This window comes from Moschus berezovskii, chromosome 1 (assembly GCF_049115385.1).
Source record: "Moschus berezovskii isolate FMDL1 chromosome 1, NW_MosBer_1.0, whole genome shotgun sequence".
Taxonomy (NCBI): domain Eukaryota; kingdom Metazoa; phylum Chordata; class Mammalia; order Artiodactyla; family Moschidae; genus Moschus; species Moschus berezovskii.
This window is the reverse complement of record NC_142460.1, coordinates 26,245,714-26,317,802: the sequence shown is the minus strand read 5'-3', so window position 1 is coordinate 26,317,802 and position 72,089 is coordinate 26,245,714. Positions and strand designations below refer to the sequence as shown.

Sequence of the window (72,089 nt, the reverse complement as noted above, 5' to 3'; positions counted from 1 at the left end):
GTCCATGGGATTTCCTAGACAAGAATACTAGAGTGGGTTGCCATTTCCTTCTCCAAGGGATCTTCCCGACTCAGGGATTAAACCTGATTCTCCTGCATTGGCAAGCAGATTCTTTACCACTGAGCCACCTGGGAAACTGCAATACAAGAGTCTAGGGAAGCTTATCCTATGTCACAGCCAAGAATTCCTTCCATAGGATTATAAAGTAAGATCCCAAGAATCAAAACAGAACAGGAAAACAAAAAGTCATTTTGTTGTATCCTAATACAACTAAATCACTGCAGATGCTGATTGCAGCCAGGAAATTAAAAGACGCTTACTCCTTGGAAGGAAAGTTATGACCAACCTAGACAACATATTAAAAAGCAGAGATATTACTTTGCCAACAAAGGTCCGTCTAGTCAAGGCTATGGTTTTTCCCATGGTCATGTATGGATGTGAGAGTTGGACTGTGAAGAAAGCTGATCGCCGAAGAATTGATGCTTTTGAACCGTGGTGCTGGAGAAGACTCTTGAGAGTCCCTTGGTCTGCAAGGAGATCCAACCAGTCCATTCTAAAGGAGCTCAATCCTGGGTGTTCATTGGAAGGACTGATGCTAAAGCTGAAACTCCAATACTTTGGCCACCTCATGAGATGAGTTGACTCACTGGAAAAGAGTCTGATGCTGGGAGGGATTGGGGGTGGGAGGAGATGGGGGTAACAGAGAATGAAATGGCTGGATGGCATCACCAACCTGATGGACATAAGTTTGAGTGAACTCCGGGATTTGGTGATGGACAGGGAGGCCTGGCTTGCTGTGATTCATGGGGTCGCAAAGAGTCGGACACGACTGAGCGACTGAACTGAACTGAACTGAATACAACTAATAGCCCTGGTTGAAAGATAAATTGAACCCCCTAGAGTAAGCTTTAGGTCTAAATAAAACCTCTTAAACACTTCTTTCACTCTAAGACCTCCACAATTTATATATTGAGATCAGCAAACAGAGAAATGTAAAGAAAGCATCTATTTACCAACTAGATACAGCAGAAGAATAAGAGGAAAGGCCACCAAAATTGAACAGAAATTCTTGACTTTGCTTACCAATTTTGCAACATAATATAAAAAAGGAAATGACAGAGAGAAATCCTGGAAAATGAGCCCAGGAAGGATTGAACACCCAGAGGCTACACCCACTAATAATTGTGTGAAATCAGAATCTCTGAATTTGAATAATTAATCTCTTTCCTCAGATGGGAAATGGAGGGTAGGGAGAAAGGGCTGCTAAGGAATAGATGAGATTAAGCTTGGGCTTCCCAGGTGGTGCAGTGGTAAAGAATCTGCCTGCCAACGCAAAAGATGCAGGAGGTGTGTGTTTGATCCCTGGATTAGGAAGATTCCCCTGGGAGAGAAAATGGCAACTGACTCCAGTATTCTTACCTGGGAAATCCTGTGGACAGAGGAGGCTGGTGAGTTACAGTCTATGGGGTCTCAAAGAGTCAGACACGACTGAGTGACTGACCACACACACATGCAAGTAAAGCATGCCTGTGTGGCTAAATGTCTTCCCTCCAGTTGGATGCTGGCATAATTAGTTTTCATCCTGTGTCATTGCATTAGAATTATAAAACATCAGGAAGATATCTACAAAACACAAAACATCTTATTTGAGTTCCATTACGTGACAGTACTTTTTCTTCAAATGAATAACTACTCAAACTAGACTAAACATTGACTATAGTTCAGTGCAGACTTCAGGAAAAGTTCTAGATATTATCAGGTGTAGTTGGAGAAGCAATGAAACTAATCTTTACTCTCATAATGATTAAAGTCATTCCAGTATAACTGGAAAATATGTCCACAAGAAACTGTAAAACAGAGTCAGTAAGTTTTAGTGCTGTGGGGAAAAGAAAAGACCAGGAGAGATCTCATCCAATGCTTTGCTGAAATGAAGGGATAAGGTCGGAGGCACTATACTGTCAGAATTAGAAGTTATATTGGTGCCATTTTATTTTACAAGCAAAGGTGAGGAGGAACAGATTTCAGCTGCAGAGAAACAGCAAGGAACTAGATAACTTGGAATTTAGGAGTTGGGGGAGAAAGTCAGAAACCCAAAAAGGGCCCAGCAAAACATGAATAAATGTTGACCAGTGGATTCACTCCTTCAGTGAAAGAAAGAAGGTGAAGTCGTTCAGTTTTGTCTGACTCTGCGACCCCATGGACTGTAGTCTACCAGCCTCCTCTGTCCATGGGATTTTCCAGGCGAGAATACTGGAGTGGGTTGCCATTTCCTTCTCCAGGAGATCTTCCAGGGTTTGAACTCTGGTCTCCCGCATTGTAAGCAGACGCTTTACCATCTGAGCCACCAGGGAAGTTGTTACTCCTTCAGTGGATAGGACCAAACTTTCCAATCCATGAGACCTGGAAGCTGCTTCTTACAGCCATGCAAGGTGCCCTGCAAGGACCCAGTGGACAGGCTGCCAGATCCCTTCAGCCCAGCCTGACCCACAGGGCTTCCCATGGCTTGCTCTGTTTTCCAGCTGCATAGAACTCAGTCCTGATAAGTGCTTGTTATTCCTCTATAAATCTGTTGCCTCTGACTCTATCTGTTAAGGACATCAGAAGCTGCCAGTCCTCTTGAGGGCTGCCTGTAGAACAGGTCTTGATTATGCCTGAGTTGTATGGAGTTCCTTATCTATTTTGGATATTAAATGCTTATTAGATATGTGATCTGAAAACATTTTCTTCCATTCCATGGTTTCCCTGTCATTTTGTTGTTCCCTTTTTGTGGAGAAAGGTTGTGATCTAATGTGGTTCATTTGCTTTTGCTGCCTTACTTTTGGGGTCAAATCCAAAAACACAATTGCCAAGGCCAGTGTCAAAGAGATTATTATTTTTATGAGGATCTATTTATTAGGTTATTCATGGCCAGCACTGCTAGTGTCTTGTCGAATGTTCACTTTCCATTTCTTTTCCAGTCATAGTGTTCTGATTTTCTGTGAGGGGGAAACATACCCAGTTTAAAACATTTAGCTTTGCAGAATCTGATGCTACTAGGGTGATCATACACCAAACATGTGGCCAATAAGATTTAGAGGGAATTTTCTGAGTGTGATTTTCCTGTAAAGTTCATGAGGAAGGCAGTCAGTTGGCATGGACTATTTGGCCTTTGCCCATTTGCCCTTTGCTCTTCCCTTGGAACATAGTCATGATGTGCTGACATAGAGAAGCTTGTGGTTAAAGGATACATGCTAAGTAGGGCTGACCAGAAAACTGAACAGAGCAGATATAACTGACAGCATTGGACAGTTCCCATGTAGGTCCTGGACGCCTCATCTCTGGGCTTTTATCATCTGTGAAAAGTAAGTTCTTTCCAGCTCAGTTCCTGCTTATTCAGTTTCCCTTGTGTGAGTGTGTGCTTAGTCACTCCCATCATATCCGACTCTTTGTGACCCTATGGACTGTAGCCCACCAGGCTCCTCTGTCCATGGGATTCTCCAGGCAAGAATCCTGGAGTGAGTTGCTGTGCCCTCTTCCAAGGGATCTTCCAAACCAGATATTGAACCCACATCTCTTACGTCTCCTGCATTGGCAGACGGGCTCATTACAGCCAACACCACCTGGGAAGCCCCAATTTCCCTTACTACATGACAAATGTTATTTTGACAGAAAAAATTTTTTGTCAGTTTCTTTTGAATAGTTTTCACTGAGATTGTCATCTAAAGAAAGATGTACAACTTGAGAGTTGTGAGTTAAGTTTTATTTGGGGCAAAATGAGGATACAGCCCTTGAGGCAGCAACTCAGATAGCTCTGAGAGACTGCTCCAAAGCAGCAGTGGGGGAAAGTCAATATATAAGTGTTAGGTAGATAGAATAGGGAAAAGGAGTCCAAAATGGCAGTGGCTAAAAGACAAGGAAGAGAAAAGTCCTCAAAAATAGAACAGAGGAAGGTCAAAGGAAGGTCCAAGGACCAAAGTGAGGACTGCAGGTAGAACAGCACTCCTGACTAAGCCCAATTTGTGTAGGGCAGGCCCAGGGGGCAGAAAACATATAAAAGGAGGAGCCAAGCGCTCTCTCTCTCTCTCTCCTGCATGCGTATGCTCTTTCTCTCTCTCTCTTTCCCGCGTGTGTACGGTCTTTCTCTCTGTCTCTCTCCCCCACCCCTCCGTGTGTAGGCTCTTTCTCTTTCTCTCTCTCTATTCCCCCACCCCCACCCCCACCCCACGCACGTTGGCACACTCCTCCACTCTCTTCTCTTCTTCAAGGATGGATTCTCCTGCTATCTTCTAAATAAAATAGAGCTGTAACACTGATTTGTCTAAAAGCTATGACACGGTTAGTTCAAGACCCAAGAGCTGTGATGCGCCAAGGGCTTTAACGTCCGTCGCCTCAAATCATTGTAATGAGACAAAGAATCAAGGAGCATACACTCGCCTGACATCTATGGTGCTGTGACTCGGATGTAACCTGGCTGAAACAACCTCCACTCGGAAGAGGCCAAGCACAGCAGGAGCCCAACTCTGCGAAATCTCCCGTGGTTGAAGCGGACCGCAAAGAAAACCCAGAGCAAGGGAAGTGACAAGAGGCCCATCGTACTGGAGACCAGGACAGTGAAAAACAAACTCAGCAGAAAGCTCACACGGCTCAGTCTCAGGTTCCAGAAGACCTCTGGTTAAGGTAGGAGATCCTCACTCCTACGGCTGGAAGGACATGCCTAACAAAATCTTAATTCCTTTACAATCTCTCGTTTCTTGTTTCCTTGAGCCCCCCGTGAACAGGCGGGTGGCAGTGGGTGCAATTGAGGGACTCTGGAGAGGCTACTCTTCGGTATGTCCCAAAGGCACTATCTGCTGGGCACCAGTAACTGTTACACAAGCCGGCAGGAGTTCTTCTGTCCTTACTCTTCTCTGTGCCAAGGATCAGGAAAATGAAAACTGTGAGCACCAGCCGGATATTTAGCAGATTTTCCGACAGTCTATGAAAGGGATCCCTTGGTACGTTTTTCCCACTGCTTTTTCCTCCCGTCCTTCAGCTCTCTCCCGGATTTCAAGCCTGACCAAAACTAATGAAGTTCAGGATCTGATGTCTCATTGCAAAAATTCATTGAGAAACAAAGCGATAAGTAAAAGGTGGATTTGTTAGGATTCAGAGCGAAGCCACTCTTCTGGGTGTGAACCATTGCTGAGGGCAAGGGCTGGGGCCATGGAATTAGGCCTCTAGGTTTTGCAAGCAGGGTGAATTCATATGCTAATTAGTGGGAGAATCATCCCAACCATTGGGAAACCACCCACTCCTCCCTCTTTTGACAGTGACTTAGAGCTGTCCTGCCACCTCTGGGTGTGTCTGTTGGCTTATAGATTGGGGATTAAGGTTTACTTGAATTTCACTTGTCATTTTAGACCCAGTTGATTTTAATTGGTTTACGTTATGCCCTTGTGCTATGTCATTCTTTCAAAGGTTGTGCTCTGCCTCCTTCCCTCCTGTTTCATGCTCTTTTCCTCAGCCCCATCCGGATCCGCAGTGTTGCCTCTGCAATATTCTGGAGGGACAAACAGAAAATAGCTGGCCGTTGGGAGGGAAATACCGTATAATATCCAACCCCTCTAGATATTCAGCCCTTCATCTTCCATGTTTCCTACAACATGTGCAATATCAGCATCTCCCAGTGAACCCGCTAGGGCAGGCAACAGGCACACAATGCCTGCTAGAAGTCCATCAGTTGGCATCCCTTCAAAGGCAATTTGGCTTCAAGGGATAATGTTTGCCACTTTGGGAGGTAACCCTGCAGGCCTTTGGGGCCCAAACCCCTACCACCCTTCTCTTAAAGTTACAAACATACACCTGGATCAAATCTCCACTCCACTTCTATGGAACATTTGGTCTGTCGCCTCTAAACGAATTGGTTCTTAAGCCAATTACTAAATCCTACAATCTGTCGTCCCCTTCTCCTCCTGCCCCCAATCCCTCCCAGCATCAGAATCTTTTCCAGTGAATCAACTCGTCGCATGAGGTGGCCAAAGTATTGCAGTTTCAGCTTTAGCATCAGTCCCTCCAATGAACATCCAGGACTGATCTCCTTTAGAATGGACTGGTTGAATCTCCTTGAAGTCCAAGGGACTCTCAAGAGTCTTCTCCAGCAACATAGTTCAAAAGCATCAATTCTTCGGCGATCAGCTTTCTTCACAGTCCAACTCACACATCCATACATGACCACTGGAAAAACCATAGCCTTGACTAGACGGACCTTTGTTGGCAAAGTGATGTCTCTGCTTTTTAATATACTATCTAGGTTGGTCATAACTTTCCCTCAAAGGACTAAGCGTCTTTTAATTTCATGGCTTCTTTAAACCATATGGAGTGATTTTGGAGCCCAAAAAATTAAGTCTGACATAGTTTTAACTGTTTGCCCATCTATTTCCAATGTAGTGATGGGATCAGATGCCATGATCTCTGTTTTCTGAATGTTGAGCTTTAAGTCAACTTTTTCACTCTCCTCTTTAAATTTCATCAAGAGGCTTTTTAGTTCATCTTCACTTTCTGCCATAAGGATGGTATCATCTGCATATCTGAGGTTATTGATATTTCTCCCAGCAATCTTGATTCCAGCTTGTGCTTCTTCCAGCCCAGCGTTCCTCATGATGTACCCTTAGAAGTTAAATAAACAGGGTGACAATACACAACCTTGACGTACTCCTTTTCCTATTAGGAACCAGTCTGTTGTTCCATGTCCAGTTCTAACTGTTGCTTCCTGACCTGCATACAGGTTTCTCAAGAGGCAGGTCAGGTGGTCTAGTATTCCCATCTCTTTCAGAATTTTCCACAGATTATTGTGATTCACACAGTCAAAGGCTATGGCATAGTCAATGAAGCAGAAAGAGGTGTTTTACTGGAACTCTCTTGCTTGTTCCATGACCCAGCGGATGTTGGCAATTTGATCTCTGGTTCCTCTGCCTTACTAAAACCAGCTTAAAGGTCTGAAAGTTCATGGTTCACGTATTGCTGAAGCCTGGCTTGGAGAATTTTGAGCATGACTTTACTAGCGTGTGAGATGAGTGCAATTGCGCAGTAGTTTGAGCATTCTTTGGCATTGCCTCTCTTTGGGATTGGAATGAAAACTGACCTTTTCCAGTCCTGTGGCCACTGCTGAGTTTTCCAAATTTGCTGGCATATTGAGTGTAGCACGTTCACAGCATCATCTTTCAGGATTTGAAATAACTCAACTGGAATTCCATCACCTCCACTAGCTTTGTTGGTAGTGATGTTTCCGAAGGCCTACTTGACTTCACATTCCAAGATGGCTGGCTCTAGATCAGTAATCACACCACCGTGATTATCTTGGTTGTGGAAATCATTTTTGTACAGTTCTTCTGTGCATTCTTGCCACCTCTTCTTAATATCTTCTGCTTCTGTTAGGTCTGTACTATTTCTTACCTTTATCGAGCCCATCTTTGCATGAAATGGTCCCTTGGTATCTCTGTTTTTCTTGAAGAGATCTCTAGTCTTTCCTATTGTTTTCTTTTCATCTATTTCTTTGCATTGATCACTGAGGAAGGCTTTCTTATCTCTCCTTGCTATTCTTTGGAACTCTGCTTTCAGATGCTTATATCTTTCCTTTTCTCCTTTGCTTTTCACTTCTCTTCTTTTCACAGAAATTTGTAAGGCCTCCTCAAACAGCCATTTTGCTTTTTTGCATTTCTTTTCCATAGGGATGGTCTTGGTCCCTGTCTCCTGTACAATGTCACGAACCTCCATCCATAGTTCATCAGGCACTCTATCAGATCTAGTCCCTTATATTTATTTCTTACTTCCACTGTATAATCATAAGGGATTTGATTTAGGTCATATCTGAATGGTCTAGTGGTTTTCCCTACTTTCTTCAATTTAAGTCTGAATTTGGCAATAAGGAGTTCATGATCTGAGCCACAGTCAGCTCCAGGTCTTATTTTTTCTGACTGTATAGAACTTCTCCTTCTTTGGCTGCAAAGAATAATATCAATCTGATTTCAGTGTTGAACATCTGGTGATGTCGATATGTAGAATCTTCTCTTGTGTTGTTGGAAGAGGGTGTTTGCTATGTCCAGTGTGTTCTCTTGGCAAAACTCTATTAGCCTTTGCCCTGCTTCATTCCATGCTCCAAGGCCAAATTTGCCTGTTACTCCAGGTGTTTCTTGACTTCCTACTTTTGCATTCCAGTCCCCTATAATGAAAAGGACATCTTTTTTGGGTGTTAGTTCTAAAAGGTCTTGTAGGTCTTTATAGAACCGTTCAACTTCAGCTTCTTCAGCGTTACTCTTTGGGGCATAGGCTTAGATTACTCTAAATTGAATGGCTTGCCTTGGAAAATGAACAGAGACCATTCTGTCATTTTTGAGATAGAATCCAAGTACTGCATTTTGAACTCTTTTATTGACCATGATGGCTACTCCATTTCTTCTAAAGGATTCCTGACCACAGTAGTAGATATAATGGTCATCTGAGTTAAATTCACCCATTCCAGTCCATTTTAGTTCACAGATTCTTAGAATGTCTACGTTCACTCTTGCCATCTCCTGTTTGACCACTTCCAATTTGTCTTGATTCATGGACCTAGCATTCCAGGTTCCTATGCAATATTGCTCTTTACTGCATTGGACCTTGCTTCTATCACCAGTCACATCCACAACTGGGTATTTGTTTCCTTTGGCTCCATCCCTTCATTCTTTCTGGAGTTATTTCTCCACCGATCTCCAGTAGCATATTGGGCACCTATCGACCTGGGGAATTCCTCATTCAGTATCCTATCATTTTGCCTTTTGACACTGTTCATGGGGTTCTCAAGGCAAGTATACTGAAGTTGTTTGCCATTCCCTTCTCCAGTGGACCACATTCTGTCAGACCTCTCCACCATGACCTGCCCATCTTGGGTGGTCCCACAAGGCATGGTTTAGTTTCATTGAGTTAGACAAGGCTGTGGTCCGTGTGATCATATTGACTAGTTTTCTGTGATTATGATTTCAGTGTGTCTACCCTCTGATGCCCTCTCGCAACACCTACCGTCTTACTTGGGTTTCTCTTACCTTGGTCGTGGGGTATCTCTTCACGGCTGCTCCAGCAAAGTGCAGCCGCTGCTCCTTACCTTGGACGAGGGGTATCTCCTCATGGCCGCCCCTCCTGACCTTGAATGTGGAGTAGCTCCTCTTGGCCCTCCTGCACCCATGCAGCCGCCACTACTTGGACGTGGGGTAGCTCCTCTCAGCCGCTGCCCCTGACCTCGGTCGTGGGGTAGCTACTCTCGACCATGCTTCTGCGTGGTTCGTTGCAGCATGAGATGGATGGCATCACCAACTCGATGGACATGAGTTTGAGTGAACTCTGGGAGTTGGTGATGGACAGGGAGTCCTGGTGTGCTGCGATTCATGGGGTCACAAAGAGTCAGACACGACTGAGCGACTGAACTGAACTGAACTCCTACTATCAGGACCCCGAACCTTTGTAAGCAACGCTGCTCCACCCAGCCTATTATTAAAATACTTTAATGCCCCTAACAGGGTCAGATAACTCCTTTGTCACTACTTCTGTTATTACCTAAACTGAGTCTATGACAACAAAATGCTTACCAAGGGAGACACCCTAACCTGCTCTTAAGGAGGACTAGGGGAAGAAATCAGTGACTTACAATCCCTTAGAGTAAGAGGACAAGGCTTATTACTGTTTCACTGTTTCCCATTCTCAGAGCACAGGCTTGGATTGTTTTCCCATCTGTGGTGAACAAACTAGCAATGAGTAACAACCCCTTAATCTTACCCAGCACTGGTCATGCTGGAGACCTTGGAGATGCCTAAACTCCAGTCCGGGGGTCCCAGGAGGTCATCACACCTTGACCTGCCTAGGGATTTGATCTCTAGGAAACTGTCACACCTCAGCCTGCCTGGGGATCTGCACCCTGACCTGGGGATGCCTGGCTCTCAGGTTGCAACAGTACTGGGTAGAATAAGCTTCAAAAAGACTCACCCCTAAGGAAGTCCACCCATGGAAACAGAAGGAAGCCTATTACTTGTGGGACTGTGCCCAGTCTCAGCAATAACTCAGGAGCCCAATGAGAACCCCATTGCCTTTCTGGAAAGGCTAAAAGGGGCCCTCCAAAAGTCTACCAATCTGGACTTAGACTCTTATGAGGGACAGGTGATTTTAAAGGACAAATTCCTGACCAATGTGCATCAGATATAAGAATTAAGTTACAACAGCAACAGCAGCAGGACCCTGCTGCCTCTTTAGATGAGATGATCCAGACAGCCACCAATACCTTTTATAACAGAGAACAGGAGAAGGAGGCCAAGGCCCAGGAGAGGGAGAGAAGTAAAGAGACAAGGCATGCCCAGATGTTGGCTTCCCTCCAGAGAAGCTCTATGGCAAACCCCGAGTCCTTTGAAGGACAAGACACAAGGCAAATGCCTAATCTGTAGACAGGTGGAACATTGGGCCAAAGAGTGTCCAAACCATGACAACGTTCCTAGAACAATTTGCCACAAATGCCATCAACTGGGACATTGGGCGGCACTCTGCCCTCAGGACCAAGATCCTCAAGGTCAAACACCAAGCCTTCCCTCATGATGGTTCAAGAGGACTGAAACGGCCCACTCCAGCCAGCCCGCCTGTCACAGATAACCATCACGGGGCTGGAGCCAAGGGTGAAACTGGATGTGGCAGGTAGGTCCGAGAATTTCTTGGTTGACACAGGGGCTACCTACTCTGTCTTAATCTCCTACTCCAGAGCCTTCTCCTCCAAAACCTGTACCATTTTGGGTGCTACAGGAAAAACAACTACTAAAAGATTCACCCAAGCACTTCTTCGTTGCTGGGATGGGCAAGTATTTTCTCACCAGTTTCTGGTGGTCCCTGAGTGTCCTACTCCCTTATTGGGAAGAGATATACTCACTAAACTGTGGACCACCCTTGTGATGGTTTCAGCCTCTAGAGCTCTACAGCTCCTAGTTACTACTGAAGAACCCATTATACCTTCTCCAATAGAGAGGAAACAAAAACTATGGGAGGACAAAATTAACCCCCAGTTGTGGGACCAGGGAATTCCTGGACGAGCCCGACAAGTTGAACTGGTCATCATTGTCCTCCGAGATCCCACTCGGTTTCCTAACCGGAAACAATATCCCCTCAAAAGAGAGGCTCGGGAGGGACTATAGCCTTTAATAAATACATTCCTTGTTTGTGGGCTATTGGTTCCCACCAGTTCGCCATGTGATACCCCAATCCTCTCAGTAAACTAAAAGAACGGAACCTGGTGAATGGTTCAAGATCTCTGGGTCATAAATGAAGCTGTAGTCCCATCCACCCCACAGTACCCAATCCCTATGTAATCTTGGGAGAAATCCCACCCAGTGCCAAGTGGTTTACAGTCTTGGATGTCAAAGATGCTTTTTTTTTTTTTTACATACCATTGGCTAAAGAATCAAAATCAGCAATAAAAAAGAACCCAAGAGACCTCCCTGGGATGGAAGGAGGCTTTACCAATAGCCCTCCTCTGCACCCGAATTGCCCCTAAGGAACAGGTTGGTCTTATTACTTATGAGATCCTATATGGGAGACCTTTTGTTTATGTCAATGACCTATTCCTAGATCCAAAGGTTCAGACCCTCCAGTCTTATACCATGGCCATTGGGCAATTCCAACAGGATATACGCTTGTGGGGTACGAACTGGGACCCAAAAGATTCTAAGGAGTCACCACTATATGCTCCAGGGACTCAAGTCCTAATTAAAGTTTGGAAAGATGGGTCCACAAAGGCTCAACTCCAACCCACATGGAAGGACCCCTACCCTGTAATACCTTCTACCCCAACAGCAGTCAAGGTACCAGGACATGACTCCTGGGTTCACTACTCATGAGTCAAGCCATGGAATAAAACAGAATAGGACACTCAATACACCTGTGAGTCCCTGGGAGATCTCAGATACCTGTTCAGAACTAGAAATGAGTGGCATTCTAATGAACATCCCCAAAATCTGGTTTCTGGGGATAAGATTTCTCAGGATAGCTCTAAAGGGCCAGCAGTTAGGCAGGGACTGTACTCTAAAACAGACAGGAGATAAATCTTCTGATCCCTGAACAAGAAGGGACTTGAGTAATCCTGGTGATGTGAATTTAAAATTGACTCACTGAAATCATAATCACAGAAAACTAGTTGATCTGATCACATGGACCACAGCCCTGTCTAACTCAATGAAACTAAGCCATGCCGTGTGGGGCCACCCAAGATGAACGGGTCATGGTGGAGAGGTCTGACAGAATGTGGTCCACTGGAGAAGGGAATGGCAAACCACTTCAGTATACTTGCCTTGAGAATCCCATGAACAGTATGAAAAGGCAAAATGATAGGATACTGAATGAGGAATTCCCCAGGTCGGTAGATGCCCAGTATGCTACTGGAGATCAGTGGAGAAATAACTCGAGAAAGAATGAAGGGATGAAACCGAAGCAAAACAAATATCCAGTTGTGGATGTGACTGGTGATAGAGGCAAGGTCCGGTGCTGTAAAGAGCAATATTGCATAGGAACCTGAAATGTTAGGTTCATGAATCAAGGCAAATTGGAAGTGGTCAAACAGGAGATGGCAAGAGTGAATGTAGACATTCTAAGAATCAGTGAACTAAAATGGACTGGAATGGGTGAATTTAACTCAGATGACCATTATATCTACTACTGTGGTCAGGAATCCCTTAGAAGAAATGGAGTAGCCATCATGGTCAAAAAAAGAGTTCGAAATTCAGTACTTGGATGCAATCTTAAAAACGACAGAATGATTTCTGTTCATTTCCAAGGCAAATCATTCAGTACTGCAGTAATCCAAGCTTATGCTCCAACCAGTAATGCTGAAGAAGGCGAAGTTGAACGGTTTTATGAAGACCTGCTGCTAAGTCACTTCAGTCATGTCCGACACTGTGCGACGCCATAGACGGCAGCCCACCAGGCTCCCCCATCCCTGGGATTCTCCAGGCAAGAACCTACAAGACCTTTTAGAACTAACACCCAAAAAAGATGTCCTTTTCGTTATAGAGGACTGGAATGCAAAAATAGGAAGTCAAGAAACACCTGGAGTAATAGGCAAATTTGGCCTTGGAGCACAGAATGAAGCAAGGCAAAGGCTAATAGAGTTTTCCCAAGAGAATGCACTGGTCATAGCAAACACCCTCTTCCAACAACACAAGAGAAGACTCTACATATGGACACCAGATGGTCAACACCGAAATCAGATTGATTATATTCTTTGCAGCCAAAGATAGAGAAGCTCTATAGAGTTAGCAAAAACAAGACCAGGAGCTGACTGTGGCTCAGATCATGAATTCCTTATTGCCAAATTCAGACTTAAATTGAAGAAAGTAGGGAATACCACTAGACCATTCAGATATGACCTAAATCAAATCCCTTATGATTATACAGTGGAAGTGAGAAATAGATTTAAGGGACTAGATCTGATAAATAGAGTGCCTGATGAACTCTGGATGGAAGTTCGTGACATTGTACAGGAGACAGGGGCCAAGACCATCCTTATGGAAAAGAAATGCAAAAAAGCAGGATGGCTGTCTGAGGAGGCTTTACAAATAGCTGTGAAAAGAAGAGAAGCGAAAAGCAAAGGAGAAAAGGAAAGATATAAGCATCTGAATGCAGTGTTCCAAAGAATAGCAAGGAGAGATAAGAAAGCCTTCCTCAGTGATCAATGCAAAGAAATAGAGGAAACAACAGAATAGGAAAAACAAGAGAGCTCTTCAAGAAAATTAGAGATTCCAAGGGAACATTTCATGCAAAGATGGGCTCGATAAAGGACAGAAATAGTATGGACCTAACAGAAGCAGAAGATATTAAAAGAGGTGGCAAGAATACACAGAAGAACTGTACAAAAAAGATCTTCATGACCAAGATAATCACAATGGTGTGATCACTCACCTGGAGCCAGATATCTTGGAATGTGAAGTCAAGTGGGCCTTAGAGAGCATCACTACGAACAAAGCTAGTGGAGGTGATGGAATTCCAGTTGAGCTATTTCAAGTCTTGAAAGATGATGCTCTGAAAGTGCTTCACTCAATATGCCAGCAGACTTGGAAAACTCAGCAGTGGCCACAGGACTGGAAAAGGTCAGTCTTCATTCTAATCCCAAAGACAGGCAATGCCAAAGAATGCTCAAACTACCGCACAATTGCACTCATCTCACACACTAGTAAAGTCATGCTCAAAATTCTCCAAGCCAGGCTTTAGTAATATGTGAACCGTGAACTTCCAGTTGTTCAAGGAGGTATTAGAAAAGGCAGAGGCAGCAGAGATCAAATTGCCAACATCCGCTGGATCATGGAGAAAGCAAGAGAGTTCCAGAAAAACATCTATTTCTGCTTCATTGACTATGCCAAAGCCTTTGACTGTGTGGATCACAAGAAACTGTGGAAAATTCTGAAAGAGATGGGAATCCCAGACCACCCGACCTGCCTCTTGAGAAACCTGTATGCAGGTCAGGAAGCAACAGTCAGAACTGGACATGGAACAACAGACTGATTCCAAATAGGAAAAGGAGTACGTCAAGGTTGTATATTGTCACCCTGCTTATTTAACTTCTATGCAGAGTATAGCATGAGGAATTCTGGGCTGGAAGAAGCACAAGCTGGAATCAAGATTGCTGGGAGAAATATCAATAACCTCAGATATGCAGATGACACCACCCTTATGGCAGAAAGTGAAGAGGAACTCAAAGGCCTCTTGATGAAAGTGAAAGAGGAGAATGAAAAGGTTGGCTTGAAGCTCAACATTCAGAAAACAAAGTTCATGGCATCTGGTCCCATCACTTCATGAGAAATAGATGGGGAAACAGTGGAAACAGTGTCAGACTTTATTTTTCTGGGCTCCAAAATCACTGCAGATGCTGATTGCAGCCATGAAATTAAAAGACGCTTACACCTTGGAAGGAAAGTTATGACCAACCTAGATAGTATATTAAAAAGCAGAGACATTACCTTGCCAACCAAGGTCCGTCTTGTCAAGGCTATGGTTTTTCCCGTGGTCATGTATGGATGTGAGAGTTGGACTGTGAAGAAAGCTGATCACCGAAGAATTGATGCTTTTGAACTGAGGTGCTGGAGATGACTCTTGAGAATCGCTTGGACTGCAAGGAGATCCAACCAGTCCATTCTAAAGAGATCAGTCCTGGGTGTTCATTGGAAGGACTGATGCTAAAGCTGAAACTCCAATACTTTGACCACCTCATGCGACGAGTTGACTCACTGGAAAAGACTCTGATGCTGGGAGGAATTGGGGGTGGGAGGAGACGGGGACGACAGAGAATGAGATGACTGGATGGCATCGCCGACTCGATGGACATGAGTTTGAGTGAACTCCAGGAGTTGGTGATGGACAGGGAGTCCTGGTGTGCTGTGATTCATGGGGTCGCAAAGAGTCGGACACGACCGAGCGACTGAACTGAACTGAACTAATGCCCCTACTAGTCCTTATTATGCCATATTGATGCCACTTATGATTTCTCCATGTATTATCAATTGTCTAAACTGTTTTGTCTCTGACCAGGTCAACAAGCTATTACATGCAGTGTCAGTTCATCAAAGATATAAAACTACCGACGACCATGGAAAATATCACTCACCGTTAGATGGACACCGCTATGAGGACTCTGAGGCCTGAGACTAGCAAGAGAGGGAGACCCAATACTCCTAGCCGTCCCAATTGAGCAGGACGTAGCCAGAAAGACCTCGACACCCCTATTCCCAAATAATTGGGCCTCCCTTCTATTGAGGGGGGAATGTTAGGTAGATAGCATAAGGAAAAGGAGTCCAAAATGGCGGTGGCTAAAAGACAAAGAAGAGAAAAAAGCCCACAAAAATAGAACAGAGGACGGTCAAAGGAAGGTCCGAGGACCAGAGTGAGAACTGCAGGTAGAACAACACTCCTGACTAAGCCCAATTTGCATCGGTCAGGCCCAGGGGGAAGAAAACCCATAAAAGAAGGAGCCAAGCGCTCTCTTGCTCTCTCTCTCCTGCGTGTGTGGGCTCTTTCTCTTTCTCTCTCTCTCTCTCCTCTCCCCCACCCCTCACCACCACGTGCATTGGCATACTCCTCCACTCTCTTCTCTTCTTCGAGGATGGATTCTCCTGCTATCTTCTAAATAAAATAGAGCTGTAACACTGACTCGTCTAAGTGATACGACACAGTTTGTTCAAGACCCAAGAGCTGTGATGCGCTGAGGGTTTTAATGTTCTTCGCCCAAAATCATTGTTGTGAGGCGACAAAGAGCTGAGGAGCATACACTCATCTGACATTAGGTTTTGGTGAAGGGGGAGTTCAATACGATGAAGCACTCATTTTACTAAAGTTTTTTTTTTTGTTAGTCTTGAGGATCTGATGTCACCACGAAGGGATTTAGTGTTTCTCTAGATATGAGGAGATGCAAGGATTGAGATTACAAAATCTGTTCCTAAAAACATCCAATTATGTAAAGACCTATCCCACCAGACTCCCTGGAGCACAGAGCGCCTCACTCCACCCTGATCTCCCTAAAGGATAGTTGAAGATCAACAGCTATAGTAGCCTGGGGTTCAATCTCCTTGTTGTTCAGTTGTTGGCAATGCTGTTGGTAAGTGCCAATTTCTGGTTGACAAGATTTATCAGTAGCATTTACACAAATTTTGAAACCAAGTCTTATTATTTTAATTCAATGTTTCAACATTGAATTTTTGCAGATGTTTTATAATATACCATTAGAAATAATTCAAGCTGAAACAAATTATCTTATTTTAAAAGTCCAATTTAAAAAAATATGGGTGCTATTCGATATGTAACAATGATTATATTGTACAAAGAACGTCTGCTTTTCTAACTCAATTTATTAAAATTGGCATTAGTGCCTGATGTTTCCTTTTCAGGGATGGAGGAGATGGGAGGGGAAGGCACAAGGCTTATTCATTTATCCAGTGATCAGTGAGTGATGATGGCAACGATGTGAAGAGAATGAGTGATGAGTAAAAAATTCTATGAAGCACCGTGGAGATATGAAGACTGTCATTTCTTAATCTCAAAACTTTCTCTTCCTAAGGTGGTCTTTGTGTCTCAAATTCTTTAAAAAAAAAAAAATGCTTTGTTTCAAGCCAAAAGACAACTTGAGAAATGCTAGCTATCTAGCAATAATAGTGACTTGGATGTCCTCACTGCCTCAAATGCTTTCTGGAGAGAGAAGCTTCCCTATTCTATTATCCTTACGCATGAAATTCTCCATAGTGTTATAGGCAATTAATAATAAGGGTCAATATATGTGAAACTGTGTTCTAATAACGTAGATTATAAAAAAAAAAAAAAGCTGTTAAATTCTATACTGTACTAACCTAGAAAAAGTCTAAATGACAAGGAAGAGTGTGATGGTGGTGGCATGCCCCCATTGGCTGCTGCTACTGCTGTGTCACTTCAGTCGTGTCCGACTCTGTGTGACCCCATAGACAGAAGCCCACCAGGGTCCCCCGTCCCTGGGATTCTCCAGGCAAGAACACTGGAGTGGGTTGCCATTTCCTTCTCCAATGTGTGAAAGTGAAGTCACTCAGTCGTGTCTGACCCTTAGCGACCCCACGGACTGCAGCCTACCAGGCTCCTCCATCCATGGGATTTTCTAGGCAAGAGTACTGGAGTGGCTTGCCATTGCCTCCATTGGAGGGAAGCATATTTTTAGCGTAGCCCTTAATGAGGAAGATACTCTTTCCATAATCAGATTATTGCAGAAATCCAGTGCAAAACAGTGCAGAAAATTGTGGGGCCACAGATCTCCCATATTAATAAGAAATACAACCTGTTTGAACAATTCAAACAGAGGCGCTGATGCTTTTCTAAACAAATTATAACTAGTGTTCAAGTAGTGAATCTGATCAGGACCCTGTGGGTCTTTTGGGCATGGAAGCCTTGGAGAAAGCAGACTCCAACCTCCATGACTTTCTCTGATTCCAAAGGGCAGATTCAAACATTTGCTACTCATTTGAAAAGATCCTGATTCTGGGAAAGATAGAAGGTGGGAGGAGAAGGGGACGACAGAGAACGAGATTGTTTAATGGCATCACCGACTCAATGGACATGAGTTTGAGTAAACTCCGGAAGTTGGTGATGGACAGGGACACCTGACAAGCTGCAAGCCATGGGGTCGCAAAGAGTCAGACATGACAGAGCAACTGAACTGAACTGAACTGAACTGATTCAAGGACGGGAGAGGATACAGCCAAGAAGCAATAGTGCAGCCTAGAGGCAGAGTCCTTGTTCTGCCTCAGTTCAGTTCAGTCACTCAGTCTTGTCCGACTCTTTGCGACCCCATGAACTGCAGCACACCAGGCCTCCCTGTTCATCACCAACTCCTGGAGTTTACTCAAACTCATGTCCATTGAGTTGGTGATACCCTTCAACCATCCCATCCTCTGTCGTCCCCTTCTCCTCTGCCCCCAATCTTTCCCAGCATCAGGGTCTTTTCAAATGGGTCAGTTCTTCACATCAGGTGGACAAAGTATTGGAGTTTCGGCTTCAGCATCAGTCCTTCCAATGAATATTCAGGACTGATCTCCTTTAGGATGGACTGGTTGGATCTCCTTGCAATCCAAGGGACTCTCAAGAATCTTCTCCAACACCACAGTTCAAAAGCATCAATTCTTCAGTGCTCAGCTTTCTCTATAGTCCAACTCTCACATCTATACATGACTACTGGAAAAACCATAGCTTTGACTAGGCAGATCTTTGTGGGCCAAGTAATGTTTCTTCTTTTTAATGTGCTGTCTAGGTTGGTCATAACTTTTCCTCCAAGGAGCAAGAGTTTTTTAATTTCAAAACTGCAGTCACCACCTGCAATAAATTTGGAGCCCCCAAAAATAAAATCTCTCACTGTTTCCTCTGTTTCCCCATCTATTTGCCATGAAGTGATGGGACCAGATGCCATGATCTTAGTTTTCTGAATGTTAAGTTTTAAGCCAACATGTTCTGCCTCAAGGGATATACATAAGAGTATCTTTACAGAGTATCTTTGAGATCTTTACAGAAGTAAAACCCAAATGAAACAGATTTCATTCTTCATTTTATTCTTCATTCCAGAAGGAACCAGAGAATCTCATCAAGAGACCATCTGTAACAAGATCATACAACTTAATCTTATCAACATACACCTCAATCTTAACCCATGAACCATTGCTGTAAGCTCTTCACCAAATTCTCCCAGGCTGGAACACACTATTACTCAGGGAAGAAGTCTACTGTGTCCTACTCTGCATGGCAAAGCAAATAAAGCTATTCTTTTCTACTTCATCCAAAACTCAGTCTCTGAGATTCAATTCAGCACTGGGACACAAAATTTTCGGCATCAATGGGAGGAAGAAACAGCTCAGTGTAGACTGGCATAACACTAGAGAAAAACAAGGCACTCAGAGATGAACAGAATAATTCAGATGAACCCAAATAACAACCAGGCATTTTCTTAGCTATTCCATAATTAAGGAGTTCCCAAGAGGGAAAAGAAAAATACAAAGGCACTCAGAACCCCATCATGTATTATTTTTGCCTTCTTCTATGCAATCATCAGTCATTTATTATTTTGAATTTAGTAAAGGGAATATGGTTCTCATTCTGTGGAGCATGTGTGCACAAGGGTGTGTGTGTGTGTGTGTGTGTGTGTGTGTGTGTGTGTGCATGCTCAGTCACTCAGTTGTGTCCAACTCTTTGTGACCCCATGGACTGTAACTCACCAGATTCCTCTTTCCATGGAATTTTCCAGACAAGCATACTGGAGCTGGTTGCCATTTGCTACGCCAGGGGATCTTCCAACTCAGGGATCAAACCATATATCTGATGTCTCCCGCATTGGCAGAAAGATTTTTTACCACTGTGCCACTTGGGAAGCCCAGAACACATGCAGTCATAACCAAAAAGGAAAAAAAAAAAAGTCCTTTCATTGTGTTCTTCAAGGTTTATATAAAGATTCTTTTCAGATATTGGATGGATCCTGACTGACTCTTAAAATCAAGATTCCAATGTGCTCATTGGAAAAAAGGAAAGAAGTGAGCAGTAGTAGTTTCAGTGATTTCCATCAACTAATCTTATTTATCTAAGTGTGCCAGTTCTCCCCAAAGTTCTTTTTGCTCATATACTTTATTATTATGGTTCACATAAGAATCCTGTGAAATAAATACAATCAATATAATTTTATTTTATAATGAAGACCCTGAGGCACAGAAACCAAAGAGCCTAAAGAATACACAACTTCTTATTACAGGAATTAAGAAGAGGACTAAATGTCTGTATGGCCATAAGTTTTTAGCAAAGTGAGAGTGGAAGAAAATTTGTCCATTATTTCTGTAAAAAAAAAAAAAAAATCAGACCTTCTGAATCCTTGAACTATAGCCAGAGTTTCCCTTGCCTTAGTCAAAGTCAAGGATTTTTTTTTTTTCCCCAAAAGCAACTTTAGAAGCCATAACTTTTTGAATAATCACATATTTAGCCCAGTCTGTTCCACCTCAGTAGCTCCAGGGAAAGACTAGTAAAGACATCACTGGGGACAAGCTCTGAGACAGAAAGTTTGCCAAATACATGTATCACATGTGCATTTCCTTTGATTCCCTAAGGCAGAGAATCATAATGTTATGGTTGGAAATATGCCAAGCAAATACTGAAAGAGAAGGCAATCTCCATTTTACTTTTGGTTAATCGCTAAGTTAATTAAACAAAACATCATGTCTCATGCTTTCCAGTTAATACAATTTTGTCTGTACCCAAGCACTTCTTCTATTTCATTTTTTTAATTAAATTTAATTTAATTTAAATTTAATTTTTTTTAAAAAATTTTAGAGTGGTGTAAGGAGAAGGAAATGGCAACCCACTCCAGTGTTCTTGCCTGGAGAATCCCAGGGACGGGGGAGCCTGGTGGGCTGCCGTCTATGGGGTCACACAGAGTCGGACACGACTGAAGTGACTTAGCAGCAGCAGCAAGGTTCATAGCAAAATTGAGGGGAAGAAACAGAGATTGCCCACATACTCCCTGCCATTATACATTCAGAGTTTTGGGTTAAAGTAGAAAAGAATAGCTTCATTGCTTTGCCAGGCAAAGGGGAACACAGCAAGATCCTGTTCTGAAAATGCTCTGCCGATATGATACCACAATGATGTATCATATCATTATACATTTGTCAATTTCATAGAATATAAGAAACAAATAGTGCAACAATGTAAACAATCGACTTTGGGTGATTATGAGGTGTGACTTTATTTTGGGGGGCTCCAAAATCACTGCAGGTGGTGATTGCAGCCTTGAAATTAAAAGACAGTTACTCCTTGGAAAGAAAGTTTTGACCAACCTAGATAGCATATTAAAAAGCAGAGACATTACTTTGCCAACAAAGGTCCGTCTAGTCAAAGCTATGTTTTTTCCAGTAGTCATGTATGGATGTAAGAGTTGTCCTATAAAGAAAGCTGAGCACCAAAGAACTGAGGTGTTGTAGAAGACTCTTGAGAGTCTCTTGGCCTGCAAGGAGATCAAGCCAGTCCATCCTAAAGGAAATCAGTCCTGAATATTCATTGGAACGACTGATACTTAAGCTGAAACTTCAATCACCTGATGCGAAGACCTAACTCATTCGAAAAGACCCTGATGCTGGGAAAGATTGAAGGCAGGAGGAGAAGGGGGTGACAGAGGATGAGATGGTTGGATGGTATCACCGACTCAATGGACAAGAGTCTGAGTAAATGCAGGCAGTTGGTGATAGACAGGGAGGCCTGGCATGCTGCAGTCCATGGGGCTGCAGTGTCAGACACTGAGTGACTGAACTGAACTGAACTGAAATGAACACTGTGGATTCAATTGGTGAACCTACATTGACACCTCATAATCACCCAAAGTCCATAGTTTACATTGTTGTGCTGTTTGTGTCTTATATTCTATGAAACTGACAAGTGTATAATGATATGATACATCATTATGGTATCTTATCCCAGAACATTTTCAAAACAGGAGCCTACTGTGTTCGCATTTGCCTGGCAAAGCAATGAAGCGATTCTTTGCTACTTTTACCCAAAACTCTGTCTTTGAGATTTGACCCCACACCAGGACACAGAGGCTGAGCTTTCAGCATCACCATCTCATTTTCATAACCCAACCAAATTCACCCGATATAAAAGTGCAGTTCAGATCCACATATTTCCTCCCTTGCTACATCTCTTCTCATTCCCTTTAGTCCAGGACACTCCTCAGTCTTTCATTCTCTTTCACAATGTTTAACATTGACGATTACAATCATGCGCTTATGTAGAATTTCTCTCAGGGTGGGTTTATCTCTTGTTCTCTTCTAATTAGATTCAGATCATGCATTTCTAGCAAGCATAACACCAAAGTGATGGAGTGATGTTCTGATTTCATTCTATAAGACTGTGCACAATTTCACCTTGTCCCATTATTTTTATCACTTGATTAAGGTGATATCCATCAGGCCTCTCCATTATATTCTTCACCTTTTGTCATTAGTAAGTGTTTTTTGGAAAGTGAATGTCTGCCACAACTTTTTCATTGTTTGCACCTTTAATATCTTATGGGTTCCAATTTTCATTCAGTTCAGTTCAGTCTCTCAGTCGTGTCAGACTCTTTGTGACCCCATGAACCATAACACACCAGGACTCCCTGTCCATCACCAGTGCCCAGAGTCCACCCAAACCCATGCCCATTGAGTTGATGATGCCATCCAACCATCTCATTCCCTGTCGTCCCCTTCTCCTCCTGCCCTCAATCTTTCCCAGCATCAGGGTCTTTTCCAATGAGTCAACTCTTTGCATGAGGTGGCCAAAGCATTAGAGTTTCAGCTTCAACAGCAGTCCTTCCAATGAACACCCAGGACTGATCTCTTTTAGAATGGACTGGTTAGATTTCTTTGCAGTTCAAGGGACCCTCAAGAATCTTCTCCAACACCACAGTTCAAAAGCATAAGTTCTTCAGCGCTCAGTTTTCTTTATAGCCCAACTCTCACATCCATACATGACTACTGGAAAACCATAGCCTTGACTAGACAGACCTTTGTTGGCAAAGTAATGTCTCTGCTTTTTAATATGCTGTGTAGGTTGGTCATAATTTTCCTTCCAAGGAGTAAGCGTCTTTTAATTTCATGGCTGCAATCACACCTGCAGTGATTTTGGGGCCCAGAAAAAAAGTCAGCCACTGTTACCACTGTTTCCCCATCTATTTGCCATGAAGTGATGGGACTGGATGCCATGATCTTAGTTTTCTGAATGTTGAGCTTTAAGCCAACTTTTTCACTCTTCTTTTTCACTTTCATCAAGAGGCTCTTCAGTTCTTCTTCACTTTCTGCCATAAGAGTGGTGTCATCTGCATATCTGAGGTTATTGATATTTCTCCTGGCAATCTTGATTCCAGCATGTGCTTCCTGCAGCCTGGTATTTCTCATGATGTACTCTGCATATAAGTTAAATAAGCAGGGTGACAATATACAGCCTTGACATACTCCTTTTCCTATTTGGAACCAGTCTGTTGTTCCATGTCCAGTTCTGTTGCTTCCTGACCTGCATACAGGGGGTTATAATTCTTAACTATCATTCTTAACTTTGATCTTCAAATTGTTTCCTTTTGTGTCAATGGCTTTTTCTGACCTGAACTGTCAAACTTGCTTTCTTTTTCTTTTGATGTACTTTCAATATTCCTAGTACAATAAGGTATTCCATGCTCATCTAGTGTTTTCCCTGCCCCAGTCATGGAATCAGTTTTTTCCCTAATGATCTCTGATTTCCTTTAGTGAGGAATCCAAGATACATGTGTAAGGTGTTGTCATTGCTGTCAGAGTGTTATTGTTCTTGTTCTAAATGGACAGAGTTAGAGGAAAAATGTATATACACATACACACAAACACACATTTACATCTACGCTTATTTCTATATTCAGTTATGATTCTTGAAAACTAAATTCACATCAGTAACTAATTTTAATCCAATTAAGAAGAGGTGGCATGAATACACAAAAGAACAATACAAAAAGATCTCAATGACCAGGATAACCACGATGGTGTTATCACTCACCTAGAGCCAGACATTTTGGAATGTGAAGTCAAGTGGGCCTTAGGAGGTATCACTGTGAACAAAGCTAGTGGAGGTGATAGAATTCCCACTGAGCTCTTTCAAATTCTAAAAGATAATGCTGTGAGAGTGCTGCTCTCAATATGCCAGCAAATTTGGAAAACTCAGCAGTGGCCACAGGACTGGAAAAGGTCAGTTTTCATTTCAATCCCAAAGAAAGGCAATGCCAAAGAATATTCAAACTACTGCAAAATTGCACTAATCTCACATGATAGCCAAGCAATGCTCAAAATGCCAAGAACTTCCAGATGTTCAAGCTGGATTTAGAAAAGGCAGAGGAACAAATGATCAAATTGCCAACATCTGTTGGATCATTAGAAAAGCAAGAGAATTTCAGAAAAAACATCTACTTCTGCTTTATTGATTACGCCAAAGCCTTTGACTGTGTAGATCACAACAAACTGTGGAAATTTCTTAAAGAGATGGGAATACCAGACCACCTGACCTGCCCCTTGAGAAATATGTATGCAGGTCAAGAAGCAACAGTTAGAACTGGATATGGAGCAATGGACTGGTTCCAAATTGGGAAAGGAGTACACCAAGGCAGTATATTGTCACCTTGCTTATTTAACTTATACACAGAGGATATCATGTGAGATGCCTGACTAAATGAAACACAAACTGGAATCAAGATTGCCTGGAGAAATATCAATAACCTCAGATAAGCAGATGACACCACCCTCATGGTAGAAAGCAAAGAGGAACTAAAGAGCCTCTTGATGAAAGCAAAAGAAGAGAGTGAAAAAGCTGGCTTAAAATTCAACATTCAGAACACTGAGAGCATGGGATCGGGTCCCATCACTTCATGGCAAATAGATGGGGAAACAATGGAAATAGTGACAGATTTTTTTTTTTTTTTCTCGGCTCCAAAATCACTGCAGATGGTGACCGCAGCCATTAAATTAAAAGACACCTGCTCCTTGGGAAAAAAAAGCTATGGCCAACATTTCTATGTTAAAAAGCAGGGACATTACTTTGCCCACAAAGGTCCATATAGTTAAAGCTATATCTTTTCCAGTAGTCATGTATGGGTGTGAGAGTTGGACTATAAAGAGAGTTGAGCACTGAAGAACTGATGCTTTTGAACTGTGGTGTTGGAGAAAACTTTTGAGAGTCACTTGGTCTGCAAGGATATCCAACCAGTCAATCCTAAAGAAAATCAGTCCTGAATATTCACTGGAAGGATTGATGCTGAAGCTGAAGCTCCAAAAGAGCCTGATGCTGGGAACAATTGAAGGCAGGCTGAGAAGGGGATGATAGAGGATGAAATGGTTGGATGGCATCACCGACTTGACATGGACATGAGTTTCACCAAGCTCTGGGAGTTGGTGATGGACAGGGAAGCCTGGCGTGCTGCAGTGCAGGGGTCACAAAGAGTCAGACACGATTGAGAGATTGAATTGAACTGAACACTAGGTTCATTCTTGTTTTCTTTCTTTCCTTGAATTCATTTCCCTTTACCAATAATGAGAAAACTAGCTCTTATTATGTTTAAATATTTACTTATTTATGAAATATCCTCTGCATTTAACTATTTCCTGCCTTTACCATGATCCTACCTCTACAGAGACTGACTTCTCACCAAGCTCTGGAAGCCTGGGCTGCCTGCCAAATGGAAATCTCTTGCCTCCTTCAAGAGTGGTCAGACGTTGATAGAATGGAGAATAACAAGTTCGATTTCAATTTCTGATAAGCAATGAACTGTTTCTTAGTATAAATATGCCTCCAAATATATCTGTATCATATATGCATTTATATATATATATATCCTTATACTAAAATATGATCCATTGTTTATCTGAAGTTCAATTTCACAGGACATTTTATGTTCTGACATTAAAGGTCAGACTTTCTTCATGTCCAACTCTGAGTCATAAAATAGATAATTTTTCAGTAGGTATTCACATTTTTCTATCTCTTTCAAAGGATACAATCTTAACCATTATCAAACAGGCATATAATCTTTACTGAATCATTCTTTTTAAAAGTTTTTTTTTTTTTTGAGGTACAATTAGTTTACAATATTGTATTAGTTTCTGGTATACAGCAAAGTGATTCACTGGTATAGAATATGTGTGTGTCTGTGTGTTTGTGTGTGCTTCCAACTCTTTTACAACCCTATGGACTGTAGCCTGTCAGGTTCCTTTGTCTGTGGGATTTTCCGGGCAAGATTACTGGAGTGGGTTACCATTTCCTTCTCCAGGAGAGTTTCCCAACCCAGGGATTGAACCCACATCTGATGCACTGGCAGGCAGGCTCTTTACTTCTGAAGCACCAGGACAGGATGTGTTGAAACAGCTCTCTCATCTATAACCCTGATGGGAGAGAAATTTAATGCAGTACTTTAAAAAAGCAACTTGGAAATTTGTCTCAGGCGCTTTAAAAGGAGTTGACAAGGAATTTCACGCTTGTTTCTCAACTAGATTCTAGAATCAGTGTGTGAAGATGTTGTGTCTTCCTTGTCCATTTATCCCTGAACTCCAAGCCCAATGCCTGGAATATAATAGAGAATCAATGAGCGCTTTTTTAATTCAATTCAACTGATCTTAATTGGGCTCCCTAGAGAAGAACAAGGAAAAATAACAAAAGGTACTTGGTAAGCTCTCTTCTACAAAATGAGCCTTCAAGTACATGAAAACAGCTTTCATGATTCCCTAAGAATCTTCTTTTCCTGGCAGGTCACTGGCCTTATGTTTCCAGACTCCATGCCATTGGGACCTCATCTCCAGATGTGGTGCTGTCTGCCAGGTCCATGCATGAAACGAGACTCTGCTATGATTATCCTTGCCTTCAGCATTGAGCTACAATTAATAAAGCCGAAGATCACTTTAGCTTTACAACATGATATTGAATAGAAAAAGCAACATTTAAATAATGACGCTCATATTATGATTAAGCTATCTGATTTAGGCACGTACGTGCTCAATGCCTAGAAAAGAATACACAACAATTAAAACTGTGTAACACTGATGGCATTACGATAATTTTGACTTACTTTTGTTGTTGCTGAAACATTATAATTGAAGTAAAAATAATTTCTTCACTTTTGGCAACTGCTTCACATTATTGATTCATATGCAGCTTGCAGTCAACTAAAAGCCATCTGCCTTTTGCAAATAATCTGTCTTTAGCCCAGCTCTTTCCACATCCTGAATTTATATAACGGATGTTTTTAACTTAGCGTTAGATTTTACATTGGAAGACAAATTGTGATTCATTATCATAGTTGAGCCTAGATATGCTTTTGAATCTTAGTTTAAATTTGCTCTCCTTCCCAGTTTTGGGTCACATGAAACATGATGTCATTTATTTTAATAAAATATCACACACACAAAGAAAAAATGTAAGTTAGATGAAGCCAAGGGCATATCATTGGAGCATTCATTTCAGGGTGACAATGTTTAAATTACCGCCTCTCTATCCTTACAGAAGTTACATAATTATACATTACTAGGTGTCTTAGTTCATTTACTGTAACCAAAGAACCACAGACCGGCTAACTATAAGAGAAATTTATGTCTCACAGCTCTAGTGGCTGGAAATCTGAGACCAGGATGCCCTAATGATTGACTGAGTGACCCTTTTGTATTTCACAGACTTCTCATTATATCTTAATTGAGGAAGCGCCAAGGGAGCTCTCTGAATCCTTTCATAAAGGTACAAATTCCATTTATGAGGGCTCTGCTCTCAGGAACTATTCACCTCCCAATAACCCCCATCACTTAATAAGATAACATTGGGCAATAGAATATCAGCATATACATTTTGAGGGACCACAGACATACAGATGCTGGGAAAGAGTGAAGGCAGGAGAAGGGGACGACAGAGGGCAAGATGGTTGGATGGCATCACCGACTCAATGGCCATGAGTCTGAGCAAGCTCTGGGAGTTGGTGATGGACAAGGAAGCCTGGTGTGCTGCAGTCCGTGGGCTGCAAAGATTCTAACACAACTGAGTGACTGAACAACAACAATGGACACACAAATTATAGCCCTTGCTTATCCACCAATGCATCCTAATATTGTTTTCAGACTAACTTAGCAGAAGTCATGAAACTCTTATCATGGGTATTGTTTTACCAGTCAAGTAATACTTGCAGAAATGGCACAACTGAGATACTCCAGTACTATTCATTGGATGCACATTCTGATGCTGTTTTCTAACATGAATTCTCATAAAATTCCTCTAAACATTTTTTTTTTTTAATGCTCATTCCAGAAATGAGAACTCAGAACATTTTGATTTAGTAAATTTGATTCATGGGGTCACGGAGAGTCGAACACGACTGAGCGACTGAACTGAACTGAAGACTCAGGAATCCTCACTTATAGCAAATACTCCTATTTCCTTAAATTTGTCAAACTTAGTTGGTCCTCTGACCATACTTTTTAAAAATACTGGCAGTTATTTGTTGTAGAAGAAGGGAAAATACACTAATTTTCAACCCATAGAAATATGATGTGAAAAATGAAGCATGGAAGTATGATCTGGGCACATAAGAAGTGTAATGTCAGCAATGCTTATTGGGTTCATATTCTGCACAATGAAATGAGAAAGAATAAATATTCCAATAGGAAACGTGCAATTTTATATTATGTAGTAAGACAACACATGTATAGAATCAATAAGATGTGACAGTAAGTATAAAAATAAAATGATTTCCACATAAATGTTTGTTCAACAAACGTTTATTGAGTGCAATCACAGAAGATAATAAGTTACAGGCAAGAACAATCAGAGTATATAGAAAACCCAGCCCAAAGAATACTGAACTTAAGTGTAATCAAAATTTCTGACCATCTTCTATGCATCTGATTTTTATTTTTCTGCACATGTGGATATGTCAACAACTGGAATGTTCATATGTTTTTCTAAGAATTATGAACAAGTTATGTAATGGTTTGGTGGTCCAGAGCCAGCCTCTGTATATAGGTGGGTCTCTAAAGATTTTATGTGGCTGCCAGGGTATTTCTATGTATAGGAAAAAAATAAATAAGGCACACATTTCTAAAGAATATTAGTTTTTTCTGCTGCTATTGTCTACATATTTGCTTTTATTCAATCTTATCTTCAAAACATGTTAGAAAATATTTTTCATTTTTATAGTATTATATGCTAATGCATGCTATGCATGCTAAGTTGCTTCAGTCATGTCCGACTCTGTGCGACCCCATGGACAGCAGCCCACCAGGCTCCTCTGTCCACAGGATTCTCCAGGCAAGAACACTGGAATGGGTTGCCATTTCCTTCTCCAAAGTATTACATGACTGTCTCAATATTAAATATTTCCAAAATGCAAATCCAATAGTATAGCTTCTTATATTATAAAGCCTTTTAGATTTTTCATTACTCTTTCATTATTATTATTATCAGTTTATGTATATATTTATTTACGTTTCTTTTTTTTTTTTTCCTGTGGTGGATCTTTGTTGTTGCACATGAGCTTTCTCTAGTTTTGGCAAGCACGTGATACTCTCTAGCTGCAGGATACAGATTTCTCACTATGTTGGCTTCTCTTGTTGCAGAGCATGGGCTCTAGGTACTTGGGCTTCAGTAGTTGTAGCCCATAGGCTTAGCTGCTTCATGGCATATGAGATCTTCCCAGACCAGGGATCAAGCCCATGTCCCCTGCATTGACAGGTGGATTCTTAACCACTGGAGCACCAGGGCAGCCCTCCATTACTCTTAGGATAAAGTTCAAATCCCAGGCTACAAAACCCTTGTGGGCTGAGTCCTCAAGCTACCCCTTTCAGTGATCTTCCTATCAACAGTCTAAAGCCTAGCTACAGAGAATTTGAGAGCACTCATCAATAGCTCATTATGTATTAAATATGTTGTCCTTGATGCTTTACACAACAATTCACCTCTAATCCTCCCTAAGATTTTTGAGACAGGTCAAATTTCCTTTTCTTTCCAAAAGTTGGACCTTAGAAAAGTGAAGTCATCTTTTTTCACATCATGTAGTGTCATATCAGTTATAAAATGATGTTTTATCTGATCTTAGAAAAATACAAATCCCAAGCCTTAAATCTCCACCATTGCACTGTGCTTTCCAATTTCTTCTGATTTTCAAATATGCTTTGGTTCTCTATTTCTCAAGGCTTTACCAATTTTGCCTGGAAAACTACCCTTGTTTCCTGAATCCCCTTGGGAGGCAAGTCCTACTCACCCTTCCACTGAGCCAGTCTAGGCTCCATGTGTGTGTTACTATTTCACACAGCCCAATAAATCATATTGTAATTGTACAGTTAGCTGTTTGCATCCCTCAAAAGAATATATGTATCATGAGAGCAGTCACCTTAGCAATCCTATTTACTAGGATTGCTAGTAAATCATTTACAATGATTTATCCTTCTCTCGAAACCAAAATTCAGATCAAGTTGTGGTTGACAACTCGAGTGGAATTTGAAAAAATGGACATAAGTTGACAAGGAAATTCTCAACACCTGAGGCAGTGTTTGAACAACTTCTAAAGTTAAAAATAAATGCACTAACTAACTACACTGGTATGTAATTGGGGATTAGGTTATCTTAGTCATTAATTAACCAGTAAGTGAAAAACATATCATTTACTTCGATCTTTTTTAACATTATCTGTCACTTTTTACAAATATGAAGTGCTTAGTATTGAAAAATGTGTTTTGCTTTCTAAATTTATTTTCCTACACATTTAGGGATGCTTGGCTATTGTTGCCTGCATATTTAGAGTAACACGATAGATCTTGGGTTGTGTACCTTTTGTTTTTAAAACATAGCTATTAAATTATTCAAAGGCCGAACTTAGAGAAAACCGATATTAGTGTGTGCTTTGTGTTTTGTTTTACCAAGCACTTGTACAAAGTTTCTGTTTTATGTTAACTTTTACTCTGTAGCGAAACATTGCAGCAGTCATTAAAAACATAATTACTGGTACCAGACAACCTGGTTTGGAACTGCAGTTCTTCAGCTCATTAGTTGTGCAACTTGGGAAATTTATGTACTATTTCTATGCCTACATTATTCACTGATAAACTACAGATAACACTCACACTTTGAATTCCAAGCACAGAGGAGCCTGGCAGGCTATAGTCCATGAGGTCGCGAAGAGTCAGCTACGACTGAATGACTAACACCTCATATTACTGCTGAGGACTGAATAAATTAATATATATGTTGAACCATCTCTGAAAAAATAATACATAGTAAGTTCTACATGTTGTTAGTTCTTATTATTTTAATATTTGGGAATTTTAATTTTATTCAGGCATATAAGATAGTAAACAAGTCATTTATTCATCACAAAATATTTTAAATGTAATAAAATGTTTATTTGCCTAGATTATAGCTAAAGATATTTGCAATAGTTTCATGTAAAGAATATTATTCTTCCAAACTTTGATTGTCCATGAATTGCAAAAGAAAATTGCTTCAACTGGAGTGCGTACTCAGTCATGTTCAACTCTTTGCCACCCCATGGGCTGTAGCCCACCAGGCTCCTGTCCATGAAATTTTCTAGGCAAAAATACTAGCTTTGGCCAGTCTCTTAATTAAATTACATTATCTGAAAGATGTAAAATATATGAAAATAATATACATGATCATCAAATCATACTTTGGTGGCAATACTTATTTTTCATGGAGCATATATTCCATTTCTCTTTAATCTCTGTGGTTGCTTTAAAAGTTGATACTTAAGAATCAATCCTCAGAGAATATCCTAGCAATCCAGAGGTTAGGACACCATGTTTTCACTGCCCTGTGCCCAGGTTCAATCCCTGGTCTGGGAATTAAGAGCCTTCAAGCCTTGCTGCACTGACAAAATAACAACAAAAAAAATCAGTGCTCAAATAATCTCAGAGGATGCTGAGCTCCAGCACACATCAGAATAAGCAAAGGTTTACTGGTTTATCCTAGATGTCATGGCAGGGATATATTTATTCCCTACCACATTTGAAAAGTGAAGTAGGCCTGCAGACCGAACATGAATGAACATCAACCACTCAACGGACTAGGGCATGATTTCATACAATCCCTAGGGCCGAATGAGCAACCAAGAGTTGTGTGACTGGTGAAGTTTGTGCAAACAATAAATAATTGACATAAACCCAATTTAAAAATGTTTGCCTGAAAGAGGAAAAACTATTTTGTTACGTAAGTTTTTCAAGGAGCTGCCAATGTCACTCAAAGCACTTGCTTCACACTTGGAATCTGAGAGCACTGAGGTGGAAGTTTCCAGAAGTCAGTGGAAAGCATCCAGATTACTCTCCCTGCTGCCTCACTGCTGTTTCAGAAGGCAGCAAGTAAGAATGACAAAGAGCAGCTCTCCTCTCACTCTGCTCTCTTCCTCTAAAGTGGACCATATCCAAAGACGTGGTATAGTACACACACTCACGTGTCTACCTAGTCTAATTTCCCTGTTCCACGTGCCTATGAAACTGAGATTGAATTCACCAGTTCCACATTGGCAGCAAATGCACAAACCTGGAGTCAGAAGACATTCAAAGGATCCCAGCAAGAATATTGGGAAGCCATTTCTAAGGTCTCTTTTCTTCACCAATCATTGCTATTATTACATTGAGTTATTATTAATGATATTGAAACTACTTGTATTCTATTATTGCATTACAATACTATTAAAGATATTGAAACATAGTCAAATGTTGACTTGACAATGTTACAGTGTCCAAAATGTCAAAACAATTTTCAATGGAAATGTCTTAATTTGATTTTATATGTAACTTTCTCAGATATATTTCTGAGAATTTCTTGACTAATAGGAATAACTATCTAATTAATGTTGATTATTTGTGGTTTTGTTAAACTGATATATTTCATAATAAATTTTAACTAGAAAAGAAGTTAATTAAGGATTGGAAATTTTAACAAAAAGAGAAAATAATCCACTTTAACTTAAAATCATTTAATAACATAAATTCTATAGGTACATATCTTGTATATTAATAAAATATACACATTCATAACAAAACTTACTGATAATTAATATCATACTGATCTTAATATTATATTGCTGTATAATATTTAAGGATATTTTAAATATTTATATAATACTTTTTCACAAGGTAAAATTCTAGTCAAATATATTCTTTCTTTTTTTTTTTAATATATATTCCTACTTTTTCTAGAAAGATTCCAGATTGGATGTCATGTGTGGTATAAAATGAAAAGGAGAAAAGAAATGTTTAATGGGAAGAGAACTTCATAGTAATGAGTTAATGCAACATTGGCTTGTTAATTTCACTAAAGCAAACAAGCTGCAGACGTTTGGGGAAAAGGGAGAACAGAGATTGTTTATATGAATTATTTGTCTGATTTCTCCAGGTACTGAATGGACAAATGGTTAGAAAATTATCTCTGCTTCTTGAGAAATATTCTTGATGCTTATAACTTCATAGTTAAGTTCTTTTCTCTTCCTTTGCTTTTATTCAGTCAAGGAAAATTAGCTACATGCAAATCTATGTGTGAATGTGTATGCACACACTTGCTGGCTATAAAATGTTGCTGAGCTATATTTGTTCAACACTAGCATTCCAGGCAGAGAATAGAAAACTCAATCCACAGCTTAATCGAGAGTCATGTTTCTTTCTTTCTTTATTTGATAAATTAAAAACTTCTTTATCCATATAAAATATACTTTCACACTTAAGAATGAAAACAGGCAAACATGCAACACTCACATAAGCCTATTTTGCCAACAGTGGTACTAGGAAAAAATAAAAATGAAATAATATGCCAGTGGATAAAAACATTTCTGCAACCTTGCCAAGAAAAGTTTAGGAATATGTCATGTATGTACTTGAACTGTTTGTTCTTGAGCTGGCTTTAAGAATGTAAGCATGGCTAAATGTCTCAGCTTCAGGCCCTAGAGACTCTGCTCACTCTCTTTTGTAATGAAAACATGAAAAACTTTGGACAAGCCTCACATGTCTTTCCAAATATGACACATTTTATTTTTGTCTTCAGCAATTGTATCTGAGATAGAAGATAGCTTAAAAGTAGGTGGAAATTTTGAGATAATCTGGTGGAATTCTTTAAAGCTTAATAAATTAAAGTGTTTCATGTTAATTTTCATGTTTATCTTCGCCATATAACATGATTTTATATATAGAAGCCAGCAAGTATCACTAAACTTAATGATGTATTAATCAAAACAAAAATTTGTAATAAGTCAGTTGTAAAATGAATACAATAGATCTCAGACTATTAACATAATAACTATTGCAAGATTCAGAATGGTGTTACTTAGTAGAACAAGTAATGGTGACTTCCCATATGTCAGTCCCAAACTTCCGATTTATCCCTCCCCTCAACCTTTCCCCTTTGGTAACCATAAGCTTGTTTTTTAAGTCTGTTAGTCTGTTTCCTTTCATCTCTGCTTGTAATCTCTTTTTTCTCTTGACTGTTCATTTAGTATTCTGGGATCCTCATAAAGGAAGCCCATAAAAAAGAGAAGAGAGTCACTTATCAAATGAAGTGATTGATCTTAATCACCAAGGTGAAATTGAAGTGCTGCTAACCAGTTGGAACAAGGAGGACTATGTGTGGGACCCAGGGGATTGACTGGGGTGCTTCTTAGTACATTATTTCCCAAGAACCAGGTCAATGGAAATTTTAGCAACACAGTAAGGACCGGGCCATAGTGGACACAGATTATGCAAGATCATCTCACCAGGTAAAGAGTTCCCTACAGCTGAGATCCTGGCAGATGTAAAACAAAAAAACATGAACCACTTGCTAGAAAGGGAGCTAGAATTACTTAGAATCAGGCCTATGACTAGCACTGGAAATGAGGATCACAGCAATAAAATGTTATGTTAAATACTTACTTGCTTATTTTCCACCTTCCCTTCCCCCTCACTTTCCTACCTTAAAGGAACATAATGGTGGTATCTTCTGCTTTAATTTCAGGTGGGGAGATCACTGAGTTGCCATCACCATGTGCTGTGCTCAGTCATTTCACTCGTGTCCGACTCTTTGTGACCTATGGACTGTAGCCCGCCAGTCTCCTCTGTCCTTTGGATTCTCCAGGCAAGAATACTGGAGTGGGTTGCCATGCCCTCCTCCAGGGGATCTTCCCGACTCAGGAATTGAACCTATATCTCTGGCGTCTGCTGCATTGTAGGCAGTTTCTTTAGCCATCATCATAGCTAATGAAAATGTGAGTGGTCGCTGGGTTGGGTACCTAGCATTTCATCTGGACAAATGTAAGAGTGAATGCTTGATCAATCCCATTTACTAGTCCAGACCCATTCTTCATCTCTTTCTACTTACTGTGCCCTTGGAGGCTAACCTATGCAAAAGATAGATTAGGAGCTTTCTCACCTTCTGGTTACCATTCGGGTTTAGTTCATGGGAGTTACTGTCAGGTCAGAGAAAGGGGGAAGAAGAGTTAGATGAACTTATTTTCTCATTTCCTTCCACGGGTGGACTCTATCGAGCTCTATCAAAGGCCACAGCTCCTACAAGACAAGCTTTTCATTAGTTATTCTTCTGAGTTATAATAACCACTCTTTCTTCTTACCACATTAGTGTCTCTTAAGATTTGGGGTGTACACTACCATTATCCATGTTTTTCTAGTTCCAGGCATTACTCTACCTTTAATTGGTTTCCTTGAACTTTGTCCGAACTGTTGGAAGCAACCCTGTGTATTGAATTCTTTTCAATTACCATTACTTTTTGCCAATGAAATGGACGATGTGTAGTTGTCAACATTCAGAAATTGTGCTATAGCCAAATCATATTTATAAAATAATCAGTTTTCTAATACAGTACACTGAATAATCTTTTCCCAGTGTACAACTGAAATAAGAGTAAATGGATATTACAAGATAAATAAATAAGCCCATAAGAAGTCTAAAAGTGAAAAAGATGTCTACCATGAGCAGGTAAGAAATGTTAATAAAATTTTAGAACAGAATAGAGATCTAGAAGAGTAATCTAGATCAAAGAAATCACATCTTAATACAGGCATGCATGAAGGTTGCAAGTGATTGGAGCTCTTAAGGAGTGGTGAAAAAACAAAATTAAGCAGCTCTAACTCTGGAGTTATGAATTACTCCAGAAAGCAGGAGAGAGCTCTAGGTGGCCCTGACAAAATTTAAACAAAGACCTGTTTACAGACTGCTGTGTCATTCAGCTGTTAACCCCTCCTCAGTATATGTGGAAAAGATGGCTATAACCTTTTACCTTCCCAGCTGAAGATCTCACCTTCAATTTGAGCAGAAGATGCTCTTGGATGGTCCACAGAGGGAGTGTGGTGGTTGAGTGGAGAGTCAGAAAGCAGTAGCTAATTGTTTTAGATGCTCAATGAATCTGGGTGTTGGCAAGTGGGAAGAGAAGCAGTTCTAAGTAGAACAAATAAATCAACATATTTCATCCCCAAAGTAAAGTCCTTCCACCCTATTGTCATTGTCAGCGTGCCTACTGTAAAGAGCGAATTTAACATAAAGAAAGGCTTGCCTGACAATTGGGCTGGTTCACAGTCAGCCTTCTGTCCACGTGAAAGTGAAAGTCGCTCAGTCATGACTGACTCTTTGTGACCCCATGGACTATACAGTACGTGGAATTCTCCAGGCCAGAATATTGGAGTGGGTAGCTGTTCCCTTCACCAGGGGATCTTCCCAATCCAGGAATCGAGCCAGGGTCTCCTGCATTGCAGGCAGATTCTTTACCAACTGAACTATCAGGGAAACCCTCTGTCCACACAAGAAGGGCCTTTAGGGCAACAGATCTATGAATCTACAACACTGCAAAGAGATTCATCAGCTTAGAAGCTAATTTGTCAGTATTTTTGAGTGATACACTGAGATTCAGCAGTTATAAAATCAAAACAGAGAAAATCAATTATCACAGGAGAAATGGAAAAATGCAAAAGATAAGAATTAAAAAAAGAAAAAATCCATGTTAGTAACAGAGATTTGGGAGTTGTTGCCTGTCTAAAATGAGAACAAGCTGCTCTTAAAATATAAATGAATAAATAAAAATAAATGGCAAATCATTTTTGGAAATTAAAACTATGATTACTAATATTAATTGAAATGAATCAATAAGAAAACCTAATACCATGGACAATCCTGGTTTAATAGTCTGGAAGATAAATACAAGGGTGTCTTTCAGAATACAAAATGTGAAAGTGGCTCAGTTGTGTCTGACTATACAGTCCGTGGAATTCTCCAGCCCATAATACTGGAGTGAGTAGCCTTCCCAACCCAGGGATCGAACCCAGATCTCCTGCATTGCAGGCGGATTCTTTACCAGCAGAGCCATGAGGGAAACCTAAGAATACTGGAGTGCGTGGCCTTTCCCTTCTCCAGGGGATCTTCCAGACCCAGGAGTTGAACCTGAGTCTCCTGCATTGCAGGCGGATTCTTTAATAACTGAGCCATCAGGGAAGCAATGGAGAAGAAATGGAAAATATTTTTAAAATCTAATGCCATTCAGCTATTTCCAGAATGTCAAAGATCCTTGGAGGTCCAGAAAGAAAGAAGAGAGACAGTTGATAGGTACAAATAATCACAGAGATAATACAAAACATATCTCTAAGAAAAAGACTCAAATTGAAGGACTCCACAATTGCTAGAAAAATGAAGAGATACAAACTGAAAGAGGGAATTGTAAAATTTCAGAATTCCAAGTATAAAAAGAAAAATCATAAATATGTTTCCAATGGGAAAAAAATTTACTACAGAAGAAAAAGTTTCAGAATTCCTATTATAGCATAATAGACCAGAAAAAAATATTTCATAAAATATATTTACTTGAAGTGTTCTATATAGGAAACTTTTCAACTAAATACAAAAGGAATTTAAAAAGAAAACATGTTAGGCTACAAAGTAGTGTCACTTATGATTTTTTTTTAATTTGAATTTATAATCCAGAAAACCAAAATAGGAAGCAAGAAAGAAGTCATGGAGGGAGCTGAGAGAATGATCCAAACTGGAGAGCAATATAAAAGGAAATCACAAAATAATTTGAGCAGGAAGGTAATATGCAAAAATTTACTTTACCAAAAATTTATTTAGAAAGAAAATGATGACTCATTACCCAAATTGTATGAATGAGAATCACCTGCTGGTTTTAAAAATTAAAGATATATATCCCTTTTACTCAATACCAAAGTCAAATGAAAAGTCTAGGAAAAAAATAAGTTGTACAAGAATGGCATGATCCAAATATGAACATTTGTTTTAGGCAACTGATTGAGTGAAATAAATCCATTTGAATTTGAATTACAATATATTGAGCACAAATGATGAGCCCAAAGCGACACTAAAATTTTTCCTATGTGTTAAATAATATAGTTCTTTTAAGAATCTTGAAGTCAACATTACTATCATATAATAAATGTACATTTAATGAAAATAACTCTTGAAGCATTTAAATTCCTTGCTTAAGAGCTCCCAAAAAATAATGAAGAAAGAAGATTCTACCCAGAGGCAAAATGAACAAACTGTGGAATGGTAAGTTTCATGACTCTAAATCTAAATATAATTAGATATTTGTTTGTCAAGATATTAAAAGAATTCCTTATTCCAGTGGAAAGTTGGATTAGAAAATGAATATATTTTCTCATCCGTGTATTCAGCAAATATTTATCAAGCTAAAATTATGGGTTAGACAGCATGTTCAGAATTCAAAGAAAAAATGTCTCAGCTTTCAAGACTCATACAGTTTAGAAGATTATTAATCAAAGATAGAGGCATACTGGTAATCAACTGCTTTTTCTCTGAAATCCCTTCTCTGCTCATTACTGCTTCAGAGATTTTTGGACTTTTAGTCACAGTAAGCCTACATCAGCTTTCCAAACTAAAAATTTTGTAAGCAAATGAGAGAATATTGTTTAGATCTTTGAACATTAATCAACATGGTCAAGGATATTACAGTTTGTAATGCTTAATAATACTTCTATAATGCTTATAGATCTGTCTTATTTCATAAAACATTTGAGAAAAATGACATTTGAAAGAAGTAATAGGCTCTAGGACTGAAGAAATTGGGAAGGATAATAAACTGGAAAGGAAAGATGTCTTTGCAAATCACAAGCTCAATTATGATCTTTCAGAGTGAGAAGAAATTGAAAACCATCATTTGTCATGATACCCACAGACTCACTTCTCACCAAGAAGATTTCACTGTGTGATCATAGACAAAAATAGACTTTCCCAGTTTCATAGTACATTAAAGACATTTAAAAATTAATGAATTTTGTATGATTCATCCTGATTCAGTAATACTAGTCAGCGTAAAAAATGACAGATTTCATGGCAAAGTCATTGATTCCCAGAAGTGGCATGTTTGCAAACAGGAACTCTTTCCGTTAATTAATTCTTTGAATCATGGGATTTAAGGGACTCAATAAGCGTGAACAGGAAAAACGTTTAAGTCGGTAAAATATTAACCACTGTGTTAGACCAGGAACGATAATTTTAAACGATGCTTTATGCCTCATTAACCTGTTACATATTCTATCAAAACAGGCTAGTAACCAGTTGAAAACCTTGATCACATTCTGAATATTCAGATTACAAACTCTCAAGATATAATCTCTTTTGACCCAATGGGCAAAATGCAATCCTTTAAAAAGAATAAGTGTAATATAGAAGAAAGTCTTCCCTATAGCTCAAATGGTAAAGAATCTGCCGGCAATGCAGGAGACCTGGGTTCTATCACTGGGTCAGGAAGATCCTCTGGAGAAGGAAATGGCAATCCATTCCAGTGTTCTTGCCTGGAGAATCCCATGGACAGCGGAGCCTGCTGGGCTACAGTCCATGGGATCACAGAGTTGGACACGACTGAGGGACTAACACTACTACTAGAAGAAAGTCATTCCACTTAAATGGAGGATGTGTGTGTACTAGTTGCTCAGTCATATCTGACTCTTTGTGACTCTATGGACTGTAGCCTGCCAGGCTCCTCTGACCATGGAATTCTCCAGGCAAAAATACTAGAGTGGGTTGCCGTTCCCTTCTCCATGGGATCTTCCCAACTCAGGCATGGGGTCTTCCCTCACTGCAGGCAGGTTCTTTACCATCTGAGCTACCTGGGAAGCCCCCAAATGGAGGATATATAATAGTACATAATATAATACGTATAATATAATAAATTAAATATGTATAATTTTTTTTCATAAACCATTTTCTTATTTCAGTTGGAAATGACTTCTGTTTTTCTCTTTACTATGAAATTTTTCCTTTCATGATTTAATTGCCTCTTGATGAAAGTGAAAGGGGAGAGTGAAAAGGCTGGCTTAAAACTTAACATTCAAAAAACGAAGTTCCTGGCATCCAGTCCTTCATTCATGTGGCAAGTGGATCCATGTGGCATCCACTTCATGAAGTGGCATCCCCTTCATGAAGTGGCATCCCATCACTTCATGGCAAATACATGGGGAAACAATGGAAACAGTGACAGACCTTACTTTCTTGGGCTCCACAATCACTGCAGATTGTGACTGCAGCCATGAAATGCAAAAACTCTGCTCCTCGGAAGAAAAGCTGTGACAAATCTAGACAGCATATTAAAAAGCAGAGACATTACTTTACTGACAAAGATCCCTCTAGTCAAAGCTATGGTTTTCCCATTAGTCAAGTATGGATGTGGGAGCTGGACTATAAAGAAAGCTGACCACTGAAGAATTGATCCTTTTGAACTGTGATGTTGGAGAAGACTCTTGAGAGTCCCTTGGACTTCAGGGAGATCAAACCAGTCAATCCTAAAGTTAATCAGTCCTGAATATTCACTGGAAGGACTTATACTGAAGCTGAAACTCCAATACTTTGGCCACCTGATGTGAAGAACTGACTTATTGGAAAAGACCCTGATGCTGTGAAAGCTTGAAGGCAGGAGAAGAAGGGGACGACAGAGGATGAGATGGTTGGATGGCATCACTGACTCAATGAACGTGAGTTTGAGCAAGCTCTGGGAATTGGTGATGGACAGGGAAGCGTGTTGTGTTGCAGTCCATTGGGTTGCAAAGAGTCGGAAAAGACTGAGTGACTTAATTGAACTGCAATGAATATAACAAAGTGGAATAATCATAATCTTTAGAAAATTAGTGGAACAAAATAGGTATTTCCACTAATTTATAAAAAAATTTTCTATGAAACATCAGTGTGCTTGTTTAACTAAAACATTTTAAAAGATAGCTCATCTTTATAAATTCCATATATATGCGTTAGTATACTGTATTGGTGTTTTTCTTTTTGGCTTACTTCACTCTGTATAATAGGCTCCAATTTCATCCACCTCATTAGAACTGATTCCCCTGTATACGAGACAGCAAAAGAGACACAGGTGTGTAGAACAGTCTTTGGGACTCTGTGGGAGAGGGTGAGGGTGGGATGATTTGGGAGAATGGCACTGAAACATGTATATTATCATATGTGAAACGTATCATCAGCCCAGGTTCGACGCATGATACAGGATGCTCGGGGCTGGTGCACAGGGATGACCCAGAGGGAGGATATGGGGAGGAGGGAGGTGGGAGGGTGGTTCAAGAGTGGGAACACATATACACCCGGGGTGGATTCGTGTCAATGTATGGCAAAACCAACCAATATAATATTGTAATTAATTAGCTGCCAATAACAAAATTTAAAAAAAAATTTTTTAATTCATTACCCCCCCTGACGCCCCAGAAATGTACTTTCAGTCACAGCCAAAGGGTGCATATCCCCAGTTTCCAAACCTTTTGAACAATAAATTTGTCCTTTTGACTTAAGACAAAAAAATAAAATAAAAAGATAGCTAAATAAGTACCAAAAAAAAAGTTTAATATTTCTTGAACCAAACACTTCATAGGGATTACACCCATTTAAGTCTGTAAGTCAGATATTACCATTATTCTCATGCTGGTCTTCCCAGGGCCACACAGCTAAAAAGAGATGGAACCAGGGTGTCGTTCATCAGGAAGTCAGATTCCAGAAGCCTGAGCTTTTAAGCATTGTACAGTCCTGAGATAGGTTCCCATCCCACACCAAACAAAGATAAGTGTGATGTAACAAGACTGTCTGCATAGCATAATCATGTTTTGCTAACACACATACATAGACGTGGAAATGACCAAAAAACCGGGAACCAAAATTGTAATTATTGTTATAACTGGATGATGGTACCATAAGTATACCCTTTTTATTTTGTTCTTTATGCTATTCTATGCATTTCCAATTTTACACTATATTTACTCTTTGGTAAGAACAACTTACTTAACTGACTCAGATATATTGAAATCCTTATCAATATTTCTTTGTAACTTTTTTAATGATATTTTCCTGATGTGGACCATTTTTAACGTCTTCATCAAATTTGCTACAGTATTGTCTCTGTTTGTTTCCAAGCAAACCATTCAATATTACAGTAATCCAAGTCTATGCCCCAACCAGTAATGCTGAAGAAGCCGAAGTTGAACAGTTCTATAAAGACTTACAAGACCTTTTAGAACTAACACCCAAAAAAGATGTCCTTTTCATTATAGGGGACTGGAATGCCAAAGTAGGAAGTCAAGAAACACCTGGAGTAACAGGCAAATTTGGCCTTGGAGCACAGAATGAAGCAGGGCAAAGGCTAATACAGTTTTGCCAACAGATCGCACTGGTCATAGCAAACAGCCTCTTCCAACAACACAAGAGAAGACTCTACACATGGACATCAGTAGATGGTCAACACCGAAATTAGATCGATTATATTCTTTGCAGCCAAAGATAGAGAAGCTCTATACAGTCAGCAAAAATAAGACCTGGAGCTGACTGTGGCTCATATCATGAACTCCTTATTGCCAAATTCAGACTTAAATTGAAGAAAGTAGGGAAAACCACTAGACCTTTCAGATATGACCTAAATCAAATCCCTTATGATTATACAGTGGAAGTAAGAAATAGATTTAAGGGACTAGATCTGATAGATAGAGTGCTTGATGAATTCTGGACAGAGGTTTGTGACATTGTACAGGAGACAGGGACCAAGAGCATCGCCATGGAAAAGAAATGCAAAAAAGCAAAATGGCTGTCTGAGGAGGCCTTACAAATAGCTGTGAAAAGAAGAGAAGGGAAAAGCAAAGGAGGAAAGGAAAGATATAAGCATCAGAATGCAGAGTTCCAAAGAATATCAAGGAGAGATAAGAAAGACTTCCTCAGTGATCAATGCAAAGAAATAGAGGAAAGCAACAGAATAGGAAAAACAAGAAATCTCTTCAAGAAAATTAGAGATACCAAGGGAACATTTCATGCAAAGATGAGCTCGATAAAGGACAGAAATAGTATGGACCTAACAGAAGCAGAAGATATTAAGAAGAGGTGGCAAGAATACACAGAAGAACTGTACAAAAAAGATCTTCACGATGAAGATAATCACGATGGCATGATCACTCACCTGAAGCCAGACATCTTGGAATGTGAAGTCAAGTGGGCCTTAGAGAGCATCACTACGAACAAAGCTAGTGGAGGTGATGGAATTCCAGTTGAGCTATTTCAAATCCTGAAAGATGAGGCTGTGAAAGTGCTGCACTCAATATGCCAGCAAATTTGGAAAACTCAGCAGTGGCCACAGGACTGGAAAAGGTCAGTCTTCATTCCAATCCTAAAGAAAGGCAATTCCAAAGAATGCTCAGACTACCACACAATTGCACTCATCTCACACGCTAGTAAAGTCATGCTCAAAATTCTCCAAGCCAGGCTTCAGCAATATGTGAACCGTGAACTTCCAGATGTTCAAGCAGGTTTTAGAAAAGGCAGAGGCACCAGAGATCAAATTGCCAACATCTGCTGGATCATGGAGAAAGCAAGAGAGTTCCAGAAGAGCATCTATTTCTGCTTCATTATGCCAAAGCCTTTGACTGTGTGGGTCACAATAAACTGTGGAACATTCTGAAAGAGATGGGAATACCAGTCCAGCTGACCTGCCTCTTGAGAAACCTGTATGCAGGTCAGGAAGCAACAGTTAGAACTGGACATGGAACAACAGACTGGTTCCAAATAGGAAAAGGAGTACGTCAAGGTTGTATTTTGTCACCCTGCTTATGTAACTTCTATGCAGAGTACATCATGAGGAACGCTATGCTGGAAGAAGCACAAGCTGGAATCAAGATTGCCAGGAGAAATATCAATAACCTCAGATATGCAGATGACACCACCGTTATGGCAGAAAGTGAAGAGGAACTCAAAAGCCTCTTGATGAAAGTGAAAGAGGAGAGTGAAAAGTTTGGCTTGAAGCTCAACATTCAGAAAACGAAGATCATGGCATCTGGTCCCATCACTTCATGGGAAATAGATGGGAAAACAGTGGAAACCGTGTCAGAGTTTATTTTTTTGGGCTCCAAAATCACTGCAGAAGCTGATTGCAGCCATGAAATTAAAAGACGCTTACTCCTTGGCAGGAACGTTTTGACCAGCCTAGACAGCATATTAAAAAGCAGGGACATTACTTTGCCAACAAAGGTCATATAGTCAAGGCTATGGTTTTTCCCGTGGTCATGTATGGATGTGAGTTTGGACTGTGAAGAAAGCTGAGCGCTGAAGAATTGATGCTTTTGAACTGTGGTGTTGGAGAAGACTCTTGAGAGTCCCTCGGACTGCAAGAAGGTCTAATCAGTCCTAGGTGTTAATTCGAAGAACTGATGTTGAAGCTGAAACTCCAATACTTCGACCACCTCATGCTAAGAGTTGACTCTTTGGAAAAGACCCTGATGCTAGGAGGAATTCGAGTCAGGAGGAGAAGGGGATGACAGAGGGTAAGATGGCTGGATGCCATCACCGACTGGATGGATATGAGTTTGACTAGAATCCGGGAGTTGGTTGATGGACAGGGAGGCCTGGCATGCTGCGATTCATGGGGTCGCAAAGAGTCAGACATGACTAAGCGACTGAACTGAACTGAACTGAAACCTACTTATTCTATATATTTCTGTTACTTTAATTATATCCGTTCGGTTCAGTCGCTCAGTCGTGTCCGACTCTTTGTGACCCCATGGACTATAGCCTACCAGGCTTCTCCATCCATGGGATTCTCCAGGCAAGAATATTGGATTGGGTTACCATTTCCTTCTCCAGGGGATCTTTACGACCCAGGGATCGAACCCGGGTCTCCCACATTGGAGGCAGACGCTTTAACCTCTGAGCCACCAGGGATTAATATATCCATGAACAGAGTGAATATAACTGTTAAAAATACATTTTTACTGAAAACAGCTGAATAGAGAAAATATTATTCAAAACAATGAATAAATACAAAATTAGAGAAATTCATTAAAATGAATTTCTAAAAGGATTATTGTTGGTTTTAAGTGTAGATAAGACAAACGTAAAACCTTGAAGAAAAGAATTAAAATCTAGAAGGAGTCTACATTTAAATTACATGGCAATATTCCTAAATTCTTTTTCTACTTTGAAAAGATGTAAAGCACTAATTTTGGATTATATCACAAAAATTATTAATACCACATGGTGTAAATAAGTATTAAATTGCAATGCACAAGGGCATGGAATTATTTTGATGAAATATCAGCTCAACTGAAAGAACAAAATTTAAGATTACCAAATATGACTGGTTCATTTATGCAAAATTAATTATATTAATTTATAACTTTCATAAATGTGACTTTATGTTTTGTGCTCAGTTGCTCAGGCATGTCTAACTCTTTGCAACCCTCTGAACTGTATCCCACCAGGCTCCTCTGTCCACAGGATTCTCCAGGCAAGAATACTGGAGGTCACCATTTCCTTCTCCAGGGATCTTCCCATCTCAGGGATCAAACCCACATCACCTGTGTCTGCTGCATTGAAAGGTGAATTCTTTACCACTGAGCCACCTGGAATGCCCACAATTTCATGTTTTATTCACTTCCAAAATGTTAGGAGTTAGTTTTACAGCTTGATAAATAATAATAAAAATAATTTCCAACGCAGTTATCATTATAGAAATAACTTTAAGAAATCATAGAATTTCATAACATCTGAAAATATAAAAAATATAATACATGGAGTCCTTGTGAAGCCACTCATAAAAGAAGCTTTCTCAAGGTAGCACGTTGCATTAAATTTAAATAAATAGTCTATTCAAATTTAAAAGAGATATCCAGTCCACACAAGTTCAATATATTACAGATAATTTTTAAAAAGTAGCTTTAATTCAATATGACTTTATGGACTTCCTGGGTAACTCAGTAGATAAAGAATCCTTCTGCAGTGAAGGAGACATTCCTGGGTTCTATGCTTGGGTTAGGAAGATCCCCTGGAAGAGACCATGGCAATCCACTCCAATATTCTTGCCAGGAAAATCCCATGGACAGAGGAGTCTGTCGGGCTACTGTCATTGGTGGGGTTACAGTGCATTGGACACGACTGAAGTGGTGACTCAGAGAACACAATGGCACCCCACTTCAGTAATCTTGCCTGGAAAATCCCATGGATGGAGGAGCCTGGCAGGCTGCAGTCCATGGGGTCGCTAAGAGTCGGACACGACTGAGCGACTTCACATTCACTTTTCACTTTCATGCATTGGAGAAGGAAATGGCAGCCCACTCCAGTGTTCTTCCCTTGAGAATCCCGGAGATGGGGGAGCCTGGTGGGCTGCCGTCTATGAGGTCGGACAGAGTCAGACACGACTGAAGTGACTTAGCAGCGGAAGCAGCAGAAGTCGTGACTGAGCAAACACATGCACGCACTCGCAGGCGCGCACACACACCATGATTTTATTCACTGTAAAAGCATTTTAAAAAATTAAGTGACATCCATATTGAAATGGCTTTCCTCCACGAATACCATTTCTAACACCTAAAGTACTCAATAGGAATTGGCATATACTCTGACTGGTTGTCATATCAAATTCTAAATTTGTCAATTCAGAAATAATCTCTAGGTTTCCAATCATATTGTGTTTAAGAGTGCTTTTAAACTGAAATGATTATCATACATCTTCAGTTCAGTTCAGTTCAGTCGCTCAGTCGTGTCCGACTCTGCGACCCCATGAACCACAGCACACCAGGCCTCCCTGTCCATCACCAACTCCCGGAGTTCACTCAGACTCATGTCCTTCGAGTCGGTGATGCCATCCAGCCATCTCATTCTTTGCCGTCCCCATCTCCTCCTACTCCCCAATCCCTCCTAGCATCAGACTCTTTTCCAGTGAGTCAACTCGTCGCATGAGGTGGCCAAAGTATTGCAGTTTCAGCTTTAGCACCAGTCCTTCCAATGAACACCCAGGATTGATCTCCCTTAGAATGGACTGGTTGGATCTCCTTGCAGTCCAAGGGACTCTCAAGAGTCTTCTCCAGCACCACAGTTCAAAAGCATCAATTCTTCGGTGATCAGCTTTCTTCACAGTCCAACTTTCACATCCATACATGACCACAGGAAAAACCATAGCCTTGACTAGACGGACCTTGGTTGGCAAAGTAATGTCTCTGCTTTTTAATATGCTATCTATGTTGGTCATAACTTTCCTTCCAAGGAGTAAGCGTCTTTTAATTTCATGGCTGCAATCAGCTGCAAAAGTTATTCTGTATGTGTTTGCTCAGTCACTCAGTTGTGTCCAACTCTTTGCAGTCCCCTGGACTGTAGCCCACCAGACTCCTCCATCTGTGAGATTTTCCAGGCAAGAATACTGGAGTGGGTTGACGTTCCCTTCTCTAGGAGATTTTCCTGACTCAGGGATTGAACCTGCATTTCCTGCATTGGTAGGTGAATTCTTTATCACAGAGACACCTGGGAAGCACCATTCTGCATGTGACTCAGTCTATATTCTTCTTTAAACAGTACATTGCTTAGTGAAAATTACTGCAATGATAAATATAACATTTTTGTTATAATATATAACGTGCTTCTGCTGCTGCTAAGTCGCCTCAGTTGTGTCTGACTCTGTGTGACCCCATAGACGGCAGCCCACCAGGCTCCCCCATCCCTGGGATTCTCCAGGCAAGAACACTGGAATGGGTTGCCATTTCCTTCTCCAATGCATGAAAGTGAAAAGTGAAAGTAAAGTTGCTCAGTCGTGTCCAACTCTGTGCAACCCCATAGACAGCTGCCCACTAGGCTCCTCCGTCCATGGGATTTTCCTGGCAAGAGTACTGGAGTGCGGTGCCATTTCCTTCTCCAATATATAACATAAATGAACAATATAACATAGAACAAAACAAACAAACAAAAAAAGTAATGTATCTATTTTCCCCACATTCCCTCAAAAACAGCTAAATTCAGTGGGGGAGAATATCATAGGTAGGTTAATAACATACAAGAACTCCTGTTAAGAGTAGGGAAATAGACATAAATACCTGCCACTATTCAATTTCAAATGGATACTGAAGATTAGCATGAGAAGAAAATCCATGAGAAATTTTTTTTTTAAAAAAATACATAGTCCACAAATAGTTAAGGAAGGAATGATCAGAACAAAAGAGCATGTCTGTACAAATACACGAGGGAAGTGCTAAGTAAGAAAGATCTGTGGTGCATATGGTAGCCTGCTTTCACACTATAAATCTCCAAGGCCTTCATATACAGTGTGTGTGCTCTGAGATGCCAAAGAGTGCATTAAGATATCTTGGCTCTAATTGGGGCCTCTGTAAATGTCAGCACATTTATCATGTTGCTCTGGCGCCACACTACTTAAAACCACAGCAAAGGATTTATCTCCTTTGGGTTTGTGTTTGGATCCAAAGCTTCCCCCAAAATGTTTTCCCAAGTTTCTAGCTGTTCTAGATTTTAATTTAGTCTTAATCAACATAGGTGGCATTTTGGCCCCTCTCACAAAAATTAATTTAGATACAAAATTAATGAATGATTTATGAAATGTGAAGTCAGGTTATTAATGATCCTATCATTAAACAGTTATTTGGGTCAAAGGACAATGAATAGGATGAAATTTGCCCAGAATAAAGCATTAAAAATGAGCTACTTTCTAAAGAAAATTCAATATTTGATTAGAAGCAGGACAAAATAAACCATGAAGATATGGTGATCAGGGCCAAATGGGGGAAGTAAATACATGGTTATTTGCCAATTTTATCGGAAAGTCACTAAACAAAGCATGTGATGAGGGATCTACACAAAATACATTCTACACAACTTATGCTGATTTCAGTAGGTTATTACTGGGATTATAAGATAACTCTTCATGGTGGGAAAGTCTGTTTGCTTTGGGTATTTAAATTACTGCTGAGGTCATTAAAATAAAAATTAACATGAATCATCATTATAGATTAACTCTTTTAATACATGCAAGTTTTCATCTACTTATTGTGTTCCAGACTCCTCTAAAAGGCCAATTTATAAAGAATGTGTATTATTCCTTCTGAATGCAAAATTAAACATGAATAATAAAAGGAAAATCTCTCTTGATTATCCATGATTGCTTTTTGTTCTTCTCACAGGAATGCTGCTGCTAAGTCACGTCAGTCATGTCCGACTGTGCGAACCCATAGACGGCGGCCCACCAGGCACCTCGGTCCCTGGGATTCTCCAGGCAAGAACACTGGAGTGGGTTGCCATTTCCTTCTCCAATGCATGAAAGTGAAAAGTGAAGTCGCTCAGTTGTGTCCAACTTTTCGCACTCACAGAAATACTTAGAAGTAAATATTAAGGGACTTATCAATTCCCTTGACAGTTTTTGAGTAAATTTCCAAACAAATTGAAATCTTTTTCAGGACTTATTCTTTATTTGATAAAGCAAATACTACAAATTATTAAAGGGAAGCAAATAATTTTCAAAATTTTACTTTATTTGTGAGGCAATTCATTCATGTCAGATCAAAATCTTCTAAGATAGGATGTAAGGGAGAAAGGAATAATATGATACACTTTATAAAAGTTATGCTGTTGCTGCTAAGTCGCTTCAGTCGTGTCCGACTCTGTGCGACCCCATAGAGGGCAGCCCACCAGGCTCCCCCTTCCCTGGGATTCTCCAGGCAAGAACACTGGAGTGGGTTGCCATTTCCTTCTCCAATGCGTGAAAGTGAAAAGTGAAAGTGAAGTCGCTCAGTCGTGTCCAACTCTTAGCGAACCCATGGACTGCAGCCTACCAGGCTCCTCCGTCTATGGGATTTTCCAGGCAAGAGTACTGGAGTGGGTTGCCATCGCCTTCTCCATTATAAAAGTTCTAGAAATTCAAGAAATTCAGAAACAATATTCCATCCTACGTTTTCAGGCAGATGGGCAGTTGTATCATACAGAGGCTTATACAAATCAAATTCAGTAATGAAACAGGAAACAGGGCAATGTGTTTATTTATAAACTGACATGTACTGAAGACCATCACGTTGTTGGTTTATGTGGGCCGTGCATGCATCTTAGTTCTATTTTTTTTTCCATGGGAAACAACACAAGCTGTTTTCTACAGCTTGACAAACCTGTTGAATAAAATAACTTTTTATAATTAAACATCATTGCATGCACACCTTCACTGGGGCAAATTGATCTCTGTAGAGTTTCTCCATGGAGAACCCAGCTTTTTTTCAATTCATCTGCCATAGTACTGGCCTGATCATACTACAAGCCCTCTCAAGTGTGGTATTTTATTCCTCTTTCCAAGGAATAATCTGATGATAATTAATGAGAACAGCCTCTTCCATTGTGTGTTTCAGTCCTGGTTTGTCACACAAAACACAGGGCACCTCATTCACTTTAGATTTCATATAAATGATGAGCAGTTTTTCAGGATAAGTATGTCTCCGGCAATACTTGGGACACTATGCAATACTTGAGATATACTTACACTAAAAAAGTATTCTTTGCTCATCTGAAATTCAGATTTAACTGGGCACCCCCCTATTTTTATTGGCTATAACTGACAACTCTATTCAAGTTACTACTTAGGTCATGTTCCTAGACTTCATTGACATTTACAAAAATCATGAAACACTTACTGGCTTTGTATATGATGAAGCAAGCCTGACAGGTGGGGTTCCACTCTTCTCACTCACAGTAACATGCTTTAAATACATTATTTCATTTTTACAGTATCAATGTTAAGCTGATGTGTTGTGTTGTTTTTTTTTTTTTTAAGAAAATAGAATGGGTTTTCCTTAATGGTGTCTTTTGCTGTCAAATCATCTCATTGTGAATAAGAAATGGCAAATGCATGATATCTTAAATTTCTTAAGGAGACATAAACCATAATTTAATTGTTTGATAAAGCTGAAAGAAAGAGGTGGGAACGCCATGTGTGAGGAAGAAGTGAGATGAGGGTGAGGGGTGGAACTCAAATAAACTTGTGAGACGAATAATTAAATATACTCAATACAGAGTGATATTTTTTCAAACTTTGGAACATTCTTGAGCATAGCTAATGAAGACAGAATTCAGTGATGAGCAGTTTTTCTGACCCACTGAACGAGTTATTCTTGAATGTTAACAGCTAGAAAATGATTATTCATGGGCTATCAGCAGAGTTGTACCCCCACATAAGAGTAATTAACAGAGTCCTATTTTACCTCCCAAACTGCAAGCATTTCTAATGCATCTCGGAGTTTTAAAGCAAAGTTAACCTCCCTTGTTATGTACTGTGTGTCATTATTTTTTGATTCATTTTTTACCTTTGCTAGCACATACTGTTCTAAATCTATCACCTCCTGTGATGACCTAGAGGACTGGAATGGTGGGGGTTGTGGCATAAGAGGAAGGCTCAAGAAGATGGGATATAGGTATACTTATAACTGATTCACACTGTTGTCCAGCAGAAACCAACACAACACTAAAACAATGATCCTCTAATTAAAAGTTTTAAAATAAAATGTAAACAAAACAATCCATTGCCCCTACTCCTTAAATACAATGCAAATGTTGAAAATAATATTCTGTGCTTACTATGCATATTCATGCTGTATGATGAGTCGCGACTACGATTTTGATTTGCCCATTATGGTCTGTGCTTTGCATTTTTCCAGAAGGATAGTGGGAAAAAAGAAAAAGCTTTAAGCCATCCCTTTAGCCTCTCTTGTCTGTTTCCTTCTTATTATGAACATGGCACAACATAATCGTTTTCTGGAATGTTTTCATTTAGCAGAGTATTGTACTGTGGACATCCTGACATATTCCAGGGCGTATTTTGTGTCTCTCTTGCCTCCTCCCTTCGGCACGCTATGCAGATGTTCAGCTGGTGGTTACTGCATGACTAATTTTCGAGTCTACATGTTGTCTTAAACTGTGAGAAATAGGAACATAGTTTTAATAAGGTTGACTTTGAATAGCAATAGCAAGATTAAAATTTTATTTATCTAGTAAGGTATATTATGCCCAGAGTCTATAATCTCTTAGAAATGCTAATCCAAAGGCATGTTAAAACATTTAAAAATCCCAGACAAGTCAAATAAATGCCAAATGCTTCCTTCAGTGGAGCAAACCTAGTAAGTGGGGTATGCCTTTCTCAGTGGTCAACCTCGTGGCTCCCAGGAACAAACTCAGTGACATCTGCAGTATAACAAATACTATGGTTTAAGTTTAAGTTCTTTCAGCTGTATACATGAAATGAACCCAGGAGAGTGGCTAACTTTCTTACTAGCCTGTTGACCCTTAGAGGCTGAATCTTTTTACCTCCATTGCTAAGAATAGAGCCTGAAATAAACGAAGGATCCTATGTACATTCAGCAAATTCATCTAAACGTCAAGAAACAATATCCATGTGTGTGTGCTCAGTCGCTAAGTCGTATCTGACTCTGTGATTCCATGGACTGTAGACTGCCAGGTCCCTTTGTCAATGCGATTCCCCAGACAAGATTACTGGAGCAGATTGCCATTTCCTTTCCAAGGGATCTTCCTGACCCGGATATCGAACCCGCATCTCCAGCATTGGCAGGTGAATGCTTTACCACTGAGCCACCAGGGAAACTCTAGGAAACAGTATCATACAAATACAAATCTCAGCCTATTTTTATCTTCTTTCCATGTGTATCGTACTGCCTTTGTTACTTAAATACATAGATTTAAAATATTAGCAATATTCTCTGAGTCTCATGCACCTTATCTATAAAAATTTGATCATGAAAATCCTTCTATCAAAGACTTTGAATATTATTGTTCATATTACTGGTGGCTCCTGGTGATATTTTATAATATTGATAATGTCAAATATTGTCAATCTGATAACATTCAAACTTACATATGCAAGAGTGCTTTCATTCTCTGAGAATATTAGACAACAAAATACCCATGTTCCAGGAGATAAATAGGAGCAAAGTATCAGGGTTGTTAAACACACTTAACAATTAAAGTATTTCTTTTATGTAAGACATAAGAGTGCTTTTCACATAGTGTGATTACAGCAGGACTAACTTGGTCACAGTCACCATTTCTGGAAACACAACTCAGGGTAAAAACATGAAAGAATGGATCATCTTTGGTGAGAAAGAACAACACAATTTTAGTCCCAGGATAAATATGAGAAAGGAGAATCAAATGATAAAATGAGTGTATAGTGAGTATTTCCTTGAGCTTAAACATATTTTTGGCCCCAGAAGCAGAATTCATCTAAATGAAAACCATTGTAACGGCTGGTTCCATATAACAAGTGTAATGTGTCCTGGCAGGTTGCCTATAGTAACAGTGGTTGCCTAATCGAGTTACGGTGAATTTTAATGTATGCTTTCACCAACCCTGCTATGTAGGAGCAAGCCTCTTAAACAAAGACATTGTTGTTTTAGTATTATCATTCTTGGATTATTGTAGCTGAATATGATATAAACTAGTCTTGAAGTGTAATAGGCTTTTACAAAATATTGAATAGAGATTTGGGAAGTTTTGAAGCGGATGAAGGTCCAAGGAGTTTGTAATGGTTTCGACAGCATTTAGGGGCTCAAGAGCTAATGTTTACAACAAAGAAGGCATTTGTTAGTAACATCAGAAGAAAATATAGTAGAATATACAACTGAAATTGCATTTTAGCAAAGTCACAAATTTATAATATAATGTGTCAATTCCAAATGATCCCTTCTGAAGACCAGGTCGTCATTAAAATTGTATGTATATGTAAGAAAGTCATTTTGATGCATTCACTGAATTGAGATGCTGCCTGTATATGCAGAGCTTTTATTGACAATGCTAGTAATGTGAAGGCATAAAAAGCAACGTGCACTTTCAGTAATACAGGAACAGAAGGGGCTTCTCTGTCAATAACCAGTGTGAGGAAGGAAGCTGATCCAAACTTCAGAGGCAGTGAAACTGCGTAGGAATTAGCTTTCTCAGGTTGGTCGTTTCATTGTTCACTTACTAGACAGCCTTGAAGCTTAATAATTAACCACAGAGGCTATTTATAGAATTTTAAAAACATGGCCATTCCTGAGCGATCTGGGCCGTTTATCCTACTGCTCTGAGAGTTGACAAGGTCACACAGAATTCCCGTGTGAAGAGACACTAACCTCAAGGTCCAAATTCCCCAGGTTGAAGAGAAGCTACGCTGGCATGAGAAAGTGATAAAAGAGCAGCCTGGACAGTTTATCTTCTCCAGATCCTCCAAAACCTCCCTTTGAAGGCTTTTTTACCTAGGTGCAATTCCAATCCCCTTCCATTAACGCCATGGCTTGATTATCTCAACAGCTTCTAATAGGGTTAAGTGAATTTACCTCAGTGTTCTGAAAGAAAACCAGACTCCTAAAGTTGCTAATATACACTTGCTAACTCATGACCAGGTCACACATCCACTCCCTTATAAATTTTACTGGGATGCTTCGTTTTACCCACAACCCCTCCTCTCCACTGTAAGCCATCTACTATACTCTGAGCGCCTTTTCGTTGTGTAATAGTGAACATCTGTAACAGCGTCTTTGCCAAAATAAATAAAATTAAGCAGATGATTCTGTGGGGTTATGCTAAACAATTTTTTTAAACAGGTTCAGATTTCCTTCTAAGGGAGTACAAAATGTCTCCATATGCTGGTTCTTGTTTATCCGTGTCTGTGAAAGAGAGAGAACTGAAAAGCTAAGAACCAAGAGAAAGATCATAACTGTAGAGTCATCAAAATTTCATTAATGTAGCTTTATATTTTTTTAATTAACAACGTTTTCAAGACAAACCAGGGGCCCTGCTTTCTCATTAAAAGACTTTCAACATATACTGTCTAGAATGTTATTTTTTCTGTCAGTAAGATGAAAGCCAGCCTGTTTTTGGCATCAAACCTGTTCCTCCTTGTTATCAGTTTTGCTCCTGGCTATAGTGTGGCCCTGTTATTCTCTTGCAATTCTTCTTTTCTGGATTTACATGTGCAAAACAAACTGAACAAACACACCAAGAAAGGCCAACAAAAGGTTGACTCTTTCCATTGCATCACAGATGTGAAGCAATCAAGGTAGAGGTGTTGACTAATTCATTATGGTTAGGAACACTTTTGTCTGATATTTGTTACGCCGAGTTTCTTTGGTTTTTTAATTCAAGATACATCTTTTCTTCCCCTTTTTCTTGCAAATTGCCCATGTCCTTTGGCTTAAGATGTGTTACTCATTAGCAGCATGTAGTTAGAATTTTACTACCCAATCAGGTCTGTAGAGTATTGCCCTGAAGAGGATCATTTGTTCCATTTTTTTAAATGTAATTACTGGTTTATTTATGCTTTGAATCTCCCATCTTAATTGGTGTTTTCTGTATCTCCCACCTGCTGTGTGTTGCTTTACCTCTCCTCCCACCCTTTCCTTTGTGCTCTTCTTCTTATTTTTATTCTTTCCTCTTCTGCCAGATCCTTTCTCCTTTCCCGGTTTATAGATTGGTATTGATTGCTTTAACTCAATCTTTTTCAACCACAAAAGGTTATTTACTATTGTTTTATAAATGAATATTTATTTAAATCAGTAGTTCTCTGCAGAGGCTATTTGCCTCCCAGGGAACATTTATCACTGTATAGTGATGGCTATTGATTGTCATAACAGAGGCGTTGGTAGACATAAGAGATACTCCTGGCTGGCATCTGGTAGGTAGAGGACAAAGATAGTGTCAAACATCTTATAATGAACAGAGCAACTCCTCCCAACAAAGAATGTCCAACTCAAAATGTCAGTAGTGCTGATGTTGAGAGTCCCTGACTCAAATTTACCCACATTTACTTTTTGCTTTGCTCTTTTCTTATTTCTCAAACTCTCCATCTGAACCCACTATCCTACCGGAAATAAGTCTCCTTTACCTGAAGTAAGGGTCTACTCTAACCAACTCAGTTTATGTTGTTTTCCCTTTTTCTGTCCATTATTATTTACTCTGTATTCTTTTATTAATAACCATTTTTAATTGAAGTATAGTTCCTTTACAATGTTGGATTATTTTAGCGCATATAACAAACTGATTCAGTTGCATATGTATTAATATATATATATATATTTTTTTTTTCAGATTCTTTTCCATTGTAGGCTATTACAAGATACTGGATACATTACATGTGTTGTACAATAGATCTTTGTTGTTTATTTTATACAAGGTAGAGTGTGTGTGTTAAACTCTTCATTTATCTCTTCTCCTCCCATCCCACTTTCCCCTTTTGGAACTCTGCAGCCTAGATTGGGACTTGAACCCAGATTCTTCTACCTGAGATCACACCTGGTCCCAGGACTTGATGAAGCTCAAGTTTTTGATGTCTTATCACAGAAAGAATTCAGTGAGAGGCAGAGTGATAAGAAGTGAGAAACAAAATCTGCAGACAGAGTGTGGGCCACCTCAGAAGGTGAATGTGGCCCCAAAGTATGCATTTTTCAGTTTTTTTATGGGTGAGTAATTTGTAAGCCAATGACTGAGAGGAACATTCCATCTATTTGGGGGAAAGGGTGGAGATATCCAGAAATTTGGCCACTGTTCAGGTTTTGACCTTTATGGTTGGCCTTGGAACTGGCATGGCACCTGTAGGTGTGTCATTTAGCCTTCTGATATGTTACAACGAGTGCAAACTGAGGTTAAATTTCTACTGGAAATCTGCTTGGCCCACCATCTTGGACCTGTTTGGTTCTAATTAGTTTATGTCCTGTACTCAGGCTATGTCATTCTTTTAAAAGTTTTGCCCTTCCCCCTTCCTTTTTCACTTTGGTAAACGTAAGTTTGCTTTCTTACGTTTAACAACACAAGAGACAACTCTACACATGGACATCACCTAATGTTCGATACCAAAATCAGATTGATTACATTCCTTGCAGTTGAAGATGGAGACGCTCTCTACAATCAACAAAAACAAGACCAGGAGCTGACTGTGGCTCAGATCATGACTCATTGCCAAATTCAGACTTAAATTGAAGAAAGTAGGGAAAACCACTAGACCATTCAGGTATGACCTAAATCAAATCCCTTAAGATTATACAGTGGAAATGACAAGTAGATTCAAAGGATTAGATCTGATAGACAGAGTGCCTGATAAACTATGGACAGAGGTTCATGACATTGAACAAGAGGCAGGGATCAAGACCATCCTCAAGAAAAAGAAATGCAAAAAGGCAAAATGGCTGTCTGAGGAGGCCTTACAAATAGCTGTGAAAAGAAGAGAAGTGAAAGGCAAAGGAGGAAAGGAAAGATATACCCATTTGAATGCAGAGTTCCAAAGAAAAGTATGGACAGCTAAGAAAGACTTCCTCAAAGATCAATGCAAAGAAATGGAGGAAAACAATAGAATGGGAAAGACTACAGATCTCTTCAAGAAAATTAGAAATACCAAGGGAAATTGTCATGCAAAGATGGGCTCAATAAAGGACAGAAATGGTATGGACCTAACAGAAGCAGAAGATGTTAAGAAGATGTGGCAAGAATACACAGAAATCTATACAAAAAAGATCTTCACAACCCAGATAATCATGATGGTGTGATCACTCTCCTAGAGCCAGACATCTTGGAATGTGAAGTCAAGTGGACCTTAGGAAGCATCACTATGAACAAAACTAGTGGAGGAGATGGAATTCCGGTTGAGCTATTTCAAATCTTAAAAGATGATGCTGTGAAAGTGCTGCACTCAATATGTTAGCAAGTTTGGAAAACTCAGCAGGGGCCACAGGACTGGGAAAGGTCAGTTTTCATTCCAATCCCAAAGAAGGCAATGCCAAAGAATGTTCACACTACTACACAATTGCGCTCATCTCATATGCTAGTAAAGTCATGCTCAAAATTCTCCAAGCCAGGCTTCAATAGTATGTGAATGAAGAACTTCCAGATGTTCATGATGGATTTATAAAAGGCAGAAGAACCAGAGATCAACTTGCCAACATCTGTTGGATCACAGAAAAAGCAAGAGAGTTCCATAAAAACATCTACTTCTGCTTTATTGACTGCACCAGAGTCTTTGACTATGTAGACAACAAACTAGTAAACTTTTAAAGAGATGGGAATACCAGACCACCTCACTTGCCTCCTGTGAAAACTATATGCAGGTCAAGAAGCAAAAATTAGAACCAAACATGGAAAAATGACCTGGTTCCAAACTGGAAAAGGAGTATGTCAAGGCTGTATATTGTCACCATGTTTATTTAACTTATATTCAGAGCACATCATGTGAAATGCCAAGATGGATGAAGCACAAACTTGAATCAAGATTGCTGGGAGAAATATCAATAACCTCAGATATGCAGATGACACCATCCTTATGGCAGAAAGTAAAGAGAAACTAAGGAGCCTCTTGATGAAAGTGAAAGAGGAGAGTGAAAAGTCAGCTTAAAACTCAACACTCAGAAAACTAAGATTACAGTGTCCATTCCCATCACTTCATGGCCAAAAGCCAGGGAAACAAAGGAAACAGTGACCGACTTTATTTTCTTGGGCTTGAAAATCACTGCAGCCATGAAATTAAAAGACACTTGCTGTTTGAAAGAAAAGTTATGACCAACCTAGACAGCATATTAAAGAGTAGAGACATTACTTTGCCAACAAAGGTCCATATACTCAAACTTAAGGGTTTTCCGCTAGTCACGTATGTATGTGATAGCTGAGTGCTGAAGAATTGATGCTTTTGAACTGTGGTGTTGGAGAAGACTCGAGTGTCCCTTGGACTGCAAGGAGATCCAACCAGTCAATCCTAAAGGACATCAGTCCTGAATATTCATTGGAAGTTCTGGTGCTGAAGCTGAAACTTCAATACTTTGCTCACCTGATGCAAATAATTAACTCATTGGAAAAGACCCTGATGCTGGGCAAGGTTGAAAGGAGGAGGAGAAGGGGATGACAGAGGATGAGACAGTTGGATGGCATCACCGACTCAGTGGACATCAGTTTGAGCAAGCTCCGGGAGTTGGTGATGGACAGGGAATCTTGGCGTGCTATGGTTCATCGGGTTGCAAAGAGTCAGACATGACTGAGAGGCTGAACTGAACTGAAGTTTGCTTTCTATAGCTATAAGTCTATTTCTGTTTTGTAAGTAAGTTTATTTGTATCACTTTTTTAGATTGCACATATAAGTAATATCATGTAATATCTATCTTCTGTGTAATTTACCCCACTTAATGTGATAATCTCTAGGACTATCCTTGTTTATTTACTTGTTATTCTTGAATTTATTTTTCAAAATATGGAATTCTGGAATGAAAGATTTATTTCATTTTTACTGTGTTTGTTGAAAAGTAATCTGACAGTCTATAAGAGGCATTCATTTGAAAGGAACCTGCCCTTTCATCTCTGTGTATTTTGAAGATCTTCCTTTTGCTGTTCATGCTCAGCTATGCTACTTTGATGTATTTCAGTGTGGATTTCTTATTATTTATTCTGCTGTGAGTTCACTGGCATTTTGAATATATGGATGGCATATTTCACCACTTCTGTGAAATTCTCAATTAGAACATCTCCAAATTTTGCATCTATTTCATTTGCTTTCCATTCTTCTTCTTGAGCTATGATTAAACATATGTTAAAACTTATTGACAGCCACCATGTATCTTTTCCATATTTATCTTTTTGGCTCCATGTACAACATTCTTTTTTTTTTTTTTTTTTTTTTCAGAAGACTCCTAAAAATCCCTTGGACATAAAGGAAATCAAACCAGTCAATCTTAAGGGAGAGCAACCCTGAATATTCACTGAAAGGACTGAGCCTGAAGCTGAAGCCCCAGTATTTTGGTCATCTGATGCAAACAGATGACTCATTGGAAAAGTCCCTGATGCTGGGTAAGACTGAGGGCAAAAGGAGAAGAGAGCATCAGAGGATCAGATGGCTGGGTGGCATCACTAATGCACTGAACATGAACTTAGGCAAACTCTGGGAGACAGTGAGGGACAGGGAAGCCCAGAGTGCTACAGTCCATGGGGTAGCAAAGAGTCGGACACCACTGGGCAACTGAACAACAACACACCATTTTGGGTAATTATTTTTGCTTAAATCCTAGATTACTAATTATCTCTTCAATTGTGCTATGCTGATGTTGCCTAGAGTCGCTGTATTTGAAACTTGTATGGGCCTGTTTTTGCTGCTCTTTTTTTCTTTTTCTTTTATTGCGTATCATGATGCTTTATTTCTTGTGTACTTGGTTATTTTAGAAGGATACACTCAGTTTAAAAAATTCATGGGTCTCTTTAAGGATTAGATGAAGTTGGTTTCCTCTATAGGACTTGGTTTTTCTCCTGGGAACAGTGTCAGTCTGAAAACTTTTTCAAGTTTATAATTTGGGATAACAAATTCACAGATACTATTTTTTCACCTTTTTTTTTTTTAATCATCTATGCTTAATTTAGAACCAAGAAAGACTTCCTTGAAGTCGACAAGAAGCTGAAGTTTGGTGGCAATTTGCTTCAGGTCATGAGAACTCTGCATGTGCAACATTTTAAAGACTCAGCTTAATTGTTTTTAGTACATTTCCCACCTTTATGAGCCAAGGACTTTGACTTTGTCCCTCTTTCTGTTCTAGGTCACCAAATATGCTGTCCAAATCTGCTACACTTGGAGCAAAAATTGCTTTATACCTACGTTTCCTTTTCCTGTATATGAATTCTTGCTTTCCTTAGAATTTTGTCAAAGCAGTTCCTCAATGACTCTTCATCTATCAGTACTTCAAAACACACATCTTAAAAATATTTTTCTCTGGATTGTTAACGGTTTTTCAAAACAATTTACCAAAACTGCTAATCATCATTAAAGTAACTTTTTAAAATATATTTTATATACAATGTTCAGCTAATATTGAAAGCTTGTCTGTTATCCAATCAACATCTCTTCTGTCTCCTGCATTGGCAGGTGGGTCCTTTACCACTAGTACCACCTGGGAAGCCCAATATCTAAAGCTTCTCTGTGGTTAATAATTTCTAGTGTTCTTGACATAAAATCATTGTTTGATGCATTAAGATGTTCGGAATCTAATGGGTGGTTTTTTTATGACTTAAGAGTTATTATGACAATTAAATGACAAAATAAGGAAATTGCTGTCCACATGAATATATTAACCATACATTGCCACGACTAAAATTTTAATTTCTCACTTAGTGAGGAATGTTAATTTCAGTTAAATTGTGATGTAAAAATAATAGCTATTATAGAGTTAGTGCTTGACCTGATCCAGACATCTTATTTAATCATCACACCATAGGAGGTAAGTCATTTTACAGAGGAAAAAAAAGAAAGAAAGAAAGAAAGTGGGTGAATGGAGAGGTTAAGCAATTTGCCTAAAGTCACATGGATTGTAAGTGGTAAAGGCAGAATTAGCCCCAAGATTCTGAGCCTTGACTCCATTCCCTTCAGTGTATAAAATGAGTTTATTTCCATGTGTTTCCTTCTGTAGAATTAATTTTATTAGCTTATGGGAAACTGGTAGACCATGCTGCCAATGACAATAGCTTTTCATATTCCTGAAAAACCTAATAAATGTAATTTTTTTAAAATTTTGTCCTGGAAGAGTACTTGGGATAGAAAAAGACCACTCTCTTTAAAATTTAAAAGTCTCCAAAGTCTTTATTTAACTTTACATCCATAATCAGGAAAGTATATAGTAAGATCACTAAAGCAGTATAAAATCAAATTTTACAGTTATGATAATATAAATGATTGCTTATCTAAATTTATGTTTTATGATTGATTGGCAGAGTTTTGTGTTTTGTGTTAAGACTGTGATGTATATAAAAACAATACAGACTTCAAAACCATTGTTTTGCAGAAGAAGCCTTATCAAGCAGAATTAAAGCTCTCCCCATAAAGAGAAAGATTTTTGAAAAACCAGTTCAATAAATATAGCTACATAATGGAAGCATGGATAAATTGCTATAAATTCCAGCCAGGAAAAAAAAAAGTGCATAGTATTAATAGTTAATAGTTGCAATGATGGTTTTATTTCTCATTTATATATATATATATGAAACACTCCCTAGAGGGTTCAAATAGATTAAAAATCATGTGCATGTGTAAAAAATGAATTTTTATTCAAGAATTTAGCATCTATTTAAAAAAACAATTTGGTGCTTTAAAGGATAAAAAAAAAGGGGGGGTAACGGAAATAAGAAAGTTTAATCAAATTTTCCAAACTTTCACCCAAGTCCTCAAATACCAAGGTATTTGGATTAGTTCCTGCCATTTGGCTGATGAATAGTTTGGAACTGTTTTGAAATCAAGTGTTGTCAACATACTCATTAATTTCTTAAGAATTGGTCAATAGTTTACTTTCCTCTTTAACAACACATTAATAAAGTTGACTGAAAGAAGCTGGATTGAAATTGTGTTGATTGAATTAATTGTTATTTGTTTTCCTTGAAACTTTATGGGTATAAGTAATCCAGAAAGAGGTAATGAGTTACTGTTTTCCCAAGTTGAACTAAATTTAAATATAAATTTTAAGCTTTCCTTTTTTGACAACATTCTACCACATCAAAATCTCTGATGAATATATTTGTTTTCCTTTAGTTATGGAATTTTGTTTTTTGAATTTACCAACTTCTAGATGGTATATTCATTTTAAAAATCAAAATAAACTCTGAAGGAAAAGTAGGAATATGAAATTCAGTTTTGTTAAAAAACTGTAACATAGAGTCATGTTTCATTCTAGAAAATATAATATCCAGTACGAGGAAAAATAAATCATAAAGTGTCTACATTTACTTTGAAAGGCCAACAACACTGGTTGATAATTTAAATAATCTCAAAAAGGGTTTATTTGTATTGAAAGCTTTCTAATATTAAGAACATCTAGGATTTTTGTTGTTGCTTTCATTTTTTAGTTTCTTTCTCAAAAAAATAAATGAAGAACTTACTGGAGATTTAGGTTTATTTCCAAAGGAGGCGTCATTATTTTGTGGCAACTGGAAAATGGTTAACTAAATTTCTATGAGATCTGTTGAAATATAATTTCTGTAGCTTTATGGAGGTAAAAAATAATATATAATACCCAGATTCTAAATGTAAGATTAAGAATATTGTATCAGTTCAGTTCAGTCGCTCAGTAGTGTCTGACTCCTTGCGACCCCATAAACCACAGCACGCCAGGCCTCCCTGTCCATCACCAACTCCCGGAGTCCACCCAAACCCATGTCCATTGAGTCAGTGATGACATCCAACCATCTCATTCTCTGTTATCCCCTTTCCTCCTGCCCTCAATCTTTCCCAGCATCAGGGTCTTTTCCAGTGAATCAGCTCTTTGCATGAGGTGGCCAAAGTATTGGAGTTTCAGCTTCAGCATCAGTCCTACCAATGAACACCCAGGACTGATCTCCTTTAGGATGGATGGGTTGGATCTCCTTGCAGTCCAAGGGACTCTCAAGCGTCTTCTCCAACACCACAGTTCAAAAGCATTAATTCTTTGGCGCTCAGTTTTCTTTATAGTCCAACTCTCATATCCATACATGACCACTGGAAAAACCATAGCCTTGACTAGACAGACCTTTATTGGCAAAGTAATGTCTCTGCTTTTCAATATGCTCTCTAGGTTGGTCATAACTTTCCTTCCAAGGAGTAAGCGTCTTTTAATTTCATAGCTGCAATCACCATCTGCAGTGAGTTTGTACCAATATGACTTTTGCTGTTAGACCCCATGAAGAAGGTCGGCTGGACCACATCTGAATCTCAAGGACTCTGCTTCTGTAGAATCAGGGTGGGCATATGAACATCCTTGTATTTTCCCCCTATATTCACAACTCCATACTTACCTAATATGTTATGAAGAGACAAAGTACAGAAGTACAAACCTTAGGACAATTCCCCACAGAAAGAAATGGTTTTTTATTCCTTGGCTAGAGCAGCTGGTCCTAACGACCCTTCACTAGCCTCTTTACAACTGATAACTCTCTGTTCCTGCTGAGAATCACTTGAGATTTTCTATCATTCTCACAGTTTTGTTGGATCATGGAGAAAACAAGGAAATTCCAGAAAAAAACATCTATTTCTGCTTCTGGGAGTACTACTTCTGAGAGTTCCAGAGAACCTTACCTAAGAAACCTTACCCTACTTGAGAAAACTTACCTTCCATGAGAAACCTGTATGTGAGTCAAGAAACAAGTTGGAACCAGACATGGAAAAAGGACTGGTTCAAAACTGGGAAAGGAGTATCACAAGGCTATATATTGTCACTTGGCTTATGATGTGGAGTACATCATGCAAAATTCCATGATGCGGAGTACATCATGCAAAATTCCAGGCTGGATGAATAGCAATAATTAAGACTGATGTGAGAAATATCCACAACCTGAATTATGCTAAGGATACCACTCTAATGGCAGAAAGAGGAACAAAAGAGCCTCTTGATGAGGATGAAAAAGGAAAGTGAAAAGGCTGTCTTAAAATTCAACATTCAAAAAATTAAGATTATGGAATCCAGTCTCTTCACTTCATGGCTAATAGAAGGGGAAAAAGTGGAAGCAGTGACAGATTTTATTTTCTTGGGCTCCAAAACTATGGCAGACTGTGACTGCAGCCATGAAATTAAAAGACACTAGCTCCTTGGAAGGAGAATTATGAGAAACCTAGACAGTATATTAAAAAGCAGAGCCAGCACTTTGCTGACAGTAGTCATGTACGGTTGTGAAAAGAAGGCCGATCACCAAAGAACTGATACTTTTGAATTGTGGTGCTGGAGAAGACTCTTAAAGTTTCCTTGGACTGCAAGATCAAACCAGTCAATCCTAGAGGAAATCAACCCTGTATACTCACTGGAAAAAGAGTTCCTCTGAAGCTCCAATAATTTGGCCACTTCGTGCGAAGAGACAACTCATTGGAAAAGACCTTGATGCTGGGAAAGATTGAAGGCAAAAGGAGAATTGGGCAGCAGAGGATGAGATGACTAGGTACCATCACCAACTCAACGGACATGAATTTGAGAAAACTCTGGGAGATAATGGAGAACAGAGGAACCTGGTGTGCTGCTGTCCGTGGGGTTGCAAAGAGCCAGACATGACTTAGCAACTGAACACAACAACAATCGTTCTCACACTGACCAATAATCTCAATACCCTTCACAGCCATTTTTGATAGCCTTCTCTCAACCTTAAATTCAGTTTCAGTCTTTTTAAGCCATCACATTTGTTGCTATCAAATATATTTCTATAACACTGCATAATGAGAGATGAATAGGGACCAACAGTGACTGAAATAGTAAATCTCCCAGGTCAAAAAAAAAGATACGAATGTCAAGCAAAGTTGTTTTAAGGCAGGGATACACAGGTGAGAGTTATCTTTTAAACTTTCTGGATAAAATGTGTTGTCAGGATAAACAGGAAAGCACTAGACATTCAGAATGTACTCCAAAAAGATGGTTAAGGAATAAAAATATGAATTTTTAAATTTATACAACATACTCAATTACCTTCATTTGGGATTACACAATGCTGATAATTCTGGTTATTTCATATAGAACAAATCTCAAAATCCTGACTACAAAGAGGTGCTTATCTAATGTTTACTTAAATTTTACTCCCTTCATCCAGTTCTTTCAGTATTCCAAATTGTTACTTACGCCAGGGACATAGAAATACCGGAAAAATCTCCTTCACTGATTGCTTTTTCCTCAAATTTATTAAAATACTCTATAGGGTACATTCTTAGTATACTTGTTCAAGTCATAGAAGCTCATTACATTATCAAGAAAGCTAAGAATGCAAAACTGTATATGCATGTAAGTCATATCTCATTTAATAAAATCTTAGGAGTTACTGTCAAGCATATCATCTGGAAAGGCATTCTAAGAAAGAACATAATCATTAAGTTTAGATACAAGTTCAAATCCACAGCTTGAATTCACTAATACCTTCGGTGAAAGGCAATAGGTAGTAAAGATGTCTCCTATACCTATATTAATTTTTTAATATGTTTAATAATTTTATTGGAGTATAGTTGATTTGTAATGTTGTCTTAATTTCAGCTGTATAGTAAAGTGACTCAGTTATACATATATATATATATATATATATATATATATATATATATATATATATACTATCCATTATTTTTTAGATTCCTTTCCCATATAAGTCATTACAGAGTATTGAGAAGAGTTCTCTGTGCTGTACAATCTGTCTTTTTTAGTTACCTATTTAAATATAGTAGTGTGTGTATGTCAATCTCCAAATTTATCCCTCGACCGTTTTCCCCCTGGTGTCCATAAGTTTGTTTTCTACTGCTGTGACTCTATTTCTGCTTTGTGAATAAGTTCATTTGTATCATTTTTTAAGATTCCACACATAAATGATATGATATTTGTCTTTCTCTGTCTCACTTGCTTCTCTCAGTGTGACAATCTCTAGATGCACTCATGTTGTTGCAATTGGCATTACTCATTCCCTTTTATGGCTGAATAGGCTTTTCCAGTAGTCACGTATGGATGTGAGCATTGGACTATAAAGAAAGCTAAGTGCCAAAGAATTGATGCTTTTGAACTGTGGTGTTGGAGAAGCCTCTTTAGAGTCCCTTGGACTGCAAAGAGATCCAACCAATCAATCCTAGAAGAAATCAGTCCTAAATATTCATTGGAAGGACTGATGCTGAAGCTGAAACTTCAATACTTTGGCCACCTGATGCAAAGAACTTACTTGTTGGAAAAGACCCTGATGCTGGGAAAGATTGAAGGCAGGAGGAAAAGGGGATGACAGAGAATGAAATGGTTGGATGGCATCACCGACTTGATGGACACAAGTTTGAGTAAGCTCTGGGAGTTTGTGATGGACAGGGAAGCCTGGCACGCTGCAGTTTATGGGGTCACAAAGAGTCAGACACAACTGAGCAACTGAACTAAACTGAATTGATAGTTCTACTGGATGTAACTGTAAAATAATTGATTTTAGGTTTATTTTAGAATTTCTATGAAAAAATCAATGCAAATATTTTGTTGTTGTTGTTCAGTTGCTAAGTTGTGTCTGACTCTTTGTGACCCCAAGGTCTTACAATTAAATGAAATGTAACATAAATATATTGTATTAAATATTTTCTCATTCAAGATCTTGTGAAACCTGGAAAATGTTAAATTCTAACCAACTTTGAACACAAAATTCAATGTTAATTTCTAGAAAATTTGTAATCCACGGAAACTAAAGTTTAAATGTTTTCTATTTTAAAATTGGGTATAATCATTCATTGCAGGTATGTATGTTTTTGTTTGTGTGTGTATATATCTGTTTCTGTGATGCAGAACAATTCAAATGCAAGACATAAGAAACTTCAAGTGTTTTTGTCAGATGTTGTCTAATCTCAAAGTTTCTAAATAACTGAAGGATAATGACTTCAGGATCAAAGGGCCTCTTTGCAGAATGTCAGTGGGCATGACGATGACCCACAGCTGTGTGAGGACATTACAGCTCCTGGACACTCACTCACAGACACAAACCAGATACTTCACCATCTGCTTTTCTTCACACTGATTGCTCACATTTCAGGTTAGATAACACCCACAGAAACAATAAACAGATCATATATTACATGCTAATTTTCCTTCCTCAGAGATAACAAAGAAGATCTACATGATTTCACTTACTCCAGAAGGTTTGAAATTCAAAAGATAGGCAATATTTTCCAGATAAAAAATAAATTAAAATATGCATTTTGAACATTCACTTATGAAAACTGAGAAATATTAGCATACAACAATTTTCCTGAAATTTGTGCCTGTAACACAGTATTAAATGTCTAAGGTCATCAGAGATAAATAATAAATTTTTAAAACTATATTAGACTATCTCACACACAGATTGTGGAAAAATTCAGAATACATGACACACTAGCAGATACTAATGTATCTATTGTGTCATGATTTTTTAATTAAACTTTTTATTTTGTATTGGAGTATAGCTTATGAACAAAGTTGCGCTTGCTTCAGCTGCACAGCAAAGAGACTCAGTCATACAAATACATGTGTCTATTCTCCCCCAAACTCGCCTTCCACCCAGACTTCCACATAACACTGAGCAGAGTTCCCTGTGCTATACATGATACGAGTCCTGTGACTCCAATAGGATACTTTATCTCAAAATATGATTTTTATCATGAAAATGTTTTTGAAAAGTTACTTATAATCACTCTACTTGTAAAAAGAAAAAAATAACCCACGATATTTTAAGAAGAAAGATGTCCATAGTCATATAACTCTAATAGCAAGGGTGAAAAGTTGTTGCAGTCCATTCATTTGGAAACTATTCTGAGATAAGCACAGTGATTTGGCACCTTGTTTTATGTTGTTTTCATTTTCTCTAACTTCAAAGGTGTCTTGGACCTTGATCATAAATCACATAGTGAAAGGCAAGGTTTATCACTATGTTGCTCTTTTTCCTTAAAATGTCTTCAATTTTCTTCCCCTTATTACCATTTAGGGGCATTTATATCCACAATTAGACAGGTACAGTGACAACATTCTGTAACAACAATTACTAGAGAGCAAGCTCACTTGTGTGTGATAATTCTAAGGGCACCAAACTTGATTTTTTCAACTTCTAGTCTACAAATCTAACAGATTTAAGAGGACTTAATATTTAGCTTTCTTGACTATAATTAATAGACTAATTAATAGGTCATAATTAATACTATGGAAAAGAAAATGGCATCCCACTCCAGTAATCTTGCTTGGGAAATCCCATGGAGAGAGGAGCCTGGCAGGCTACAGTTCATGGGATTGCCAAGAATCGGACAAGACTTAGCAACTAAAACAAATCAGTTAATACTAGGACATAATCTGTTTTATGACCATAACCATAATTAAGAGTTCATGATCCCCTTAGAAGAAACACATCCATAGTCATATGACAGTGTTCCCCCACATTGGAATAAATAGAAATAATCCTTACATAGTCCCCTCATTCCTCTTCAGTTATAACTCTACAGCTTGAACTTTCCCTTTAAGTCAGATTTCTGGAAGCTTTGCATGAAATTACTGTATGCAGTGTGGTGGTTTGATTTTCCTCCTCTCTGGACACTTTTTATCAGTTTCTTTTGAAAGTACCCTATCTTCCTGATTATTTAACTCATGGACTAAATAGAAATTCTCCTCCCTTTTCACTCTATACGCTTCAGTTCAGTTCAGTTCAGTTGCTCAGTCGTGTCCAACTCTTTGCGACCCCATGAATCACAGCACGCCAGGCCTCCCTGTCCATCACCAACTCCTGGAGTTCACTCAAACTCATGTCCATCGAGTTGGTGATGCCAGCCAGCCATCTCATTCTCTGTCGTCGCCTTCTCCTCCCGCCCCCAATCCTTCCCAGCATCAGAGACTTTTCCAGTGAGTCAACTCTTCGCATGAGGTGGCCAAAGTATTGGAGTTTCAGCTTCAGCATCAGTCCTTCCAATGAACACCCAGGATTGATCTCCTTTAGAATGGACTGGTTGGATCTCCTTGCAGTCCAAGGGACTCTCAAGAGTCTTCTCCAGCACCACAGTTCAAAAGCATCCATTCTTCGGCGATCAGCTTTCTTCACAGTCCAACTCTCACATCCATACATGACCGCTGGTAAAACCATAGCCTTGACTAGACGGACCTTTGTTGGCAAGTAATGTCTCTGCTTCTTAATATACTATCTATGTTGGTCATAACTTTCCTTCCAAGGAGTAAGCGTCTTTTAATTTCATGGCTGCAATCAGCATCCTCAGTGCTTTTGGAGCCCAAAAATTAAAGTCTGACACTGTTTTCCCATCTATTTCCCATGAAGTGATGGGACCAGATGCCATGATCTTTGTTTTCTGAATGTTGAGCTTCAAGCCAAACTTTTCACTCTCCTCTTTCACTTTCATCAAGAGGTTAAATTTCCAAATTTTCAAAAATCTTGACAGATAACTTATAAATTGATAACTCCAGGTCCAAACTACTCACAAACACATAAGCAAAATTGATCTCATTATTTTATGTTTCAAGATTTCAGTGGTACCGAGCTCATCATCACTCATCCAGTAATCAAATCCTGTTTACTATATAAAAGAACAAATTGACAGCATAAATTTCCTGTGAAGGTAGGTGGAAATAGGATTACAAGTTTTGGGTAAAATTGCCCTTAAGAAGGAGATGCAGGAAATTCTTTTATTATAGCCAAGAGTCAAGTTTAGTATCAGAAAAACTGAGAAAGTTTTATAATTGCTTTTATTTTCATTAGAAATTACAACATGGAGTCAGCTAGTAAAAACAAAGAGAAAATTAGTTTGGTTGAAATTTTGAGAAATCCGAGAAACTTGGTGGAATTTCCAAGCAATCTCAAAGGCCCTTTTGAGTATGCTTATGGTTAATTTATTATGAAAAAAAGTCTTATGTTTGCAACATTAGGGCTCAATTTATTAGTCCTGTTGATGGAGAGGGAGGAACAGAAGGGACAGAAGATTCACAATCCCTTATCCACAATTTCAAACTCCAAAAGTCCTGGAATCCATATTATTTTTCAGATTCTTTGGCTGAAAATCAAACTGATATGAAGTCATCTATAGTCTATATTTATCCAAACAGTGAATATAATCCACTTTACTATATTACTTTTTTATGTCACATTGGAAGATACTACCTTAGATTTTGTTAGAGGTGTTACACTTCTTTTAACAGAGTTATGAATTATGTTTAGACTCAATGGATTTTGATAAGAGATTGCTGATTTAACATAAACATCCATTTGGGATTTGCCCAAAAATCTTAATTTTTTTGTCTGTGTTGTTAACTCAGGCTCAAGAATGATGCTATGTGTGTGTGCCAGAAATTAAAAATTAAGTTGCAAAAAAAAAAGAATTAAGTTGTGCTTATAAGTTCTATCTACTATTGTTTTATGAAAAAATAAAGCAAGCTTCTGATACATCCCAGAATGAAATGTGACAAAACAAATGGATGAGAACAGTTTTTCAAGTGCCAGTTTGGCTCAGAAAACTTAAATGATCCAATTTGGCTCTGAAATTCTCTTTTGAGGTCTTATTTAGAAGGGATTCATACAATGGAGAACATTGTCTTTCATCACTTAACTGTTTATCTCATATTCTGATTACTATTCCTGTACAAATTAACATTAGCTTAAAATAGAAACCTAGGGACTTCCTTCAGAGAAGGCAATGGCAACCCACTCCACTACTCTTGCCTAGAAAATCCCATGGATGGAGGAGCCTGGTGGGCTGCTGTCTATGGGGTCGCACAGAGTCGGACACAACTGAAACAACTTAGCAGCAGCAGCAGGGACTTCCTTGGTGGTCAAGTGGTTGAGATTCTGCACTCCCAGTGCAGGGAGAGTGGGTTCCATCCTTGGTCAGGGAACTAGATGTCACAGCCAAGAGCCTGCATGCCCCAACTAAGACCCAATGCAACCAAGTGGGGAAAAAAAAAAAGTCTATTTTATTTTCTCTCCACCTCTTCCTAGTCAGGAGAAAGAGTTCAGCTGGGTGGTGGTGGCATTGAGTCTCTTGTAATATTCAGTCAGTTGGAGTCTGGCTGAAAGCCTCTTTCTGTCTAGCTACAGGTCTTTTCTTCCATGTGTCTCTCTGTGTGGAATATTTGGGTTTCCTTACAACATGGTAGCTCGTAGCTCTTGCACAAGGGTTCCAACAAGCAAAGTGAGAGTAATGTTTCATGAACCAGCTTTAGAAGTCACAAAGCACAACATTTTGTTACAAGTAAGTCATAAACCAATTTGAACTGATGCTTTCAAATTGTGTTGCTGGAGAAGACTCCTGAGAGTCCCTTGGACTGCAAGGAGATCAAACCGGTCATTATTAAAGGAAATCAACC

The 72,089-nt window shown here is 39.3% G+C and overlaps 2 long non-coding RNA genes across 2 annotated transcripts; both read left to right on the top strand.

Annotated features, from left to right (window-relative positions):
• The first annotated feature begins 32,398 nt into the window (after positions 1 to 32,398).
• LOC129552987 (uncharacterized) lies at positions 32,399 to 36,805 on the top strand. The gene is made up of 3 exons (XR_008685381.2): positions 32,399 to 32,623; positions 35,011 to 35,260; positions 35,896 to 36,805. It is a non-coding gene; the product is annotated as an uncharacterized LOC129552987 (long non-coding RNA).
• Positions 36,806 to 40,111: 3,306 nt separating this feature from the next.
• LOC129552976 (uncharacterized) lies at positions 40,112 to 51,846 on the top strand. The gene is made up of 3 exons (XR_008685380.2): positions 40,112 to 41,003; positions 45,762 to 45,878; positions 49,461 to 51,846. It is a non-coding gene; the product is annotated as an uncharacterized LOC129552976 (long non-coding RNA).
• Positions 51,847 to 72,089: the final 20,243 nt, after the last annotated feature.